This window comes from Rhopalosiphum padi, chromosome 3 (assembly GCF_020882245.1).
Source record: "Rhopalosiphum padi isolate XX-2018 chromosome 3, ASM2088224v1, whole genome shotgun sequence".
Lineage (NCBI taxonomy): Eukaryota > Metazoa > Arthropoda > Insecta > Hemiptera > Aphididae > Rhopalosiphum > Rhopalosiphum padi.
Window position 1 is genome coordinate 36270862 of NC_083599.1, and position 60948 is coordinate 36331809.

At 25.8% G+C, this 60948-nt stretch overlaps 4 protein-coding genes and 5 non-coding genes across 12 annotated transcripts in view; 5 read left to right on the forward strand and 4 right to left on the reverse strand.

Moving 5' to 3' along the window:
* LOC132924401 (caprin-2-like) overlaps positions 1-5675 on the forward strand; it is an 8880-nt gene extending 3205 nt beyond the window's left edge. Inside the window, exons 2-10 of one of the 2 annotated variants that reach the window (XM_060988689.1) lie at positions 734-967; positions 1979-2140; positions 2991-3152; positions 3222-3324; positions 3389-3543; positions 3632-3778; positions 3849-4146; positions 4510-4752; positions 4815-5675. In XM_060988689.1, the coding sequence (XP_060844672.1) occupies positions 734-967; positions 1979-2140; positions 2991-3152; positions 3222-3324; positions 3389-3543; positions 3632-3778; positions 3849-4146; positions 4510-4752; positions 4815-4927 (1617 nt within the window). In that variant the 3' untranslated portion in view covers positions 4928-5675. Of the gene's footprint in view, positions 1-733; positions 968-1399; positions 1514-1978; positions 2141-2990; positions 3153-3221; positions 3325-3388; positions 3544-3631; positions 3779-3848; positions 4147-4509; positions 4753-4814 lie in introns of those variants that run through there. The other variant, XM_060988690.1, reaches the window with a different exon arrangement.
* Positions 5676-11669: 5994 nt separating this feature from the next.
* Positions 11670-11864, reverse strand: LOC132928108 (U2 spliceosomal RNA). Its single transcript, XR_009661982.1, has one exon. It is a non-coding gene; the product is annotated as a U2 spliceosomal RNA (small nuclear RNA).
* Positions 11865-18191: 6327 nt separating this feature from the next.
* On the forward strand, positions 18192-18315 carry LOC132928118 (U5 spliceosomal RNA). The gene has a single exon (XR_009661991.1). It is a non-coding gene; the product is annotated as a U5 spliceosomal RNA (small nuclear RNA).
* Positions 18316-21099: 2784 nt separating this feature from the next.
* Positions 21100-31983, forward strand: LOC132926783 (spondin-1). 3 transcript variants are annotated; one of them, XM_060991184.1, is made up of 18 exons: positions 21100-21549; positions 23052-23237; positions 24385-24649; positions 24798-24942; positions 25057-25169; positions 25265-25358; positions 25417-25540; positions 25619-25749; positions 26559-26748; positions 26821-26989; positions 27712-27931; positions 28007-28211; positions 28315-28437; positions 28518-28582; positions 28982-29089; positions 29863-29944; positions 30393-30415; positions 31552-31693. In XM_060991184.1, the coding sequence occupies exons 2-17, from the start codon at positions 23057-23059 to the stop codon at positions 30395-30397; spliced, it is 2220 nt and encodes a 739-aa protein (XP_060847167.1). In that variant the 5' UTR covers positions 21100-21549; positions 23052-23056; the 3' UTR covers positions 30398-30415; positions 31552-31693. The 3 variants fall into 3 exon arrangements, with proteins under 3 accessions (XP_060847167.1, XP_060847165.1, XP_060847166.1); XM_060991182.1 differs by lacking the exon at positions 30393-30415 and having other exon boundaries at positions 21103-21549; positions 31552-31983; XM_060991183.1 differs by lacking the exons at positions 28315-28437; positions 30393-30415 and having other exon boundaries at positions 21118-21549; positions 31552-31983.
* A 1222-nt stretch (positions 31984-33205) lies between these two features.
* LOC132923843 (radial spoke head protein 6 homolog A-like) lies at positions 33206-41353 on the forward strand. The gene is made up of 9 exons (XM_060987819.1): positions 33206-33447; positions 34196-34382; positions 37116-37369; positions 37437-37524; positions 37594-37884; positions 37947-38066; positions 38138-38318; positions 40423-40798; positions 41086-41353. The coding sequence occupies exons 1-9, from the start codon at positions 33206-33208 to the stop codon at positions 41351-41353; spliced, it is 2007 nt and encodes a 668-aa protein (XP_060843802.1).
* Positions 41354-42778: 1425 nt separating this feature from the next.
* Positions 42779-46157, reverse strand: LOC132925014 (actin-like). Its single transcript, XM_060989447.1, has 5 exons — positions 46130-46157; positions 45605-45735; positions 44686-44928; positions 44002-44393; positions 42779-43154 (listed from the first exon to the last, which is right to left on the reverse strand). The coding sequence occupies exons 1-5, from the start codon at positions 46155-46157 to the stop codon at positions 42779-42781; spliced, it is 1170 nt and encodes a 389-aa protein (XP_060845430.1).
* A 1555-nt stretch (positions 46158-47712) lies between these two features.
* Trnak-uuu (transfer RNA lysine (anticodon UUU)) lies at positions 47713-47785 on the forward strand. Its single transcript has one exon. It is a non-coding gene; the product is annotated as a tRNA-Lys (tRNA).
* Positions 47786-51192: 3407 nt separating this feature from the next.
* Trnak-uuu (transfer RNA lysine (anticodon UUU)) lies at positions 51193-51265 on the reverse strand. The gene has a single exon. It is a non-coding gene; the product is annotated as a tRNA-Lys (tRNA).
* A 2379-nt stretch (positions 51266-53644) lies between these two features.
* Positions 53645-53717, reverse strand: Trnak-uuu (transfer RNA lysine (anticodon UUU)). Its single transcript has one exon. It is a non-coding gene; the product is annotated as a tRNA-Lys (tRNA).
* Positions 53718-60948: the final 7231 nt, after the last annotated feature.

The following is a 60948-nucleotide window of genomic DNA, read 5'->3' on the forward strand; positions in this document are numbered from 1 at the left end:
GATTTCTAAAAATCATATCCAATAAAGTATAAAGGGATCCAATAAACCATTTATTGAACTTAATGTATTACGCATAAAATAATATGTAATGTGATAAAAATTATTGTTATTTATTAAAATAATCTAAAACATCAACAACTAGTAGACATTTTGAAAAACTTGGCACTATATTATGTAATAAAATATCACTTTATATTATTAATCGTCTAATTAAATTATTTCGAGAAGAATTTTACAATGGTGATTGAAATCTCTTAATGAATTGGTAATGAAGTATCCATAAAATAATATATATATATTAATCCATTTTATACAAGCCCATCAATACTATTAAGAATTTGCCACTATTAAGTTTTTTCTTTTTGCATTTTTCTCGTTATCATTATTAATTTATTACTAACATAATATTTTTGTATTAAATCTTAAAATAATTTAATATTTTAACATGATCATACCTGTCATATAGTTCTTACTCTACAATGTAATATAAAATTCATGGGCTGCACATGTTCTCGTAAGCCTAGTATTCATATTCATACAATATTATTTTTATTTTTTTTCATTTTTGTTTATTATAAAATTATAAAGTAATATTTTGTCAGATTTATAGGTATGATATAATTAAATAAAAAACTTGATTTTTAAAAGTTTTTTTACCAAGTTAATCTCAAAATTATGTATTTAAATGACATTTTTTAATATTATTGTTTTAATTTTTTTTTATTGTATTTAGCTTAAATTAGAAGGATACCTCCAACAACAAGAAGAAGGAGTGCAATTAAGCGATGATCAGTTACTAGCTGCATCAAAATTTAGTGAAGTAGTTAGTACTTTGGATTTCGCAAGAAATTTAAAAGACCAGTTAAATACCCTTTTAATAACAGCAAAACAAATCAGAAACAGTACAAATGGTGAAAAGCTTCCTACTAAAGTTGATAGTAAAATCAAGCAAGTTTTAAATTTTCAGGTAATTTCTTTAAAGTAAAATAAGTAATTTAATGTAAAAAATTATGGTTTAATTACCTATTTACTATATAGGTTCTAGTTGCTGAATTATTTAGTTACTATGTTTAAATGCATAAAATAATAAATAAATGCTTGAATTAATAATTTAATGTTGACTTGAAAAATTGAAATATACTTATTATTTTTTATATTTTTATATGTATTTTCTCATTTGAGACATACTATTAGGAAACTAAATTTTGTTGGTACAATATTTTCAAAAATACAATATAATACATGTAGAAATCTATTGGATTTATCTATTACAGTTGTATATCAATTATAATGGTAAATTTTTTAGGAAAGTAAATAAAATCACTTATTTATTCTAATATCTCAATTCTAATGTTTATCACACATATAACTCTTTAAAGGGAATAAATTGCAATTGCATTATTTCAATACTAGTCTTGTTTTGATATTAACATATAGTTTAGGCAAGTGTTCGTATTCAATTTCATCTTGAACCTCTTCGGGGATGCCATTAGTCAATATATATAATTCACTGGTCAGTACTTTACACAATTTTTTTTTTTGCTTAAACTAATCATGTTATTTGATGTAATATTATAATTTATAACTATTAATAAATTAATTATTTTATATCTTGGGTAAATGAATTTATTTTGAGTTTTTTTCTTGTTTTGTTGTATTATTTTAAATATGTATCTATAACCTAATATATTTTACATAATATTTAATATAGATTTTACACAATTTCAACAATAAATTATTGTCCAATTTTATGAATGTGTTTTTTTTTTTAATCTAACACCGAATGCTAATGAAGCTTAAAACTTATAATTTTATAATAGATAAGTTTCATTTAGTTTAATTGTGTAATTTAATTTATTAACACTTAAGCATTCCATATTAATAATTAATATAACATTTATATCTTTGTAGATATTTTTAAAAACCAATAGGTATTTAAAGACCTTATATTAACATATACATATATCTTTGTTTTTAGAATATACTGGAAAGTATTAAAGATGACTCTGTGAAACAAGATTTATTAGCTGGTAATAATGGTGCAGTACAATTGACTGACGATGAACTCTCAAAATTATCACATTTTTCTAAAATGGTTTCTCCAAAACGGAGAGTAGAAGAAGGAAAACCACTTTTTGAGGTAACTTAAAATAAGAAAACAGCACTCGCAAGTCAAATTGCTTTTTGAAAAATATTATTAGTAGGAGTATTTCCATGATATCTTTATTTTATAATTATTGGTACTATATCAATATAATTTTCAAAACACATTACTTTTGACTTTGGATTTGATTATTTCAATAATTATTTATATTAATAATTACTAATATTAATTAAAACAAAAAAAGCCATGGTTATAGAAGACGTAGCAAATACCAAAATGTTAAATGTAAACAAAGACTAAACTAAGTGTATGTTTATTATACAAAAGAAACATAACATTTATAAGTTATAATACTATATATTATACCAGGGGTAGCCAACAGGTTGATCTCAACTCCCTTTCGCATTTTCTTGTTTTTCAAATTTTGGATTTTTTTCAGCAAACCAATAAAATATTTTTTTATTGTAAATTTGTGTATCTTTTTAACGAATTAATATAAACATTAGATTTAGAAAAGGCAATAAATAACATGGTTATCAAAAAAAATTAGTTATACACAATATACACTGGTATCGAGTAGCTACGTTTCTATGTATAGATACATTGGTTATACATATAAGTTAATTAAATATTTAGTTAAAAGTAATAATTTGTATAATCAAATATATTAAAATACGTGTTGTGTAAAACTGAAATTAAACAATTTCTCATTTATATTTTTAATAAAAGTAATAAAAAAATAATAATAATTAATGCAATAGCATATATAATATGTTAGTGCATATTTATCAGTTTTTAAATGTATAATAGCAATACTGTTTAAATGTGAAAATATATTAGTGAATATGTGGTTTTCAAATTTTTATTATTGTATTTTAAATTACAGGATCAACTTAAGACTGTTTCCAAACACTACATGAAGCTTATAGATAGTAAACCTAATATTGTAGCTGGTACAAGTTATGCACATTTAAAAGAATGTTTGTTAAAAATTGAAAAAAGTGGCTATCTGAACAATATAGTAAAACTAAAACATCTTGACAAAGAAGTTTGTACAATATATATTATTATACTGTCTAGATAATATGTTTGATTATTACACTACATTATATTTAAGGTTAATACAATTAATGAAGATAATAGTTTAGGATCCAACATATTTCAAAATGTTCACCAACCAACAGTTTCCATTAGTAATGATTCACCAGATAACATACCAAGTAATTTACTTATATTTGATTTTTAATAAATATTAAGTTATTTTATTCATTATTACTTTTTTAGTTTCTAGTATTCCTAATGTAGAGTTCACTCCAAATAAAATCGAAACAATTTATTTTACAAATAACAATATTGGTGGAAATACTGTTGAACAAAACCTACAAAAAAGTAGAAATACCACAGATTCAGTATTCAATACTTCATTTGACTTTTTACAAGTATTTATATAATTATTAAGTACATAATTCAAATTTTAAAAATAAGTAAAAATTCTTTATAAATCTTTGTTTTACTTTTATATTTCAGGATTCTCAGCTTGAAGAAGATATTATAAGTGTTGGCCTGAATTCTATACCAACTCAAACATTTTCATCTTCTATTTACGGTAGTCATGGACCAACAGATGATGCCATTTTAAAAATACTCTCTTCCCCTCCACAACACCAACAATTGGTAACTATTTCATACAAGGTTTTTTTTTCAAATAAATAAATGTAGTTGATAACAAATTTTTTTTATTCAGGAAACAAAACAAAATCATTTAGAAAATGTTGTGAATGTAAATATTTCTAACTCTAATTCCTGGACAGGAAAACCTGAAGTAAACTGGCAAAATAGAACTGAATCAGGAGATAGTAATAATTTACCAAGAGAAAACTGGTCAATGGCTCAAATGATTAATAATAGCACAAATAATGATTGGCTCACAAAGAATAATTGGGTTCAAATGGCTGAAGTAGATAAACAAAACCAAGCACCAGCACAACCAACTCAACCATCGCCCAAAAATTCCTCATCTAATTTCGGTTTAGTTACTAATGGTATATAAAATGATTATTTATCAAGTACAATATTTTATTATATTATGTAAATATAAGATATAGGTGTTTTATAATTTTAAATAATTTAATTTGGTTTAGTACTCTAAGCTTTGTAGTATTTATTAGTAAAAGGTATAACAAAAAAGATAGTTAGCTTAAAATAACACAAAATTATTTTTAAAAGAGTAATATTCTTGATAGTATATATTAATCTTTATATAATGTTTAAATTTGTTTATAAACATGCAATATACGACTGTCTTACCTCCAGGTAATGTAGAATTCCAATATAAGAAAGTCATCTTATTTTACCCAATAGATTCAAACATAATAAAGTTGATTTAAAACAAATTATCAATTTAGGATATACAGAAAATCTCGATGAGTTATTGCAAAAATCAGTGGTTTTCAATAAACAAGAGTCATACCCTGTCACTACTTCCTCTAATAATTCAACATATTATCAAACTAATTATGGGCAGCAATTGCTTGAACATAATATTGGGCATTATACTAATTCTAATGGTAGTAATCCTAGGAGCCACTCAAATGATTATAATAAAAGATCTACTTCCATGAAACCTAAAGCTTCATATACAGGAGAAGGTTAGTTATGCATATTACATAATATGATATTAAATATAAATTAACAATTTCTATTTATACAGGAGGACCATCTCGAGGTTATCAACAAGGCAACTCATACGTTTACAATAATCGCTCGTACAAGTCCAATACCAATACATCTAATGAGTATTCTAGAATCTCACGGCAAACTTGATGAAAATCAAACTTTATTAAATTCATTACCTTATTTAATATTATACTGTGCAAATTGAACAGTATACATTTTTTGTTCATTAAATATGAACTTATTACATAATACTAAAGAGTCTATATAAACTTTTATAAGCTCTAGATAATACCAAATACTATTATATCTTCTTAATTGAATTATCCATATTTTTTTCTATCTTTATTAAGTATTTGAATTTACTAAACTCAAAATATGCACTACATCAAACTATATATAATATTATTTTTCTTGAATTATGACTGTATAATTTAAAAAAATAGCAATTTAAAACTGCATGAAATAGATAAATATTTTAATGTAATTTCAAGTTTTCTGATTTAATTAATTATGTTAATTTTTTTTTTTTTGTGAATGTTATAACAGTATATGTATCTAAAGTTAATAAATTACTATGTCAGGGGATATATTTGGCGTTATTTTCTTGGTGGTGGTTTTCTATACAATTTATTATTTCATTATGTTCTCTCCACAATGTTCATCATTATTATTTTTATGTTGTTAGAACAATCTAAGTATTAATGAAACTTAAGTTTCAATAATATGTAACTAATGCATTTTGTGTATTTATGAATTTAAACAACATTAAATACTCGACAAATTCCTTTATAGATTCCTTATTTGATTTTATATATATTATATTTATAGTTTTACATTTGTACGTTTAATTGAAACTAAAATATATGTATGACAATTATATTATATTATATTATAACATAGTGTATTTTTTTATTAATTAAATTTTATATATATAATGTAATGAATACAAAATGCATTGCAAGTAAGAATTTAAATCAGAGCTTTGTACAGTTCTAAAAATGATATAATCAGTATGCTATAGAACCAATATTAATAATAATTGATGAAAAACATGTTTGAATTATGTTGTATTTGTTGTAACAAATTTTAATAACATTAAATATCAGATTATTTTATAGTGAAACCTGTGTTGCTGCAGAGATAAAATGTTTTTTTATTTTATAATATTAAATTTTGTAGTTTTGCAATTTTATATTTTTTGTTTATATTATAAAAATAATAGAATTATAAAATATTTAATAAAAATGTACTAAGAAGTTATGGGTTTACAACAATAAAATGCAAGTACAAAAATGATGAATGAAATTGTTCTATTTAGTAAATGTAATTGTTAATTTAAATTTTATAGTTTGGTCATTCTAATAGGTTGCATAAATATTTTATTGAACTATTAAATTAATTGACGATACACCTCGGAATAAGTGTATTGAACTAAAACAATTATTAACATAAACAGTAAATATCAAAAACCCTTTACATTGTATTATGGTAATTTAAGTGCAATGCGTGTACATAAACTGAACTACCCAATACACACTATAGAGAATTTGATTAGGTACCAAATATCATTATATGAAAATTATTTATTTTAAAAATAAACAGCAATAGATTAGATAATATACCATAATGTGTTCAAATAACATAGCCCAGGGAACACCTATAATGATTTGCTATTTTGCTAGATCAAGTTATGATAACATTGATGAAATGTTGGCTACATCATGTTTGACTGGCTATCTTTAGAAGTTACAATAGGTACTTAGGTAAGGTTATAAGTTTAACTATGGTCTTAAAATATTTTCTAGACTGTGGTCAGTATCAACTATCAATATCGATGAAGCAAATGTGCCGCAAACCATCTTTTTGTTCTAGTTAGATTCCTTTGAAGAAAAATTAACAAATAAGGCTTCGACGAGTGCCCGATAGTCTGTGATTATTAATGTGTAAAATGTTTGAAGAACTTTGTTCTCTTGCAGGACTGAATATACTGTATAATGTATGTACAATGTATATTTAGTATTTACAGAAAAATATACATAAAACGTATTATAATCATAAAAAGAACTTCCTATATAAATAATGTGGTCAAGGAGACAAGGACTAAGGTACCTAATAATATTTATTAAATTATTTGTTTTATGTTTTTATTTCTTGTAGATTTTAAAAATACCTAAATATCTATAAAAATATTAGAAAACAATCATAATTATATACCTACTCATTACACTACTTTAGTTAAACTCAAATATATATTATATACAATGTATGATTTGTATATGAATAAAATAACAACATAGACATAGACACATTAACTTGTTAATTATTTCAAAATTGAATTTTCAACATTTTTTTGATAAGTCAAAAATATTGAAAACTTTATGCTAGGTATCTCATAAGGTAATTCCGAATTCGTAAAATTATTAAAGTTAAAAATATTAAAGACATATAGGCATAATTTTTATGTATAATCATTTAGTGTCTAAATTTTAGCAGAATCACAAAAATTTGTAAATAATCTTGTTGTTAAAATTTCATAAAATATTCAATTTTTATAGGATCGACAAATTAATAGATATGAAGTTTCTAATAAATAGTGGATACTGTAACAAAGAAAAAATCTTAAGGTTAAGGTCTTAAGGTACCTATATGATTTTTTAACTACATTTTATGTTCAAATTTAGATGAAATTAATAATTATTATAATTAGACATTTAAACAAAAATTAAAATATTATTCATGGGTATTTGTAACGTTTTTAATCATACTATGGTATTTTCAAAATTAAAATACAATTTTTCCAATAAAAATATTAGTTCATCCTAACTTACACTACTAGACTAAAATAAATTACTTTAATAGCATTATTGTATATACGTTAAAATAAGTATACTTAATATAATAAATTAATGATTAATAATATAGGCTGATTGCTGATAGTCCGACAGTCTTTGCTCAGATTCGTTTTTCTCATGCAATGATTTATCATTGAATTCAAATTTAACTCATAATAGTTAATAATAAAACCCTCGACATCTATTATACATTTTATACAGTAGAGCAGTACCGATTCCTTAATGACGAATTAAAATTAAAAATAATACCTGTGTGTTTAATTGAACACTGAATTTTTGTTAAATACCTATGTATTGTAAATTAAGTCAACAGTCAACACAAAATTAATATAGGTAATAAAAGTATCCGAGTAATTGAGTGTATTATTGAAGATTGAGTACCTATCTACCTAGGTGGCTAGGTACCCATTTAAAAAACGGTTGTAATAATTATTTTTACACATCTTTGTCTTTTTGATATATTTAGATGCTATTCAATAATTTTACCTTACTGAACTTATGTTGTATACAATGTTATTTACGGTAATCGGTCAAAAAGTCCGAAAATAAAAAATATTTTATATAATTAATATTTATTTTAAAAATCTTTATAGATATTATATATTATACACATGATATTATTATATTTATTTCTATTTTCTTATTTTCATTTATAATTATATAATTTTTTACAACACATTATAGATCAACAATATCAAAATGTATTTGTAACTAAATACATTTTAACAAACAATGAATTTTATTTTATTTATAAACACGTCAATCTAAACAAAACTAAAAAAAAGAAAGTATATCATAATTATAAAAAAAAATATATATATTTGTCATTATTATAGGTACCCAACTATACTATTATTATAGTGGATTTCTGTTATATTTTTGTTAGTTATACGAAAATATAATATGATATGAACAGCATTTTAAAATTTTCAAAATAAATACATATTAATTAGAAATATAAAATATTTTATATTTTCGGACTTTTGTCCGACTATAAAAAATGAATCCAGACTTTTAGATCAAATTTTTTTTATAGCGGACTTTTTGTCCGCGATTCGTTATTTACACCAAATATTATTAGTTATGTATAATTATTAAAATTAATTGTGAAGTAAATTTTTTATAAGACTACATAATATAATATAATATCACCTACAGTGTCAATTACCTTTTACATAATACATAATATAAATCTCCAATTTTTCATTGTTACTCTTTAAATATTTAAAACAGTAAAATATCTGCACTACATGCCAAAAAGCCTGCATTTCTTTTGATGAATGATTTAACAGTTGTTGTATTATACATTACTCATTACTTCATTAGATACGTCATACTATTAATTATAAATACTAGTATTTATCTAATATTTATAATCAATGGTCATACTATCAAACTAAATTAAGAAATGTATTACCTATGTAATAAGTAATGGTAATTAAATTTAAGTGGCTTCACGCTTCACTACGGTTAATATTTAAGTGGCAACATTTAGGCAATTTATAATCTCGTCTATAATAGCCGCCCGGGATACATGGTTAGTTGTAAATGATTATTAGTGCGAGTGAAATTATGCGGGTAACAGCTGGAGCCACTCGTACGCGCATGCAAATGCATTATCAACTCGATAAGAATAAAAATTCCCTTTACGAATTTTACAACAACTTACTTATTGATTAGACAAAATTAAAATCAGTTAACGTTGTCTGATCTTGATTCTGAAAAAATATATAAATTCATCACAAAAATATCTATAGATCGTACAAAACATTTTCCGTTTTTAATTATAATTATGATTTGAAAAAATTCATATTTTCAAGTTTTTATTTCGATTATAATATATCATTTAATATTTACAAAGTATTCTGTACGATCTAATCGATCTATAAACAATTTTCTGTCGAGTTCAAATTTTATTTTTGTTCAGAATCAAAATATGTATTGTATTATTTGTATTGAGGCCCCTTAACAATAAAGTCTTAGTTAGTAGTCACTAAATATCAAAATATTAGTTGGTCAATAACAATTATGTATATCAAGTCCAGTGGCGCCCAAGATATATTTTTCAGGTGTAGCAAATAATAATTTTACCCACCCTCCCATCCCCTTATAAACTCAAAAGTCAAAATAATATTATTTTATACATTTTATCATATAATTTTAATTGATAATATTAGTAAATATTAAGGTACCAACCAATATAATCTGTGTTTTGTCAGAATAAGGTGTAATAATTTTTAAAGAGATATACCAATATACATTCATACCAATATGTAACAGGCATTATATTTTTTAAATTCATTAAAACCTTCAAAATAAAAATTTATTTTCGAGTGTTATGTAAATAGTATACAGTATAGGTGGTTTACTGTTTATTTCAAACGGTTTACGAAATATAAAGCATGAAAAAAATATAATAACATTATCATTATTTTATAAAAATAATTAATAATGAACATATTTCAAGTTAATTATTTTATGTTATTATACCCATTACCTAGTACCCACCCTCCCCTTATTTTCAAGGTGTAGCGACCGCTACACCTAGTAATAGGGGTGGGCGCCACTATTATCAACATAGGATTAAGTCATGATGATGGCTATTCAAGAAATAAGAAAATACGAAAATTGGTTAATCAGCGGTGACCGCTCTATGCGGTTGCTGTGTGGAACACTACGGTTTATAAGTGCTTTAAATATTTTATAATTCATTTGTATTAGCGTGCGTTGAAGTGATCGACGTAGACAACAGTACAACACAGTATAGTATAATAATATAACAAATTTGTTATGTATATAATATATAGCGATATGTCGATATCATACATAGCCACACGGGTACATAATATATTATATAAAAACACAAATTGGATATAGAAGGTAATAAGTATTTTATAGCGTCTCAATTTCATAATTAATAATAAAAAACAAAATATTTTCATTACACAGACAATTTGTCAATACATTATACACATATATAATTTAATTTAAATAGCATACACATTTTATTTATACTATAACTCATAGCGTACATTATAATAATTTATAAATTTGTTCTTCTCCAAGTTAATTATCATAAGATAAATTAATATGAATATCATATATATTACCATGTTTTCATGTAGGTTTCTACTGCCTAGTATTTCTACAAATTAAACAAAACAAACATTTATTCAAGAAAATAATGTTAAATTTTAATAAAATATACCTATAATAAACATTTAAATATTAATAAGTAGTTTTTTTTTATCGCCGAAATGCAGAATTAAGCAATTCTATTGTTTTTAAATGTTTTATTATTTTAATGACGGTAATATTATTATTGATTTCGTGAAATATAAAAAATTATTTAATGAAATAGTTATTAGCCTCTTTCACACACATGTTCACGTTTACAGCCGCAGTCCCACTATTTTTATGTTTATTGCTGTCGTACCGCCGACACAACGAGTAGTCAATTTACTATTAAAAACCGTGTTGTGTTAACACAGCAGTATACGTAGCTGAAGTGGGGGTCATGATAGTGTATTAGTGTGGTATGCACACGACAGACACCAATGCACGTCGATTTGTTAACACAGATTAAAAAACGCTTGGGTTCAAGGTTTTGAACATTTTGTAATTAGTCTTTGCAATGTTAAATAAAAAACAACACTCTTGTTAAGAATAATCAAATAACACTTAAAATAGTTATTATACAATTATACAATTGCACTACTAGTTCATCTAGTTCCATGGATATCGTAGCGCCCATAGCCTAAACAATATATTTTCATAATAATTGTAAATATGAATTAGATTTGTTAACATACTTGGCTAAATTATTAAATAATATTCGTACCTTGGTACCGTTATGGTAAAAAATACGATACAACGTATGTACAAATGTACAAATATACGCATAATTTGATTTTAAGGAAAAACCAAATTTTTTTTGAAAATCCAAAATCTCGTGATTTTGGATTTTGAATTTGGAAATTTTCAAAATTTGATGATTTTGAATTCCCATTGAAGGTAATTAAAAAAAAGATCATTTTATTATGTGGGCCGTTCCCGGTGGTACTGCAATACCGGGTCAACCCGCGGTGGAGCAGGAGCAAGCCCCAAAATCTCCACCAAAGTTTGAAAAAATTAGTTTAACATTTGAACCTTTCAATGAAAGGTGTATCAGATGTTAAGCTGATAAGAACAGATACTACACTTTGATCTTAGCCGATAGGCCGAGAAGCGATACTCTTTCAAACTCACAGAGCTATCTTAAAGGCAAAAACGATTCTAAGACGATTGCAGTTTTCAATTTTGACGTTTTCGAAAAAAGCGAAAATATCGATTTTCCGAAAACCGGATTTTGAAAAATTGCTGTAAATGTCAATAATGTATTTAACCACACCTCACTTGTCATCGATAATTGATTTAAAATACATTTTTTCATAAATTAATTGACCACAGTTCGATGATACAAATGGTACAGCTCAAATGCGCTATCTATCGTCAATGAAACACGACGTACATACCGAATACGGAACCGCGTCTTTTGTAGACGACGCACCGATTCCCTGACCGTGTATCATTGGCGCCCTCTTGTTGTTTTTTTTTTTAAGCAATTTTTACATTAAAACGATGGCCTTTACCAATTTATTGATGATTAAACTACTGTGGCATATTCATAAATCAAAAATAATTTAATAACTAACAGTATTGCAAAATTATCGATTTTAATTTTTTATTTGGAATTGTGTTTGTAATCTTTTGTAATAAATTATTAGACAATTTTATAATATTACAATTATCAGCACAAAATGGATTCTGGTGAACGCAATAATGTTTTGTTGTACGTTTGTACGTTTGTAAGACGGAGACAACAAGATAGGTATAGCCGTCCACTTAAAGTCTGTAAGTTGTGATACACTGATACACGACCCGAATCGTAAAATAAAAATCCTCAGAATACAATATTATAACACATTAATACTGTTTACATAAAATATTTTTGAAATATTTCTATGAAAGTTAAGAATAAAATATATTTTAAAATCATTGAATAAATACATTATTCTGTTAATATTTAACTACAATTTACGAATACATAAATATTTACATTTTACATTTACCTACTTATGATTTCATTAATACATCATAAATGTGCTCGGACTTTTTGTCCGACTATAAAAACTGAATTTAGACTTTTTGTCCAACTTTTTTTAAAACGGACTTTTTGACCGATTACTAGTTTTAACATGAACGTTATATAAAATATTAAAATATATAAAAAAAAATATTATCTACTTTAATAGTTACTCTATCGTAGAAAAACATCCATATAATTTTTAAATTTTCAATAATTTAAACAAAATATTAAAAAATATATTATTATATAGATAATATTTAATGAATATAATTAAATATTACAATTTTTTTCATAAAATTGAAGTGTATTGCATTGTATTATTATTTATGCCTATAGCTATATTAAAAGAACTATTTTTAAAAGCTATATAATATATTAATTGATTATGAAAATTAAAAAAATGATCACTTACTACGCACACATTTACACGACCCGCGTGAATACACATAGAACTTGCCTATATTGAATTCCTTAAAGACAGTCGGTATTCATAACCAGAAAAATGAATAATATTTAATTTAATATTTAAAAATATAGAAATATAAAAAATATATCTTTTATTATTCATCTTTATATAGGTATATAGTATATTTTTATTTATTAAATACAACGTAGTATGATATAGAGTAAAATACATTTTTATTTAAAAAATGTACATTATAATATTATTATTTTAGTTTTTTTTATGACTAATTAAACAAATGTTACCAATAACATGCTAAATGTTTTTATATTCTATATTTTATTACGCTTGTAAAATTATAGTATTATGATAATATCATTAATTGATAAATGATTAATAATAATAATTTGATATCAACAATTTATTTATTTTTATACATATGGGTCATGTAAATGTGTGTAAGTAATCATTTTTTAATTTTCAAAATCAATTAATATATTTAAAAATTGTCCTTTTTTCTTTTGCTCTTACTTTCTGTATTTCTTTTTCCATGTTCTTATTTAAAAAAATAAATAAACGGTGTAATAATTAATATATTCATTTTTTATTTTTTATTAAAGTATCGTACTTCAATGATATTTTTATTCTGATTACTCCGTATACTCTATGACTTTCATCAAATATGTATATACATACATGGCCACTGCATCAGTTTGTTCGTTTTCGCCTTTTTGATCAACGATTACAACTGCTTTTTTGGATATCACAACAATCATTTTTAGTTCAATTCTCTCCTAGTCGCCCCACCCGTCTCCGTGTATGTTCAATTGTAATATCAATATAAATATATTATAAGCTATCCTTAGACATATACGCTAATCGTTTCCACTTTAAATAGTTTTTCATCGTATATTTATCATTGAATTCAATTTTATACACATCCATTACAATCTGCAGATATTCAACAACAACGAGGTACACTCGTCACTTGACGCCTACTATACAATAGAGCTGTTACATGCCGAACTTTCAATAATTAATTTTGGTTGTTAGTTAAGTAGTTATAGTAAATTTGCAAATACTTTATTCATGATCACTGAAACTGTACAAAATACGTGGACAGAAAAACACTTCTGAAACTGTTTTAAATACATAAACCATTTAATGGTAATATAATTTGAAGTAATTGAATTCTACCTTGTTAGTTGTTATCCTTGCAATATCGGTGTTTGTTATTCATACATTTAAATGGAATTCTCGAAAAAAAAAACCAAAATTTTAATATAATCAAAATAACTCTTAGATATTAAATATGTGAATTAAATTCCAAAATTTGGAATGAAGTTTTTCTGACCAATATCGTTGAATTTAAAAAACCCTAAAAAAAAATGTCCACCCAAAATTTAATTATAGGATACAAAATGTAAATACTGTTGTTTTATATATGTATACCCGAAGATACATAATAATTTTCTCTCAACTACATAACATTGACAAATTTTAATTATTACAATAACTTTAATCACTACTACTTGCTATGGTTCAGCCAAATGCTCATGAGTAGTGGTCTGTGGTTTGGTTTAGAAAAGGTTTGGTAAACCCGATATACCCGATAATAAAGATTTCAACTACAAATCTTGACAGAATTTTTAAAAACAATAGTATATCTACGGGGAATTTATGAAACTAAAATTCATGTAATAGAAAATTAAACTAATTTTTCATAACTCATATTTTATCACATTATTATTTACTTATGTTAATATGTATATATTTAACACAATTAATGTATAATAATTATAACCATCATATTATAATACCTATAATAGTTATGTGAATTGGACAAAATAAATACATAATTGTATAATATTTGAATGCATAATTAATTTATATTTAATTTTTATAATATTAATAATACACTAACATATCAAATAGATTGTATATTATAATACTAATTTTCTGACTATATTATCATTTTGGTTTTTTTCTTTTTTTACGTTGGTTTTTAGTTCTTCCGTATACCATTTAAATATTTTACGTATCCGAGGCAAATTACCATTTGATCGCCCATGCACCGCACAGCTTAAAAATTAAGATATTTGAAAAACCAATGTGATAACACATATAATAGTGTTTATAGGTCAATTCATTCTAATATTAAATCTAACAGCTTATAATTGGAACTGCTGAATTTGCTACGTTGTCTACATTAAAAAACGGAGTAAACATAATAATATGTTCGGGCGTACTTCAATATTATAAGCTCTGACTACGAGCGTTGTTTAATATGTTTACCACCAGGATCACCAGCTGTATATAATAATATTCCGGCGAGTAGTGCACGAATAGTTTTGATCGAACGCCGTATGACCCGCTCACACTGCTACCAGTGGTGGTAAACAAAACTGTGTCCGACGGCACGACAAAGCATATTTTGTTAGTGTTTGGTATGGAATTCCACAGAGTCACACCTTTCGCGTAATTATTATTGTTTCCGACGAATTACGTACCGCCCCTCGGGTCTCGATACGCAATCCGCGTATTATAAATACGATTCCAGACCGATTGCATAGTGGTGACGGGGTGTAACGTCGAACGGTATAGACGGTATAGTAGATCGACTAAAGAGAGAAAATATAAGACGTGTACGATACGCGGAATGAACGCTGATCGACTCGAAAATTAGTCGGAACGATGATTTATTCAGACACGGGAGCGATACAATAGAAACACTCATCAATCAATGCCGTTTGTTTATCGTCAATAATAAAATATATAAACGGTATTTACCATAATTATCGTCCGTGTTCGTTATCAACTCCATACGCGCGACTAAATAAATAATTTTTTTAATTGACAATTTTTTAAATTCGTCTTACTCAGTCGTTACTATTGCGCATAATATTAATGTCGTCATTTGGTCATGGTCGTAGACCGGAAATCCATTGAGGTGGGAACCGTATTGCGTTTTCTATTCGCTATTCGGTATTATTGTTTCACGACGTAAATAAAACAACAGTGTAGATTCATCCCGTGTCTTTGATTGACGGCGTATAATGCGCACTTTAACCGTCCGGAGCGGTACCAATTTTGTATTTACCTTATTACGATATAACGCATTCGACTTAATAACACTATAACATTGTAGTAGTTTCTTCCGAGTGTTTGTGTAATTGGTATCTGACAACATATAATTTGGAACTGTTGATCGCGTAGTATTTGCTACGTTTTCCACGTAAATCACAAAAAAACATAATCTATGCGGGTGGACAATATCATAAGCTTTGGGCGTTGCTTAATGTGTTCACCACCAGGATCACTAGTTGTACATAATAATATCCCGGCAAACAGCGCACGTACTGGTGGTAATGTATGTGGGACATGGAGAGTAATACTCTATGATGTGGGACCGTTCACACCGCATCGGTGGCGCCGTGTGGTGGTAAACAAAACCGTGTCCAATGGCACAGCAAAGCTCATAGAATTTGGCCGCGACCGCCGCCGCAGTGTTTACGGACGTTGAACTGTATTATGGAATTCCGGAGTGTTACATTGTCCGCGTGATAATATTGTTGTTTCCGTCGAAATACGGACCGCCTACGAACTGTGCACGGTCAGTGTATTGCAATATTATAATATTCCAGACGGATTCCACAGCGGTGGCAGGACGTACCGTCGAGCGGTGTAGTAGATCGGCTAAAGAGAGAAATAAGACGATTACAATAGCGCACGAGTGAACGCTGATCTATTCGAAAATTAGTCGGAATGGATGATGTTTTGTTCTTTACCGGTAGTGACACAATAGAATTTTACTTATCAAAGTAGCTGTTGTGTTGGACAGCGTCAACAATAAACGGTGGTGGTCCATTCGAACGATATTTACATAATTAACGCCCGTGTTTAAATCGTTATTTACTCCTCCTTACGCGCGACAAAATTAATAATTTATTCGATCGATAATAATATTTTATTCGTCTCGCTCGGTCCATTCTTGTATGCAATAATTATACCGCGAATCGGCCATGGCCGTAGATGGAAATTGTTGTTTCGGTCATGAATCATGATGTAAATGATAATAATAACCGCGTAGTCACTTTCCGTCTTTGATTAGGATATAATGTCTGAGACTTTTTTAACGGCGTGTAATGCGCACTTTGACCGCCCGGAGCGGTGAGAAGGCCTATCCTGGTTATTACGGTGTAATGCATTAGACCAAATACGGTATAAGTATTTTTGATATACGGGCATTTTAAGTGCAATGGTCGATAATAGTTTCATCCGAGTATTTATCTAATTAGTATTGTTTACCGATTTGTCGGTAACAACCGGTTACTGAACGATATTAATTGTTGAATTCATAAACGATAGTTTGTCATCTTATTAAACAAAACGTTACCTATCATTGCAATCAACACAAGCCACGCACGAACGTTTGTAATTATTATCCCTAATGCATCTACCGACCTCTCGAATGTACAGATTTCACACGTCTAATCACTCATCGGTAGTAGGTGTTTCGTCGGCACCGTGTAAACTAATATCGTGCCTCTACAACTTATACGTCTACCACCCCGCGAGCTAGTTGTCGGTCGGTGTCAGTGTCTACGCGGCAGGCTGTACACGATATTATAATACGGGCAATGGGCCGTTTCAGTGGCGCTCCTGGCGAACAACGTCAGATTTCGAACACGAGTACATACACCATCCGCACCGTCATGATTTCGTTCGTCCGCCGCCGGAGCTCCCGTGTTTCATCTGACAGTCGATAGATGTCGTTTACGGGCTCGGCCGCTTAAAGACGCACTTTCTACGCGGTCGCCGGGCGTTTTGGGCAAGTCAAATTCACCGAGTTTTGCGATCGGCCGTCATGATGAAGTCAAAAGCTTGCACTGGATGCAGTCCGGACTCATACCGGCCCGAACGACTCGCGTCCGTATCCGGGACACCGGCGTAGTGTGAACATCAGCCCACTACACGGCTTCGTCACTCGGCCGATTGTATATAGGGAAGTGAACGCAGAGCAAACGACAACTCCGGTTCCCTTTCAAATCGAAAAAATCTTTCGCCTTTTACTAAAGATTTCCGTGGAGGGGAGCACTCAAAGGAGTCTAGAAATGTAATTTTTTAAATTGCCTGACCTTCGGGTCGGGCTTCTGATGCAACAAAATTTTTTTTTTAAAACACACGTTACGATCAAGTCGAGTTTGCTTGTCGTTGTCACGATGCCTCACACACTCCGTCGTCCTAACTATCAACGTCGTGTGTAGCATTACTGTATGTGATATCAGTCAGTATTACGCTCACTCGTATTAATGTCATTTCTCGACCGCAGCCCTTACGTACGAGAAACATCTTTCATTTTACGATATTTATATTACGCGCTTACAATAATGTTAGAGCTGTTCACGATAAAATGTACGACGCCTAGAAAACAGTCGGATGCACTTAAATATTTTAGACGATAAGAACATCGTATTTACGTATTTTGTGTGCACACCTTTGCATGAGAATAAATTGATAATAACGCACAAACGAATTATACGTCATATATGTTTATATCATATATTTATATAATATACGCGGCATAAAAGCGTGTGTACTGTGCGGGTTTTAAGACAAGTCCTTGAGGAGACGACTTCTATTGCGCCTGCGCAATGGTAGTTCGGTACTCGTCGCATATTTATCGTGTATCTGTCCAATAACCTACCTACCGCAATACGTAACAACCACGGTTATCTCGAGTAGATAACCGTGATAAAAACAAAACAATACATTAAACGTTTTCCCGAGTTTTTATTTAGTCATTCCGATTCTTCCTATTCGTCAAATTGACATTAAGCCTAAATGTATAAATTTTTGTTAATTAGTGGTACAAAAGAAATATACATAACACATACGACAAGTAGGTAGTACTTACAGATAAGACTCTATCTATCATAACTAATTGAACACTAATAGTAATAAAGAAAATATATTCATTTAATTCACCACTTCGATTGATGAACTCAAGTCTATTTCACTAATTGTTTTGATACATTTACTTTTATATTATGTTTTCGTATTTCAATCAAATATTTGTAATACGTTTAAATAATTAAATATATATATTACGCTATTAAGACATATTTTGTTAACATATCATATGATGGTTTCATTAGTTTGCCTTTTGATTTTATTTGTAATAATAATGATACATTTTTTAAACTCTTTATTTGTTGTTAAATGTAAATTACGTTATGTCACATTATGTCATTTTATTAATCGTTTTTACAAAAATTATAAAATAAAAAACACATAATAATAATAATACATTCGACTTCGACACTACAATTCAATAATAAGTCAAAATTGTTTATGTAACCAACGTTCAGTCGTTAATGCGAATGTAAATGTCGGTTATTGGTTCATCTACTGAAGCCAAAATTATTATTAAAAAAATAATAATAATAATGATAAAGTTTTTATTTCAAATCAAAACATACTAGGCGCATCTTCGTTATCACAACTGTTCATAGTTACGAAATTTAAATTGTGCTCATACGCAAATGCGCAACTATGTCAAGTCCACTTAGTTAAGTTTTAGTAAAATTGATATACAATACCTGTGATCATTATATTTGATCTAAGATTAATACAATAAAAATTACAATAAAAAAAAAACAAATACCATTTGTTCACTTTATCAATGAATAATTAGTGAAGTATAAAACTGTAATTTAAAACTTTAGCAGATGGACATAATAAGAGTATTTTTTTTATGATAATAATGAATAAAGTTATACAAATATATATGAATATATTTAAACGATGCGCAACGATGTTCATTATTTTTTTATAATTAAAAAAAATAATAATCGTGGGGAATTAAAATGTTTACGTATATATTATGAATTTTACTTTATGCAATGCCACGCGTTTTCAAAATTTGCATATTAATTTTTAAATATTTATATTATGAACCTATTCACACTGCTGCGATAAGATATTAGGTATTGACTCAAAATTTTATAACAATACTATAATTTGGTATAAATTATTATTATTATAATTGAATATTAATTTATAATAAATGCAATGTTTTTAGTAAAAATTGAATCAACCTACCCTTATACTAATAGTAAAATAAATTACTATAGTAATATCAAAAATACATCATGAAATGTACCTACTTATCTAGTGATAAATTGACGGCCTGTCTCTGCTCAGAATGGTTTTTCGTATATAAATAATTTAATAATTTTTATATTTCTTTAAAAAAACCTACTTCAAACTAACTATATTTAGAATAAAATAATTTCAATTTTAGGTATCCACTATCTAGGGATATTTGTATATATTTTGTATATATTATTTTAATACATTATAATTATGTGATTTTTCAGTTCACATTTTTTATGATAAAATACTCAACTAAGTTTGTGTATTACTTATGTAAATTTGAGATTAAACACTGATTATATTAAGATAATTGAATTTGAATAACAGTTAATAAACAGCTAGTTTTAACGGTATTTATATATATAAATATTAAATCTCCGCTCAATATGTATATCAAAATTGGGTTTACCTACAACGATTGGTTTATGATTTGAAATATACAATTTGTTTCATTATGAAATTTAATGGCAAGTTGCCTTTACAAAGAATGGCAACATTTATTTTGAACTGCGACAGTTTCTATAAAATAATAATTAAGTATTATTAGATTCAACGTGTTTTGCAATACAGGGTATGTAGTGACAATTTACATATTATATTATTATTTTAAATTTAAACAAAATATTCAACTATTACAACATACATTTTACAAGTTTAACTTTTATAGTATAACTTTATTACAATATATAGTATTTTAATTGTGTAAAATAAAATATATATAAATAGACTTCATGTTATGTTATAGTGGGTATATCATAAATGTATTAACAATACATTTCATATGTATTAGTAGGCATATTTTATAAGGCATCCGGTATAAATAATGAGGGAGAATGAATTTCCTGTAAAGCTGGAAAGTACTTCAGCGCTGTATCGATTGAAGTTTTTTTTTTTTAGAATAGACACGCTTTTGTCGACCCGGCAGGCAGCGCTAATACATAAATGTGAAGTACCAAAAAGTTTACAGATTGTTACACACAATCTCTTTTTACATTATTTTTTATTATGATCTCTTTTCTGGCAGCGGTACAGCATCCAGCATTCCATTTTGTGGCAGTTTATTTTGACCCACTGTAATACATTTACGTGTGTCGTCACTGTGATTTTTTTTTACAATTAATTAAATTTTATACGGGATCTTACGCAATTTCTTTGTCACAAATATGTAGTATAATACTATATAAGAATTACGTGAACTAAACTACGAATTCCACTTGCAGCCATAAAGGTAAATTATTTGTTTTATGTATATATATTTTATAGTTATTATATTAAGAAAATGTGAACAAAATTTACTATATTTAAATTTAACGATGGAAAAGTAATTGTTTATTTCGGCAAAAAATATTAATTACAAAGTAAAATCAATTAAAATGTTGGCCATTTTTTTTTTGTTCAATATTTTATATTTTTTCAATGTTTTTAGGATTATTTGTGATAGGCATTATTCGTTAAAAAAAACACTAAATGGATGGTGAATAGAAAACAAGTCACGTAAAGGCATAGGCTATCTTGATATAAAAATTATTTTTTTATATGTGGGTTAGGTAGGTATGTATTAAATTCGACTGCATACACCAGTGATTATAAATCATTTATTATGAATCATGATCGCCAATTTTTTTTTTTTGTTAAATGACCCTTTCAAAAAGTAAAATTAATAATAATAATAATAAATACATTATCTAAATAATTTTTTATTATACTTGTGTTATAAGTTAAACAATATAATATTTAATTAATAGATGTTTAAAAGTATTTTATTTAATTAATTACAAGTATACCTACAAAATTTTTAAATATTGGTTTGATAACAATTTGAGCTTGTAAATAGGTATATTTAATAATGAAATTAACGGCTATTAAATAAGTAAAAGTTTCTAACTCCAACATAAGTTTAAAATAATATTTAAAATAATTGAACGTCGTCGTGTGAAAGACTATTTTGTTCATTATTTTTAGTGACCCTTAACAATCACACTGGACCTATCTTTTGAATTGCGACTAGATCAGATTGGAAACCATTGGTTTACCCATCATTATTATAAAATATAATATTTTTAACTTTTTTTTATATTCTATAATTAAATATATATATATAAAAATATAATATAAAATAAACGTATAAGTAATAATTAATAAGTATATCATAAAGTTTAGAATAACTCCCACAAGCCACAAGTGTAATAAGTAACAAATTATTTAATGATAATTACAATGAGTTATAACAAGTATTAGTGGTACATGCCAAAATTGTTTTTGTATTTATAGTAACAATATTATTCACAAAAACATATATGTTATACGTAGGTACTATACATACACGATACACCTATGTAATGTACCTATGTAAAATATAATAAATCATAAATATTTAACTTTTTAATTTTTATAATTAATTATATATACTTATACTATAAAAATAGTATTAAAAAATTATAAACAAAATACTTTTATTAATTTTTAGTTGGCCACTGATGTAATATTTTATTATTTAGCTGTACGTATTTAAATAAAGTAATTATACATTTATTATAAAAAGCTAAGAATTAGTACCTATTTGATCGTATCATTAAACATACTTAATATAAATAATGTTGAAATTAAAAATATAGTTATATATTAAAGTTATACTTGTTTGTTAAGTTAATATTATTAGCAATTTTTTTTACTGAATTATTTATTTTCTTTTAAATATTTATATAAAATATCTATTTATCTATTTTACAGGAACTATGATTATCAGAAGTATATTTTTTGTGGGGTTTGTACTATATTTTTCTATTTCTTCGGCAATTAAAATATGCGATCGAAAGCCAACCACGTTAACAGTACCAAAAAGTACAAATCCACATACGTATAGAATTTTTTTTAAAGGAAATGTAGAATTTTATACACCAGGAACGACATACACAGGTAATCGAAATCATGATTGTTATAGATAAGTAACTATTATTTATTAAAAAGAGAATGATTGTATAAATAATCGATATTCTTATAAAACCCGAATTTATCATATAAAATTCATTATAACTTAATATTAGTTTATTAATATAAATTTAACAACATTTGTCTTGTTTTCTTATTTTTTTTATTATGTGTGACTGTGTACAATATAGGTACCTACATGTCTTATAACAGAAAACAATTTTAAATTTCGAAGGTGGTTTCTGATGGTAGTAACTGAAATATAATTGGCACTTTCTAGTGGTCAAAACCAGTCAAAATCAATTTTATTTTTTTTTGTTACCGTAAAGACTTGATGTTTTTACCAAATATTTATATTAGTATATACTAGACATGAGATAATTTTAAAAATATTTCAACTTTTCTATTGTTGCACTATTTTTAGATATTTTTTTTTTTTTCAATTTAAGTATAATAACATTTTTGTCTTGTCGTAAAATATTAAAACTATAAACTAATGGTTTTATTAGGTTTTTGTGTGTTGTTTTTATAAAAATAACATATTTTTTTAAATACATACAATTAAAGTATGATTTGTAGAAAATTATTATAAATATATAAAGTTTAATAAAATAAATACCAGTACTATAAGTGTATAATATGAAAAACATACATGAATAACGACAGTTATGTAGTTGCTCAGTGCCTTGCTGTTCATTTTGTGTTCACTTCAAACTTAAATGAAATGATTCAGTAAGTACTATAAAGATAGAAGTGATGTCTGTCATTATATATATATATATATATTTTTAATAATTGGCATGTTATTTACTTCAATATATAATATATTAAAAATTAAAAACTATTAAATTATAACTTAAAACTTATTAAATTATTTATTTTAAGTTATGTTGTTTACCTGTTAATGTTTACTAAATGGCGTATTGTTTTTGAATAAATAATACTTAGTGAGCATTCTTATTTACTATATATTATTGAGAAAACCTATTTTTTCAATCGGCCCCACTCTGTATTATATATAGGTATATAATTATATCAAATTAATTTTCTATTACAATTTTTGTTTGGTTATTATTATTAATATATTTTTGTTTTCATCATTAAATATGTAAAATACTAATTTCGTTGGCTCTAGTTATACTACAAGCTGTTAAGACGGTTCAAACTGCAACTCCAAGTTTTACTAGTTTTATATTGATGGTCGAGGCTGAAGAGAGTCAGAATTATGACGACGAAAACAATGATTTTATAACTGGAAAATTTCAACTGACTGGTGATGTAAGAACAAAAATTAGCGAAGTCTGTCCAAATACAGTTACTCAGACCTCTTTAATTCCAAAATCAGAAATACAAGTATTTTGGACAGCCCCGTCATCTGGTAGTGGGTGTGTTATATTTAGGTAAGATTGTTTATTTTTGAAATAATTACCGTATATTTTTACAGGTCAAATTTGATATTTTTAAACTTAGATATTTAATATTTATACGTTATACGTATATATACCTACTGTGTACATTATATAATGAATACATGTTTGGATTATCTAGAGCTACCGTTGTCGAATATCGAGATATTTGGTATATGGATGATGATCAATTAAACAAAAGAATTTGCGAAGAAAGTAATGAAAGTAATGATGACAACGCTAATGTAGTATATGAGTGTTGTGCGTGTCACGAAGCCAAATTTGAGGTTTGTATTTATGAGATTAGTTTAATTTAATTCATATAGTAACCCGATATAAGTAGATAAAGTAGTTTGGTAATTTTACAAGTTTACAATTTTATTAAGTACGACATTTTATAGCTAACTTTTGAAGGACTATGGTCAAGACATACTCACCCTAAAGATTACCCGGATGACAACTGGCAGACTCGATTTAGTGATGTTATTGGCGCTTCACATACAATTGATTATCGGTATATTGATAATAAACCATAATATATACATATAATTAAATAAATATAAAACATATACCTACCATACAATTAACAAGTTTTTAATATTTTTTAAGATTTTGGGAACAAGATCAAGTAGCTTCCGATGGAATGAATAGTATAGCACTAAGTGGAACTACTTCAACTTTGGAATCCGAACTTAAATCTAAAGTGATAAAAAAAATGTTATAACATTTCCTTTATATGATTTATTAATGCTTTGTTTTAGAGTGATAAAATTCGTACGATAATTAAAGCCAGAGGCATTAGTTATCCAAATGTGACCGGAAAGACATTTGCCGTATTTCGAGTGGATAAAGATCATCATTTAATTTCAGTTGTATCATTCATGTGTAAGAAATTAAATCATTTGTAAAATATTTTAAACTGTTTTTGGGTATCATCTTAAGATACGTTTTATTTAAAATTAGATCCATCTCCGGATTGGTTTGTTGGAATTTCGGGGTTGGAACTGTGTTTGCCAAATTGTAATTGGATTACGAATAAAACTATCAACTTGTACCCATGGGACGCTGGAATTGATAGTGGAGTCACATACAATGTATATTATTTTAGTAATTTTAATAACATTAAATATTAATAAACCATTTATTGTAATAAATATTACAACAAAATACGATATAAAATTGTTGACTTTGAGATTCAAAGAAAGAAAATTAAATGTCTGATGTACTCGTATGCTAATTGATGATTGACATAATATATGAGTATAATCTTATGAATATAAAATTTACTAATATTAATATACTTACTAGTAACTCCGGCTGCATTAAAGGAAAGAAAACTCGCGTAAGACGTAGGTGGTAAGAAATATAAGCTCAATTAAAGTTTTTTTTAAATTTAACAAAATTTGAAGTTTCACTATTACACCTGATGGACTTTTAATCCAGCTTTGCTGCTAAAATATTTTTGTGATTTTTATTATCTTTTAACAATAAATAATATTATTTAAAGCATTTGACTAAAAAATGTACTGAATAGGTACATAAAAAATATAAATTAATTAAATGCTTACAAAAATCTTTAAATTAACGTTTTTAACATAAAAATATTCTATGAGGAAATTACCGATACGTTTTATAAATAAACTTGTCTGTCTAGCCTTTATATAAGTTATAATTATATTATTTAATATTTATAGTATCTATATATTTTTATATTTCATGTTGATTATATTAAAATCAATTATAATATACGGCTCAATATTTTTCAGTCATTAGGTTAGGTATTGACTTTAATTTTATAAATTAGAGATATAATATAAAAATTTCATTAATTTTAATAATTATTGTTGTTGTTTTATAAATAGTATTTAAAAATATTTGGAAAATATGTTTAATTTGATTTTAGTCAACCGATATGCCTCAAGTACCAATAATGAATATAGAAAGACTTTGGCCATCAAATACTAATGATGTACGTTCTCCATTTTATGATCAATCGGGTGCACAAATGAAACCTATTGCAAAACTTCATCTTATGAGACAACGTCTTTATGAAAAAAGTTGTATGGATGAAGAGTCTAAAACCGAATCATCAGGTCTGTTGTTTAGATTTTTATTTTATTTTACGTTTGAATTAACGCACTGACATATGTTTTATACACTATAAGTTTGTGATACTGGTCCATGGTCAGATTGGGACGAGTGTTCAGTGACTTGTGGTAAAGGCTATAGTACTAGATATAGACAATATAAGAATCCAGAAGACACACATAAACCTCATTGTAGTAAACGGTCAATGACACAACGTAAAGGATGTTATGTGCTTCCATCATGCGCGTAAGTTAAGCTTCTTAAAAAATTGCTATACTGTGTATAATAAAAAACTTAAATGATTAGTTAAGTTGACTATAAAAACTATAAAAAATAAAATTGAAAAAATATCTTTTGATGATAACATGACAATAAAAGTTTTATTAAAAAATCAGATCTTCGTAAACTATCTTGGACCTTATTATAATTCTTTATTGTTTGTTGTAATAAAAAGAGCATATTTTAATTGCGTGAATGTAAAAAAAATCTATAATAATATAGATTTTTGAGCCTCTTTAAGAACGACGAACGACTTGTATGTAAAGACCGGGTTTCTTTTAAATATTACTTTTGCATAAGTACACATATTATGACATATATACGTATTTTTTTTAACAAAATCAAGATTGTTTAAATTCTAAATTCATAAATTAGCTATGCGTACCTACACTCTTAATGTATTAAATATTTATATTATCTTTATTTACATTCTATATTCGTATTAATACAAATATAATTTTGGTAACTCACTTACTTTGCTACAAACATTATGCTTAAAGGAGAAAATTATTTTCAAATTAAAATTTATTTATTTATTAATGTAATTAATAATATATTTAAAAAAAATGTTAATATTAATTACTAACTATAACCTATATTAAAATTTATTGTTATACATTTTGTAGAATTGATAATTTTAAAAGGTTTTTAGAAGTTACATTAATAAATACAATACAATTTATTTTTAGAGCCATAAGCGATGAGATTGATACGATTGATCCAAAATGTGATGTAACTGCTTATGGTCAGTGGTCAGATTGTTCTGCAGAGTGTGGACCTGGTGTAATGGCAAGATTTCGGACAATTTTAAATGAAGAAGTGACGCCAAAATACTGTTTAGGTGGAATGTTCTTACAACAAACTATAAATTGCGAATCAAAACCTTGCCAAGACGATCGTGATAACGTGGTTAGGATAAAATTATTAATATCATATTATATTATTTATGAATAATGAATGTCTGAAGTTTTTATGAAATCTTAGGACTTGAGTTTAATATGCAGTAATTGTTCGTTAACTAAATGGTCGTTGTGGTCGCCTTGCAACATGAAATGTGGAACGGGACAGAGGGAGAGACATAGGATGAATTTAGACAGAACTGGAATGGCAGAAAATTGTGACCCTCGTTGTTATACACAGTCAATAAATTGTACAGATAATCCACCATGTGAAAATAATATGCGAATGGGTAAGATGTACTTATCGATTTTAATAATTCATTAAAAATGTATACATTTTTTAAACGTTAAAAGTAAAAAATGTTTTAATATAATTTACACGCTGCATATTAGAGGATATTTCGTTGTTTGGAAACAGTTTTATGTTAAAAAAATATAATGTAACGGTACAACGTTCTTTTATTTATAATGTTAATCAAAAGAAAAATAGGCTTTGCAATACATCCTTCGTCAGTCGTATGTTTATCTATACAAATTTAAAATAATGATTATTTTTTTAACATACATGTTTTTACCAAGAGTTTTATTTTATTTAGAAACAACCATCTCACCAAATTCTGAAAATACACCAGTAACATCTGTTACTATAAATCCTGACGATGTAAGTATAAACAGAATACATGATAAGTTATTATTGGTTAACTATAAATGCATTTTTTATACATTGAGTATTAATCAGTAAGACTCATATTATGTTAGAAAAAAATATATATATAATTTACCAAATTGACTCGGCTTAAAGTTTTATGATTAATTTGTTCAGTATATAAAAGCAAATATTTGAGTATCTATTATCAATTATCTACTTAAGTTGTGATACAACAACTGTAATACGGTTTTTTAAAATAAAAACTTAATAATACATTTAGTCAAATCTCGGTTTAATATTAATTTGTTAATTTACTATTTTAAACTGATTTTAGTTTATAATATGAAGGACAAACTGAAAAGATATTGCTAAATTTATAGATCATTAAAAGTGTTTTATTTTACTACTTAGATATCAGACGATTCGACAGAAAAATGTGTTTTATCAAATTGGAGTAAATTTTCAAGTTGTAATGCTATTTGTGGTCCTGGTTTCAAAGAGCGTACACGAATTATCCTGGTTAGTAATACTATTATAGTTAATTAGTTATATTACTTAAGAGGACGCTTCATCTGCATGTGTTGTCTCTTCCTTATAACCCCTACAAAATAGTAAACGACGTTTTATGCGAGCAAGAACCACTAGGGGTGTAGTCCAAATTAAACAACTCAATTTTCACACCATAAAAAGGAAACATTGACTGTGCGACATCGTTTTTAATTTTTAATATCGCCATAATACAATAAAAAGTTCTTATTGTGTTAAAATCCATTATTTTTGGGTTTTTTTTAACTTGTATTACTTTTTTTGTAGTTCTGATATCAAAAAAATAAAAACGTTGTTACACAATCCAAATTCTCCTCTTTCTAGTGAAATTTGGTTGCTTAAGTTTGAGTAGTCCTCGTCCGCGTTACATGGTTTTTAACATGTACATATTTTGTAAGACAGTGACAACGCATGTTGGTGAAGCGTCATCTTTATAAAAAATTAACTCATATAGACCTAACTTATTAGTTAATTTATTTTTAAGAGCCGATAATCTTATAAAATGTAAATTATGTTCTAAATATTTGCATGTTTTATTTTTATTTCTTCTATACGTAAGTCTTTAATTCCATCTTAACTTTATATATTAATTCTTAAGTATCCCTCATTTTCTTCACAAGCATTACTTAAAGGAGATATGAAAATCAATATTTAACATTTACTAATATGTAACATTGTTTGGTTTATTTGCAAATAACTATATTATGTAATTAATAATTATTTAATAAAAATATCCTATATTTTAGGCTCCGACGGATCCATTGGAACAAAAGAAATGTAGGAAAAAACTAGTTGATCGTCGAAACTGTAGAGGAAGACAATGTAGCAGTAAGTTCAAAATGCAATAAAATACCTTATTCAATAATCAATATTATTATAAATATAAAATAATATAGTATAATTGTATAATAGTAAATATTTAAACTACTACAGAAATAACTATACAATGACATATTATTGTTAGATACATATATGAAAAATGAATAGCAATTTTGAATGTTTTAATACAGTTAATGGTGTTTGTGCAGACTTTTGAATGTGTGAGTAATGACCAAATTACAATAAAAATTACGATTACCTAAATACTTTTAGGCTTAAAAATGAAAAAAAAACAATTCCATAATAATTATATTTATTACAAAGTTAAAAAACATAATACTGAATATTAACCAAATACTTGACATTACTTTAACAGACAATATAAATTATAATATATAATATTATATATTTTTAAATTAATCTATGATGATTTTAATTATTTGTTTTTCATACACAGCATAACCTATATTGGTTAAATACGTAAGCATAAATAAATATTTAAAAAATGATGTACAACTCCACAATAAAATTATATTAAATATAGTTATAACTAAAATAACAACCATTGTAATACCTAATAATATTAATATTCATAATCTGTAACTAAAAGCAAGCATAAATATCTATAGTCGTGTGTATGAATGTTCCTTAAAACACTAAATTTAAACAAATAGGTACCAATAATACATTTTGTAGTGACTTTATTTTTCAAAATTGTATTATTAATATGAAAATCATACTATCATAACAGTATTTTACTGTGAAAATAATTATTTTGATATGTTAAAAACAAATGTTTATAGTTTTTAATTATTCATTCATCCGTTTTTATATAAAAAAATTCTATTGAGTTAAAAAAATTGTGTATTAAAAAAAAATGGTGAAGTCACTATGCTGATTTGAAGCAATTCTGAACGTAGATGTTCATAAATCAATATTTAATTTTAGAAATTTTCTAAGGATATTGTATTATGTATTTATACTACTGTAAGTAGTTTATTGTTCTTTTAGTAAGTAATATGTAAAAAATAAATCGCATATTTATTTTATAATATTATTTATGATCATAATATTTCTAGCTGTTAATCCCGACATATTCTAGAACGGTATGAATATGGTCATGGCACCAAAATTGATTTTTTTTTCGATTACTGGTTTTACGTAAAATTTTCCATTTTCTATAATCATATTTATGTTTTTACTTAAAATTTTTATTTTTTTCCATCCAAGCACCAACTATATCCAATTAACTATAAAAAAACCACTCTTAAAGTTGAATAAAGCATTTTTATAACTGATAAAAATAGATAACGGACAAGACAAAAAATACATACACACATTGTAAAATCAATACATTCATCTCTTTGCATAGAATTTAAAATTTTTACCAACTTCGATAGTTATACACTTTCAATTACCTTTAGAAATAACAGAAGAATAAAACGGTCTCAATAAAAAAGAGTCATAAGCTTTTTCATCATCCACGTCTATTCATATAAAAATCGATTATTTTTTATATAAATAATACTCATGATTGGAGTTGTGCACATTTGTAATACATATTTAAACCATGATACTAAATATTATTTTACATTTAATAAAACTGATTTTTAAAGGATGTAATTATTCGCCATGGTCTGAGTGGTCATTATGCTCAGCGCTATGTGGTATGAATGCTGTACAACAACGCACAAGAGTTCCAGAAAATGTCGCATGGACTTGGTGTAAAGATAGATTAGAACAGCGCATTTGTTCAGCTTTAGCATGTAAAACCGATTAGAAACCTGCAATTTTATTTAGAAATGTTTAATTTACAATTTTAGTATTACCAATATATTAAATGATACTATTAATGTGCTTTTAAGAAAATAATATGTTTTTCTTAAAATAATAGTACACTTTATAGTGATTTCAGGACACCAGTACTAATATCACTCAAATTAATCCTTATAGAATACATATATTTAATTATATAATTTTCAATCTTTTAAAAATATTTTATTATATGACGAGAACAATTTTTGTTTTTATTAAATCTATGTATATTTTTGTCGTTGTTCCTACTATTTTAATATAGGAAATTATTATACCTACTTAAATATTTATTTCAAGAATAGATGGAATTTTTAATAAATAATATAGTATTATATTATTCAAAATTAATTTCTTGCGTTGTTTTTTCTATAGATTATAATTGATGAAGTTTCGTTTTGAACTGGTAGAAAAAAATCAAATTCCATGAAAATCCGAAACCCAATTATAATTGTCTTTAATGAACTGTATATTTTAAAATATGTAGCAATAAAATTAGTTTTTAAAAATTTCACATACATCAAATTAAACAGCACTTAAAAAAACTAATTTTGTATTATATTTTATTGTTTATACACATAAATAAATAATTGTGCATTTGTTATTAGTATTTATAGTAATCTTGGGACAGCAAATGCTATTAAAGCCATTTTTAAATATTAGGTTCGGTTGATGCTCCCATAAGTTTTGGTTTTGGGACGTTCGATTATGCGAAAAATGTTTGTTCACTAATGAATTTTGTTGGATCACTAAAATCAAACATTTTTTTGTATATTTAAGGTTGCGATTGGTTACAGAAAACAAAATATCTACTATGTAATCAATTGCAATCAGAAATAAATAAACAGAATAGAATAGAGATCTTTCTGTAATCTTAACACATATATACCTTAACACAGTGGTTGTATATTTGTAGCTTACTTATATACTAAACAACTACTTCATTGATTTTGACAAAAATGTCAAAGATTATTGTTTTTTGTGGTATCAAATAAATTAAGAGAGTAGTTTTAACTACAATATAAAATATACCGAATGCTATATCTAAGGTAAACCATAGGTGGATTGCCCAACTCGGTTGAATTAGTTCACAAAGCAAGATACACCGACGCCGATGAATTGAAATACACTTAATATACAGCACCGTATTTTATATTTTTTCATTTTTTACCGTTCGAAGCAGGATTAACAGTTAGTTACTACTATAATATTATATACTATTATAGTAAAAACTACATTCAACTTAAAAAAATGGTAGTTACCTATATCCCCTAGGTAACAGTGCATAGCTACGGTTTGTCTCTTAACATAAACAGCTTTACAACCCAATCATGTGAATATAATATAGTATTGTAATTGAAGTATTTCTGTTCTAACTCAGCATTAAAATCGTGCAATATGAAATAATTATGTTTATTTTATGTTTAATTCATAAAAAAAATAAGCTATTTGTTGAAAATGTCTAACGTGGAAATGGAAATTGCAAATTCAAAGTCTGACGCAAAGAACATATCGTTCGACGAAATTAGCGATAATATACATACAATCGAAAATATAAATAATCATATTAGATCAAAAGTATCAACTCAGTCAACTCAATTTAAATCATTATTTACGTGTGATGGCCCAAGACTTCAATATGATATTGACATTAATTATGCAATTAGACTATTAAAAAAAGAAGATGGAAATGTTGATGTGTAAGTATTTAAAATGTATTTACATAAAACGATGAAACTCAGATATCAATGGTATTATTTAAGTCCATTGAACATTAAATTCTAAACTTACAAATCGTATACCTACTTAGTTTTTATCAGTGATTCACATGAACAATGGTTAGTGAACTGTTTTAATGGAATTAAATATTATATTTATAGAGAAGTTTGTTTTAAATTTTCAAACTTAAGATATGAATATTAAACATTTAATGCATTTTATACTACAATTTGCAAATTTTGGCTATTTTGATACCACATTTTTTTAAATTTGAACTTTAAACAATTATAAACATTTTTGACCATGCGTATTTTTGATATTTTTATTGTGATAGAAAAAAATGAATTTAAACTAGTATAACATTAAACAACATAAATAAGTTTTAAGGACAAACACTATTAATGATAAAAATATTTATATATTTTCTTAACCCGTGTATAATTAAAAATACTACTATAAATCGTGCATTATCAAACTGTTAACTTTATGTTGATTTATTTTATTACATTGTCACCAACTTTCGTATAATCACAATCATTGTTATTTATAAGGTTATTCACATTATTTACTTTTTCTTAGTTTCCCCTACCTTTGTTCAATTTACCCACTTTATTTAATATTAACAAATTGTTAATAACAATTATTACTTATTAGTATTATAGATTTTAATCATATTCTATTTTAACGCATGTGCTAATTAGATTGTTTACGGTACAATTTAATGTTTAGGTATAGTCATTTACAAGACATTTTAGACAAGATATTATCGGAAAGACCTTCAAATCCACTAGAAAACTTTGAAAAATATAGCATGATGTTGAAGCGTACATATATTCACAATGAAGCTAATTTTGAACGCGTCTTTGTGGATAATATAAACCGGAATTATTGCTTTAAAAGTTTACAAATGTATACGGTAAATTAAAATTATATAAATTATTTTAAAATATAAAAAAAACAAATTGTGTATAATAGGGTCCAGTACTCATAATTCATATGTATATGTAACTAAATAGTCTAAATAGTAAATTAAATAAAAAACGCTTGCCAAGTCAGAGATCGGCATGTAAACTTTCTTGATTTTCAATTTTTAGAAATTTATTAATCGTATGTAATATGTATGTATAATGTATTTTATTTTCATTTTCATTTAGTGAGAAATCGGAGAGCGGATTTTGTTGTTTGGGGATTAGATTCAGATTGGCTAGGAGAAGTACAGTGAAGATTTTCAGAATTTTCTCTTTTATAGTTAATTCGTTATAGGGCTTCAAAAAAAAAAAAATTAAAACACATTTTATTGGGCGTTTTTTTTAATGTTTTTCAACTTTATAGCTTTGTAGTGAGTTAACAATTGAAGTTAAAGTTCTGAAAATCTTCATAGCACTTCTCCTAGTCAATGTGAATCTAACAAGACCCCAAATAACAAAATCCGTTCTCCAGTTTCGGTAATCTACCACGCTAAATGAAAATCTAGTAAAAATAACTATTTTTTTAACTGTGAAAAATTAAATAATTTTTTTTGAACATTTTTAATCTCACATTTTGTATTTACATGATAATCTTTTTTTAATGAGCTATCAACCAACGTTTTTAGCTATAATAGTTTTGAAGAAAAGTTAAAAAAATAGAAATTTTAGGACTGTTCACGCCGACGTTTTTGTGGATTCAAATCGTTATACCGCTTGGGTGTGATATCGGATCTCTCTCATTAATATTTTATGTTAAAGCTAGCTTAATTATCCACCTACAAATTACAACTGAGTTACATTTTTTCATTTTCCTTTTTAACAAAAATTCTTAAAGTTTTAAAAATTCAGACTATTTTCATTTCAATCACCATACTTGCTTGATTAAAAATCAAGAAAATAAAAATAATAATATGGATATTCAACTAAGAATTTCTCAATTTAATTCTATTATTATTTATTTAAATTTAATAAAAAAACATTTTTGAAAGGTAATAAACTAATAACTAATAAGAATAGTCGCATTACCTTGGTGTCCTCGGGTCCTCTGAATAATATATTCAATGGTTTTTAAATTAAAAACAATCTGTATTCAGTCTTCATGTATACATATTATAATAATATAATAAAAAGATGGACAAAAGGGTACCACCAAATAATTCTATAAATAAAAATACGCAAAGAAAGCTTTACCAAAAAACTAATGGATTGTCTATTCAAAACATTTGACGGCGTTTAATCTTATAAAAGCGTTTTTATTTACTTATCAATAATCATGATTTTTAAATCTGTGGCAGTAGTAATAATAAATAATAATTAATAGACAATAGTGGTAATCATATTATCCTATTCTACAAAATCAAGATGCCATAATATAAGTTGACGAGATAAGATTGACTCCTACTATGCAACAGAACGATTTACCCGGATTTTTTATTACTAGTAAAATGTATAATACCATTGTTTTGTTAAAAAAATTCAATAATAGATAATCGAAAATGTGTATTATTAAATCACATGTTTATACATATATATATATATATTTTTAAATTTCTAATACGAGTTCTAAATTATGTCCGACCGTCGTGAACCAGATGAGAAAATAAACAATGAACTAAGTTATGATGTGGGTTATGATTGGGGTATTACACACACTATAATGATTATTTACTATGTACAAAATATATACTTGTACGACTCGACCGTTAACATTTATAATATTAAATTATATAATATACTAAACTCCTTAAAAGATAACTATGTAAATTGTCAATCCATTGAATTTGAGGTTGTTAAATTGCTAAAACCACAGATATAGATAATAAAGTGAAGTCAGAAACTAATCAGTCGACATTTATATTTATTCAACTATACTAATCGTGCATACACACACTCTAAACATAAACCGCATCATTGTAAAATAAATACAATTATGATTTCGCTCAGAATCTAAAATCAGCGCCTAAACTTCATAAAACAAATTGTTACTATGTATTAGAAAAAAATCTCAAACATTTAGATAATTTTATACTAACCCCTATATTACATTTCTAGTTGCAAAAATGACATGCACTTTGTCAATTTGTCTATTATAATTGTATTTTTATTATTTTTTTTTAAATTTATTTAAATAGAAAAGGACTTGTTTTACAAATTTCAGTATTCTTAACAATTATTGATATCAAATTAGTACACGCTGTCTTCCAATTTTTATTCGTATAACTTATGTATAAAATTCGAGGAGATCAAATAATTTAATTACTTGGGTGATATAAAATTGACATAAAATTAGGGATTATCATTTATCCTTCATAGGTATATATTATATTAATTAATGTTTGTAAGAGATTAGTTATAAGAAGCAGCATATTATCATAACAACGCTTATTACGTTTTTAATATCTAATTAGACAGAACTTTTATAGTCTTATAGAATTTATTAGCTCATTTTCAGTGGAACTAGTGTTAATATTTTGGGGATAATTTGTAAATGCTATAAGAATATTTAGTCATTTGTATTTTTTAAACTTGAGTGTAGTTAATGTGATGTTAAGTATATAATAAATATATTACACATATGAATATATGGTATATATTGTATCTACGCTTGGGTATAGTTTACATCATAGGTAAATTATAAATGTATACTATTCAGGGCACAGTTATGAAATTCGTGTTTTTAGTGTGCTTCAAAAAAACAACTTGAACAACAAAAACAATATAATAAAAACAAAAGAAATATTAGAAATCCAGAATTTGACCAACGCGAAGAGAAGAAATCTATAAATAATATTAATCCTATTGTGCAAGTTCAAAATCTTTGTGAAGTTAACTATATGTTTAATAAAGCTGGTTTTGGACTTCCAATGGATGAAGCTGCGTTGATATATTTAACCATGAATGAAATGGCTCAGTTAAATAAATTTGAAAGCATAAGGTATTGTTTTATAATTATTACTGAGCTAAAAGTATTTAAGCAACAACTATCCACAAATTATCTTTAGATTTTGGGGAAAAATATTTGGGATAAAAAAAATGTATTATGTAATTGAATGCAAATGGTCAAACGCAGAATTAGACCGTAAATTATTGGTAAAATTTAAGCTACCTCTTTGATATACATTATTATAATTATGCAATTTATTGTTGATGGGGATTTAGACTGTAAATAATGTAAGCTATAACTCAAAATCATCAAAACAAATAGTTGATGATGTCACTCATGATAATTTGTTTCAACAAGAAATAAAATCAATAGATTCAGAAAATGCTCTGCAAGAAACAGTAAGTGAATTTGAATCATATTTTGAGGGTGAAATGACTGAAAATTCAATAAATCAATACGATTCATGGATTAATTTAAATGATGATGACAGTTGCAAAACAATTCAGAAGTCTACGTCAAAAACCGAGTTAGAATCAGAAATGATCGGAGTCGGTGCAAACAAAAATGTAAATTTATATAAGAAAATATTTTATAAATAATATTTATTTTGTAAATTTAAAATATATAGGCATATTTTGTCACTAACAAATTAAATACCAAATGGATTGAATTAGAATCAGTTAAACCACATCATATTGTTGAAGCACGAAAAATAAAACGATATTTCACAGGAAAGTTAAGAAATCCGGTCAGCATATTCCAACTTACATAAATTTAATCATTATCATTAAAATATTTTTTATTATTTATTGAACATAGATAAATAGTTTTCCAAAGTTCAATGGTTCAGAAAATGAATATCTTAGAGCTCAAATTGCACGAATATCATCGAGCACTCAAATATCTCCACGTGGATTTTATATTATAGATAAAAAAGAGAAATCTTGGAATGGAATATCAGACAAAAAATCCTCAATTTCATTACATTCTAGCACAAAAGGTAGGATTACAATTTATTAAACATTTATATCAATATATGATAGGGTTTTTATTCGTAGTCTTACTTAATTTTAAAGAGATAATTAAATTGTTTTTCTTTTACAGTGGTTTAAAAATAATTTATAAACAATTAAATAAAAAAAAAGGATGGGCAAGTGGGTATTGCTTTGCTGTATATTATAGAGAGTAGGTCACTATAATGAATGTGTTAAATTTGAATGCAATGACAGGTATTATTGTAAACGAAAAACGATTCTGAACGGAGATGATTTGATAGTCTAGGATAATTAGTAGGATATATTATATTATTACCTATATTTAAATTGTAAATTGTAATATATCGTTAATTTACGCGATTCCGTAAAAAATTTAATTTCATACGCTCATAAAATGTTTTCTATATTGACTATTTTTTACAGTTATTTGATGGAAAATTTAAGGAGAACCTTGTATTGGGTGTTTTATCGGCATTTCAAAAAAAAAAAAACTTAGAAAATCAATTATAAATAGATAACGCTAATATAAACATTTGGTGAAAATTTCAAGTATTTACAATAATTCGTTTTTGAGTTAGATACAGCAAAATAAAAAAATCGATTTTGTCGAAAACTGGTTATGGGTAAAAATTCCCATTTTTCCTGACGTTTATGAAAACTACCGAATTATTTTTATTTTTAACCCTCCAAATTACCAACTAGATTTACTTTCTTTTTAGAAATGGGACCGAAGTCAAAAATCAAAGCACTATATATTACTACTCCAAAACTTACGACAGACACAAAAATAAAAAAATTATAAATAAAAAACACACATCAATACATTCATCAATCCGTTCAAAATCTAAAATTAAATATAATGTAATTGAGAATAGGTAAAATTGGCAAAAATACTGGTACTCCGCTATTTATTAAATGGTATTTATAATACCATTTAATATATTTTATTTTGCAAATATTCTGTTATTTTTATAAGAACTTATAACTTATTTTTATTAAATAATACATCCTGGTAAAGTGGTAAGTCTTAAGTTAGGTAATCGTAATACTCTGCTTATAAAATAGATGAAAAACGTTATAATTTTTTAATATCTCCGGGACGTACACAGGGGGGTGTTTTGGGTGTTCAAACACTCCCCAAAATACTTGGGTTTTTGCATGATTGTTTACTTATTCAATTTTAATATTAATTTTGTTATATTAATGTTTGTATATAAAAAATGTATGTTAAATATACCTAATTTTCATAAATTTTTTTGTATATTTATTAAAAAAAGTTCTATTTTTCAATAACTGATTTTCAAAAACACCTCCCAAAACTTTTTTCTGCGTACGTCCCTGTCCAGTATTGTTTAAAATTTATAAATTTATAGTATATATTTTGTCGTTATGTACTTATTAATAATAATATAATTTTTTTTTAACTTTGACACCTTAAAATATCCTCGATAAAATATTCCAAAACCAACATTTTCCAGAAAAAAACAATCCTTGGAAAAATTTCCTATATTTTAGCATTTTTAATAAATGTATAATAATAATTGTATTGCTATATTATATTTATTTTATATAACATTTTTCATAAATGTAAAATAATAATTTTATTTTTATAATTAAATTTTGTCATGGAATATTTTTGCATGGATATTTCGACGTAGAGCCGTAAATATATATTTTATATAGGTAGCTGTACAAAAGGACGATTAACATAGAAATAGAACAAAATAATTCAATATTTTATTAAGAGTTATATTATATGACACAATTGACACATAACTTATATTTATATATAAAATAAAATTATTAAACTGTAAATATGTAAATATGTTTAACTAAGAATATAATGTAAAAAAAAGAGTGAAATTCTCAACACTCGTAAAAAGTAAATTAGGATTTCATAAAATCGAGGTACTTAATATATTTAAAGAAAAAATAGGTATGTGAGTAGTTTTAAATTTGAATAGAATTATTTTTGAATAATAAATGATTTTGAACGAAAATGTTTATTTGTATCTACATACAAATGTAAAATACTATTATAGCAATATATAATATACATTCTGTGTACATTTTTTTGAATATGAATTTTGTTTTTATGTTTAGTTTCAGAAAATGATGACCTTATTCTTAATGAAAATTTCAAACCCATTTCTAACAGTAATTTGATTAATTCAAGTTATTGGGTGCATAAGAATCCTCATATAGACATCAATGGAGTAACTAATAAATTAGGTTTTTCTAAGTTGTCTGATTCACAAAAAAATGAAGAAAAATTTGAAGAACTTGAAGAAGAGGAAAAACTTAGTTATAATGAAAATATAATCAATTCTAAGGATGACTTATTTGGTAACTTAGGAAATGATATCTCTATTGACAATACCTCTGCGTGGAAAGGTGTTCTTTGTTCTCCATTGGATTCTCGTTACTCTCATACAATAATGAAATCTCATATATGGCCTGGAGCTTTTGCAGTTGCTTATAATCTGTATGTATTATTTAAAACGTACTCGAAAAGTATTTTCAAAATAGTAAAAACTTTGAAAATAGCCAATATTAGCTGATGATTTAATACATTTATCGAAATGTCAGGATTTATAAAATACTGCTTTAGATTTTAAATGTCAGAGAATATTATAATTATGTTATTTTTAAGTTATTAATTGGATAATTTTCACCATAACCGTAGAAAGTCAGAGTAATAATTGTAACTATTATAATTAAGATATTTTATAAGAGAACATTCTAACGATACATTTATAAAACTGTTAACAGCCAAACTGACTATATGTATATTGGATGGGGTCAAAAGCAGGATTCTAATATACTTTATTCAATGTTTTTGGAAGAAACTAAACTGGAAAATGTAATTATAGACAGTCCCTCAACGGTTGAGTTTCAAGAATTCACTAAGACTCAGAAAATAGAAAATGAAAAACATAGCTTACGTAAAAAGAAAAAGAAAAACATTTTTCCACTACAATATAACCGTAAAGCATACAGAGGAGGCGAAAAAGTTATTACATACTATAATTACGAGTAATAATAAGCAGAATGTTCAATTATAAATTGTTAGTAAAGAATATCATACAAATTATAATATCAAGTGAATTATGATTTTTATTTTTATTGAAATTTGTATACTAGGTATGGTTAAGTATAGGCAATTTTTACCAATTAGGATGATTTCAGTAAATATAACTATATATTAAGCCCGATCACATGGGCGTAGGTAAGTGGAGTGGGGTTTGGGTGTTCAAAAACCCCTCGAAATTAAATAAAACAATTGTATTATTCATAATTTTATAATATTAATATAGATTTCACCACTTGGCGAAAGAAAAATATTCAAGTTTAAAATAAAATTGTTTAAATTATTAATTATGTACATACCACGTAATGGTTGAGGCAAGTTAACATAAAAACATATAAGATTTAGTTATACTTGAAAAAATTATCAACTTTTGAATTTGAAAATATTGTAAATTTAAGTGCGTTAGTGCGTTACCCAGTTGTTGTATGTGGTATGTTTAAATTGCGTAATATTAGGCCGATGAAACAAACGAGCTGAGGCAGCACTTTGTAAAATAATATTTAAGAACGTATAAACACCACAGTAGAGGGACAGTGCGGGTTTCGAGTGAGAGACGGCACATGTTTGGAAACGTTTTGTAGAGACGAGTATTTTTGTGTGTTTGTTTTATGTTAAATAAAGATTTTCAAAATAGTGTTAATTTCATCGATTATTTTGTGTACCATCGAGAGATAGGTATACTACACAGTTCTTTGTATAGTTTTGAAATCATACATTTTAATCATGTAGTAGGTATTATGTGCAATTTTATACAAACAACAAAAACTCAAAATTTAATCACATCTTACGGATTTATTAGCCTTAACAAATTATATTATACTATAATAAACAATATTAAATTAGTATATATTTCAAAAATTTCTAAAAAAAAAACTAAAAAAACATTGAACTATGCACTAAAAGATAAAATATTACAATTGTAAAATAAGCCCTCAAAATAGAAAAATTTCGAAATATGCAAAACTATATGCACCAAAAAAGTTTCATTTTTTAAATCGTTATATCATTGCTCACTTAGCATATCATACGATCAACCAAAATAAATATGAAAATGCTTACAAATTCGCACTCTATTTATTAGTAATGTAAGCCGGTATAAGTATGTTATATGTGTCATAATCATAAATATATGTAAATGTTAACAAAAAGTTCATTATTAGATTATTTTTATATTTTAAACTTAGTCCAAATGACTGAATGAGTGAAATACAAAATGGGTAACAATACAACGGCAACGACTAAAGATTTTGGTAAAAAAAATATATTATGTATAAAATTACAATCATTTAAATTTAAATTTTAAAATAACTGCCGAAATGCTAATAAATTGGTCGACGTCAACGATTATTATAAATTATAATACATTAACATCAATTAAATTAAGCTTTTGTCGTGTACAGCTATAGCCCCCTGTTCATCATACATTTCTTTGCTAACCCACATCTGCTGATAGCTGGGAATCGAAGCTAATAAGGCACCGCCAAGCCATGTCGAATATTTACGTCCGGGGTCCGCTGTAATTTGAACTTTGGTAGTGGGCGCGACTAACTCGGCTACCGTTGTCATCAAACGACTAGACAAATTTGGAAACAACGTATTGCCACCAGCCAATATGATGTTGTTGTACATATTTTTTTGTTCATTTTTATCGCAAGAACTGCATGCTCTGTATATCAAGTTGTGGATACCTCCTAGTTTTGATTCGATGTTGAACAAAAGAGGATCAAACAAGATTTCAGGCGATTGAAAGCTAAAAATATAGTTTATAATCTAATAATTAAACAGATAATTATTTTCTTATAATTTAACATATTATATGAAATATAATATATAAATTATAAACCAGTTAAGTCATAGGTTATAGTCTATAGATATATAAATATACAGTAAAACTTCCATATAACGGTCACCGAAGGGACCGGAAATAATTACCGCTATTTAGAGGTGGCCGTCCTACAGAAGTAGCCGTATAGAAATTAGAAGTGCAATACTTCAGATGACCGCTATATATAAGTAGGTACATAAAAAACCAAATACATACACAATAATATGCACATATAAAAAAATGTATTTGTGACAAGAGTAATTTATTTATATTTATGTATTTACAATTTAAAAGTTCTGTATGTAATATGTATATATTATAAACATGTGCATATGTATGTACGTCAAAATTTAAAATATTGACAGTTTTTTAAAGTTCGATAAGATTACTAAAAACTGCCCTAAATAATTTTGGGCAAAAACCACGCACTTGTATACATTTTCTTATATTTTATGTTATAATTTGACAGTTATTTAGAGTGCCCGCTATACCTAAAGAAGTATTAATGTATTTTTCCCATAACACTAGACGGGAATAATAAAAAAAATACAGTTACATAGAAGTGATCGTTAATGGAAGTTTTACAATACCTATATAATATATTGTGTATAATTAATAAATAATAAGTATTAAAATAATCGAACTGTAAATATTCCAAATACACTATAACTATGTATTATGTCGTTATTTTTTTAGATTTTTTCTCGAAACATTAGTTATTAAGAATATTTTAACCCTCAAACGTCTGTTATGATTAAAATAAAATACTAACGCTTCGCTTCCGACATTGATCATCATTCCGTCTGGCAGAGTATATTGTTTTTCTTTTTCTTTATTATACATATTTATTTCAAATTTAAAGTCTAAAGACAAATAACACAATTTTTCTTTAATATCATCCAAAATTTCGAAATCTTTTGTAGAATTAAAGCTGTATCCACGGTTATTTAATAATTCCATCAAATATTGTGTTACGTGCCATCCACCAACTGATATTGTTTGCATAGCATGATGCAATGGATATCCTTCGAAAATAGGCATAATTTGTGTGTAGTCGTACCCAGAATCTACCATCAAGCCAGTAGTTCTACCACTACTATATAAAGCAAGTACTGACTTGGGTATCACTGCTGTATTTGGTACGTTGAATAACTCGAACATCGTCTAATTTATGTAAAACAAGTTAGTAAAATTATGGGAAATAGTTTTATTATTTTGATCTTCCAAGAGAAAAAAATCAAAATATAAGATTTTTTTTTAAGTATAGTATTATTTACAATAGATAAAACTTACGAGTAAGTACCTATATTTAAAACTACTATAATATGATATTTAAAAAAAAAAGAATCAAAATTTGACTGAGACAATATAGCTGATAATATCTTTTACATCATTTCGACACAATAATAAAATATTCACCTATATTCAGAATTTCAGATACTTGAAAAATCATTACCTCAAACATTTTTTCACGCAATGACTTTGAATTCATATCCACTTCTGTATGTAAAATGTTATAATTTTCTGGTGGGACCTTTAATTCTTCGTAATACATGTGGTACCAAATTTGTTCCATTGTATCCCAGTCGGAAATTATACCGTTACGTATTGGACAAATTGTATTTAAAATGTCCTTATTTCTAATGGCAGGCTCACCGGGAAATACAATATTTTCTCCATATTCTGGGATAGTAATTATCTGAAAAGAACAATAATTCAATATTAAATGGTTGAATATAATAAAAAAATAAACACTATTCATTTTAAATTTAAAATTAAACATCGATGTCATATTTTGTACTGATCATTATTAAATAATATACTTGTATTATAATTCAAACCATCAATAAAGTATAAAGTAAGAAGTGCATGAATATTTTCCGGTGAATGTGAATCTGAGCAAGGCAAAAATGACAGTTTTAAATGTCCGTGCAATATTCTATGGACTATGACGCAGAAACAAAGTATGCCATAATAGACATCCAGAATCCGTAGGGCTAAGCGAATTAAATCAAATTATTATTAAAAAAAAAAGTACCATGTATGTACTTGCTTACTACTACTTAGCTGTAAGCTAATACGCTATTGAAATATATTTTAAACTACAAACGTAATTATCCTACAATAATATTTATCACATATGACCTATCAATTTTAGAACTACAAAACCACTTAAAACAGTAGCTTAACAGTAAACAGTACTAATCACCAAACCTCTATTTCAAAATATCCCAGGACAATAGAATCCTACAACAAATTTAGTAAAAGGCAACGTTTTTATGCCAAAAAATTCATTTTATAGAAAAATACTTAAATATTAAATAGGTTCCTGTATTATAATATAAAATCTATAAAATTACAAAAACGTTGCATACTTTTTTATCTTTAGGTATTCCAACGATAGTTGGAATTATTATTCGTGAAAAATTTTCATTTGAAAAACCAGCTTTCACTGAATAAGAGCCATTATCACATACTATTGCTATTGAACTATGTTGAAAACCATCTATAATTATATTTAAAAGTAATTCTCAACATGCAAATATACCACAACATTAATTAATAATATTTATACATAATATAGTCATCTCATAATACGATAGTTTGTTAGTCACGAATTAATTTAATCGATACATTATGTATAATGTATTAATGTTATATATATAATATAAATAATGGTACCTTAGTGTCTACTACAGTATTACCTGTAAGTATATATTTTAACATTTTATTTTTATTGATTGCAATTTTTCAATACAAATTTTAGTACTCAAAATAATTAAGAATAGGTGGATAGTAGACACATTGATATTTAGGTATCTAAGTATTTTTTTTTAATTATAAAAAATTCTTGAAAATTTTTTTTATATTATTTGTGAAAAAAAGTCTAGCCTACTTACTCGAAGGACATTTTTCAATACTTAACATGATTCTGAAAATATTTTATACACGACTACTGTTGACAATAACCAAGATTCAACAAAACAATTATTGAAAATTACAAAATAAATACTAGAATATTTAATAATTAAACATAAAATAATATCATATGGTTCCAGATGTATGAGTCAACAAATAATTTCAAAGAACTTAAATCTATAAGGTCAGCACAAAAAAAAACTTTAATTTTTCTTAAAATTATAAAAAAAATACTTTGGATTACATATATTTTTTTAAACAGGTAACATTTTAAAATCCTGATATTAAAAGATATCAGTGAATTAACTGATAATATAATATTAAATATTTATTATATATTTTATAATTATTATATTGTTAAATGTATTTAATTACATGTACTGTTTCATTAAGTTTGTTATGATTTTATGAATATATGACCGACCCAAATAATAAACAATTAAGGAATTAAGAGTACCTAACTAGCTAACTACTTACCTAGATTAATATTAATAAATACATATTAACAAATTATGAACTGACAATAAATTGGATAAGTGATAACTGATAAATAATAATAATTGCACCAAGTGGCAAACCCCAGTTATTATTATGATTATGATTTTAATATTTAGTAACATCAAATTTTAGAGCTGTGAAAATGTGATTTATGTTTTTGCAAAATTTACCTATTTTATACACATAATTTAATATTATATTTTATATGAAGTTTAACCTTTTAGCTATACAATTTTAGTAAAAATGAAATCTTCTTGTTCTTGTAGTTTAAAGGAATGAGTTATTATAGGTAATATACAGAATGTAACAGATAGACGACCAAAAAAAAAAAAAAAATATATAATACTTAAACGTATGACAAAAGTTGTTAATATTATATGATGAAAAAATAATTTATGAAATATACTCATGTCAGCAAATTTGTTCGGGCATAACAATGTATATTATTTATTATATTTTAATATTTTATTATATAGTATACACAATACACAATGACATTTTCAATATATTAGGTTTATTTTAAGCTATTGTATTATTGTCTATCTAAACCACAAACCAATTCACATCGTTGTACAGTAAGGCAGTATTGCCGGTTTTGAATAAAAAATTAATAACAATAATAAATTATTTATTAATATATTTATATCAAGTATAAACAACATAATACAATTGTCAATTTATAATATATAATTTATTTATTAAATTATATAGGTATTAGGTATAAGTATAACTACTGGCTACTAGGTTGGTATTGTAATAATTAAATATTAATAATATAATAAAATATGCAATGTATTTAAAAATAGTTAAATCACTCTATTGTTGGCTACAATAGTAAAATAAAGATCCATATAATATAAATAAGATTGGTTGGACAAGTGACAATTCAAAAGTTCATGCTTAAATTTAAATTTAAATATTTTATAAAAATAAAAGTTATTATAAATTTTCTATTTATCTTAAAAAACCGTGTTATAGCAAAAGCCTTACAATACAACTCTACCTAAAACTACCTATTTTTTAATACCTATGTGAACATTACCTAAATTAACATCAAACTATCACAGCCCGGATAGCTCAGTCGGTAGAGCATTAGGCTTTTAACCTAAGGGTCCAGGGTTCGAGTCCCTGTCCGGGCGAAATGTTTTTTTTGTTTTTTTTTTTTTTTAAACATTTTTCATTACAATTTAAATTTAATTAATTTTATTTTCGTATTATGTGATAATAATAAATTAAAAATATAATATTAATCTGACTTATTTATATTTAATTAATAAATATATTTTTCATCACATACATAATTATTGTTAATCAATAATCTATGTTATCTATAGTCACGGTGAAAAATAGTATAATTAACCAATAAATCATGATAAACTGACTACCAAAATGAAAAACGCAATTATATACATCTATAATTTTGAACAGCTTCAACTTTAAACACTAACGCTACGCATATGAAATTTACCTTGAACGCAATATGGTGTAATATATTTATGCAGTAAATACCTAGTAGTTTCGTATAATATACTATATAATTATATAAATATATAATAATAGTCACTATTGCGTGCAAGCGCTAATGCTTAAATTTTCAGCAAATAGTAGCGATTCATTTCGATCGATATTATATTGTTATCGGAACTATGAACCGATGCACAACTATATATTATCTATAGCCGTGCCTATAAATTATAATTGTACATTTGTACGTATTTTGTTACTTTAAAAAATGTGTGCTCCTAGCGAAACGAACGTGTCACAATTAATATTATTTGACGCAGTGAAATATGTTATATGGTCATAAATGGAAAAAATAAATATCGAATTACCCGTATATTACAACGTATTTATTGAAATTATAATTTTATCCGTATTTAGTATATTACGGAATAATTAAAATATAGTACTATATACATACCTGCTAATTGCTATATTATTAATATTAATGTATATTTTATTTAATATTTATAACTAGGGTTCGGAACTTGTTGGCTGTTGCATTTAAAATGATCGAAATATGCAGTCCAAATCTTCAAAATATGCTTAAAAATTTACAGCTAATTTTTTATTTTGTTTTTTAAACGCATAAAAAGCATATTATAATTATAAAAAATTAGAAATTAGGTAGGTACCTTCATAACAATAAATTGTGAAAAAAAACAAATTGATTATAATTTATAAAAAAAACTGGCACATATATACTGAGTTAATAAGAAATAACGTAAATCAGTCAACCGTGATTAATGGCGAACATGTACTGCTTTTCATTTCGTCATACAATTTAGAACCTAGATGTCATTAGGTTTTATCATAAATCCACAACACCACAACTATACAATTGTAAATATTGTCGATAAAAAAGGTTGATTCTTAAGAAACGATCGTAACAAACGGACGAGCTATAAACGACAGACTATACGACTCAAATGGCTAAATGTATTAAAAAAAAATATTTTTTAATTTTTTCCAAATTTTAAAAAATGAGAAATATGCAAAAATATGCAAATTTTTTTTTGTATTTAGTCTTGCCATTTCATAAAACAAATTTATAACTCACCTACAATAATCTACGACTACTACCAAATGTAAACTACCAAACGTAAAGAAGTCCCGAACCCAATTTATAACGTATAATTTATAGTTACTTTGCAACTTGCGCGTACTGATATTTTACGTGTAAATAAATAATAATAATAGGTTTGACTTTATACAATATTAAAGCTAAAAACATAAAATTGAATTTGCTGAACGAAAATTTACAATGTCGTACGTGGTACGTGTGTAAGACGGGGACAACACATGCGGGTGAGACGTCCTCTTAATCAAGATGTTTAGTATTTACAGTCATATAATATAAATACTTAAAAAACTTAACTTAAAGTTGTTGTTAATGTTAGACTAGTGCAAATGTCCAAGTTTCCTCCCCACAAAAATGATGCCACTGACTTCTTCCTGTAGTCTGTAGATAGATTTTTTTTTGGATTCAAATTTCAATTTTCGTCAAATTTAAATAGAGAATAATTATGATTTTTACATACGTATAACGATTTTAGTTAATTAATATTTAAAAAAAAAAATTATAATGGTCGTACCTAAAGACTTGAAACATTACACCATTATAACGTTGATTGTTATTTTCTGTACACAGTGGGTTTTTTAAAATATTTACACTAATTTTAAGCTATAAATTATACTACAAACCTTAATACACTATCATGCTATATTCTATACCAGCCATACTCAACTTTTTTTTTATTTGGGCCACATAAAATATTTTAAAATATTACGTGAGCCGCAAGTCGAAATGAATGGAACGGAAATTAAAAAAAAAAACTAAAACTAAATTTTTATATTGTGTATATTATATTTTTTAACATTTTAAAATGTATTATAAAAAAATTAAATTAAATATTTATTCTAAATTAGTGTGAATTTTGATATTGAGATAGTTAATTAACTGTAATACTTTATAATATATATGTATAATATTATATAACCATTATAGGTAGATTAGTAGTAACTAGTAAGGTAGTATAATGTATATATACTTAATTCGACAATTTTATTAAAATTTAGTTCAAATTCAACCAAGGTACCATAATATTACTAATAGAAAAAATTTGCTTATATTTAATATTAATATATTAATATGTATGATAGGAAAGTATATGCTATTTTTCAACCCTTTAAAGTGGTTAAAATAGTGATTTGACATTTCCACATACAAATAAAATAATGTGAATATTCAGAAATAAATTATGCTGTCAAAACTCAGGTAGAAACATTTAACATATCAAAGATTAGTTTGTATTTGGTGCAACATTTATAAGTACTTTTGATAAAGATCTTGAAAATATATATGATGGGGCCTAGAAATAACAACTCTAAAAGTAAGTAAATAAAATAATTTTAATTTATAATTTGTACATACTTATTAGATTAGAAGTTATGAAGTTATTTTTTTCATAATAATAATAATATGTACTTTTTCTAATTAAATTATTACTACTTATAAGCGTATTGGTTTTTGAATAATTATAGATGTATAATGCATATAGCCATACCTACTTCCTATATATTGTAAATAAGTACTTTGGTACATTAAGATCTGAGTTATGGATTTTGTTTTTACCTATAATTAGCTGGTTATTCAATGGTTGTAAAAATTGTGAAGAAAATAGAAATTCTAGTTATACTTATTGATTTTTACTTGTTCAAAATGTAATGACAGGAAGAAAAAAAATATAAAAACACATAATTATAAAAACAATATAGTAATCATAATCTCTTTACTTAAAATTATGGTGTTTTCAAATGTTTCCGTTGGTATGATAATTAAAGCAACAAAATAAATGAAAAATTATTTAATTAATAATAATAATGTTTCTTAAGAAAAATGTATTTATGTATTAAATATAAATAATTACGTCAGATCAATATTATATTTTTAATTTATTATTATCACATAATACGAAAATAAAATTAATTTAATTTAAATCGTAATAAAACATTTTTTTTTTTTTTTAAATAAAAAAATCCATTTCGCCCGGACAGGGACTCGAACCCTGGACCCTTAGGTTAAAAGCCTAATGCTCTACCGACTGAGCTATCCGGGCTTCGACAAGCGTATGAAAAGTTAGTTAATGTTCATTTTCATTTTTAGGTATTATAAAAAAGGGAGTCTCATCCGTAAGATTTACAACAACTATTAGCAGAACAGGTTTATTTAAATTAATAAAATATTTACATTGATTTTTTTCCCATAAAATTTAGCATTAAAACATAAACTTTGAAACTCTTATTATAATTATTAATATAATGAGTGAAAATCCAAGGATGGAAATTTCCAGAATTATCCAGAAATTTCAAAAAGCCCTATAATCTAACTATTCAAAGTATAATTATTGTTATAGTTAAATCGCTTAAACAAATACAATCCAACATTTAAACTAATCAATAACATTTGAGACTTAAAGTAAATTTAATATAATAATAAAATGAAGCGAGTTACAAAATCTGGTCAAATCACTAAACGCTATAAATAGTACCTACTTAGTAGTGCTATATGCCTATATAGACATATAGTAATAAAAAACAAAACACGCTTATTAAAAAATAATTTCAGATAATATGTTGTGAACGCCTACAGTATAATAAAAATTAATAACAATGTGATTTATTAGTATTTAAGATTAAATATTCCGATAGAAATTCATTCTTTTATTCTCGCCTTATAAGAATTGTTTTGCTGACCTGAGTTTGCGCACAAATACCAAAATGACAACTTGTTTGGCCACAAAACTGCCACTCGTTTGGAAATAGTTGAGTCCTAACCATACACATGGTTTGCGTAGTTACCTTTTGGACTTTAATAGTTTTAGGAAAAATTATAGATTGTGCGCAAATAAGTTGCAGCCGTTAAGACACCTCAAGGCACAGATATTATATCGTCAACCCTTCCATATGTATCCTTTTGAATTCATCAACCAAGCAATTGCTCGAACTTGAAGTAACGTTATAACAGATTTTTGGACGAACCTATTGTTATTAGTGCTGATTGTACTAGTTTTGTTTCAGATAAGTTTTATTCTTCCAGTATGGTAAAAATAGTCAGTTTTTTGTTATCTTGAGTTGGAAAATCTTCCGTTCAACCAGAATATCGACAATTATGTGGCCTTGATTTCGCAGGATGACATGTTTGTAGGATTCTCATTTGTATTGAGTGTTACAATTATTTAAATTGGGTGATTTCAAGTATTTAATATACTCTATTTTCCACATTTTTATTGAGTTGATTGTTGTAATTATTTCATAGACCTTATACTAAAATATTTAACCATCTTATAACGACTGTTGAGTCTTTCCACAACAGAAATAAATGTAAATTACCACAACAATAATTTACTATCTTCCTTGAAAGTTCTGATAACAATAATGCCCTATTCAATATAATATGTCGTACTTATACTCTCTCAAGTAGAGGCAGTAGAGCTATACGCTATAGTGCTATACTAATGTTGGAATATAAGAGACCTGCGCGGTATGTTTAATTTATCCTTTTGTTTGTATTTAAATGTCTCAAATGCTTCTTCTAAAGTATTGTAAAAACCATGAAATTTTCGATAACATTTACTTATAATTGGTATTGTTTTTTCTTGGAATGTACAGTGTACATTGTGTTTGTGCACATTTTAAATGTCTCTAAGTTTAATATAAATGATTTTCATCTTACATTCATGTTTATCGACAGTAGATTACTCAACCTTCAACGCTTACATTTGGTGGATATATATTTTTCCTTTGAGAAGCAATGATACTACAAACCTAAAGGGGTCAAATACTCGATTGAGGTCACAAAGAACATATTTTGATTTTACTTCGTTTACGGCTATGTTGGAATTCATTTTGAAGTAGTCTTCATTGTAATCCAAGTAATTTTACTGTATCACCAATCTCCTTATCTCCAAGGTGTATTACCAATCAGCCCTTCTTTTACCTACGTGTTGTAGCTTTTTGATTAAATTGGAAATTTGGAATACGATTTAGGAGGTGAAAGCATTGCAGAAATTAAGATCCTGTTTAATTCTTGTTGTAATTTAGTATAATTCTTCTTCAGTTTCAGCTTTCAATTTCCATTATTAAATCATTTATGTATTTATCATTCTTAATAAATTTAGCTGATCTTGGATAGTCACTGTGTACAATGTGAGTTATAATTACGAATTATATAATAATCAAAATCTATGATATGTTTTCAATTGTTTCCGTTGGTATTAAAGCAACAAAATAAGTGAAAAATGATTTAATTACCTAATAATTAATAACAATCATGTCTGTTATAAAAATATATTATTAAATATAAATAATTACATTAGATCAATATTATATTTTTAATTTATTAGTAATTATTATCATATAATACTAAAATAAAATAATTGAATTTAGATCATATCGTAAATTATTTCTATGAAAATTGTTAAAAAAAAACAAAATTTCGCCCGGACAGGGACTCGAACCCTGGACCCTTAGGTTAAAAGCCTAATGCTCTACCGACTGAGCTATCCGGGCTTCGATATATGTAACAAAATGTAGGTAATGTTCACTTTGGTATTATAACACATTAAATAGGTAGAGCTTTACTGTACGATTTCAATAACTACTCGTATTAACAAAACTGATTTTTTTCGAATAAATACAATTTTTACATTGATTTTTACCCATACAATTTAGCATTTAAGCATGAACTTTGGAACTGTTACAACTATTAACATAATAGTTGATTAGGTGAATATCGGGAATTTGGGAATTCAGAAATTTTAAAAAAACCCTTCCCTTATTTTAACTATTTGAAATATGATTATTGTTACTGTTAAATTCCCGTAAACAAATACAACTTAACATTATCAACTAGTTAATAACATAAGGCACTATAACGAAAAATGTATAGTTTTAAGATTTATTCATCATTTTTAAGCTACATGAGTGGCCTTCGTGGTCTCTGTAGTCTTTCACTTTTTCTGATTTAATTGCTTGTCGTCGTACCTATACCAGTTGTCACCCAGTTACAGCTCTAAGTGACCTTTTTCTTTTTTCATATTTCGATTATGGCCAGTAAAAAGTAGGTAGAAAATATATACTGTTTTTAGAGGTTCCGCAATAGTGATGAGCAAAATTGTCTTAGTCTTGCTGCAAGACCAAGATCAAAACTAAAACAAGACCCACACTTTTTTTAAAAAAAATTTCCCAGAAAAACACATTTAGTGTTGTAGGATATTAAATGATTTAATAGAAATATAATAAAAATCAAAAATGTAATATTAAATTTGATGACTCTACGTTCGGGGAAATAATGTATGAGTATTATTGAAAACAAGATAAGAAATAACTGGATAGTGGATATAGTATTCATATAATCATATATAATTGTTTTAGTATAGTTATATTTTAGAAATAATAAGCAATTAACAAATTCTACAAGCTCCTAGCCTAAATAGAGATATAATTTGATTGTTTGTTTTTTTAATTTTAAATAATGCAAGACTAAGGCTTGAAAGTTGAAGTGCAATACTAAGATGACCAAGACCAATTCTATAATGGCTCTGCAAGACCAAGACGAACACTGCATACTAGTAATACTTCGCCATACTTGTTCAAAATGCCAATGTTGAAAGAATATTAAGTCTTATAAAAGCACAATGGAGTGAATGGAGTGATGATAGAAATAGACTTTTATCCGATTCTTTAAAACATTTGTTGATGACACAATACAATTTTAAGCATTTTGGCTGTAGGTACTCAGTTTTATGACTAGGTACTGTATTAGGTAAAGATAAAAATTTGTTATCAAAAATTCGAAGCATTGATAAATAGGTACTAAAACATATATAAATAATTCTTAATCTTTAAGTATTCCAAATTATCATTCTTTATTTTCTAGCTGATTTATCCAACCTTTTCTCCTTATTTTATTTATAATTTCTTCCACTCTTATACTACACTTAATAAATTCATTTTTTATTTTATCTTCCTTATTCACACCATACATTCAACCTTATAGTACCTTCTCATCTTTGAGACTTTGAAACACTCACCCTCCGCTCTGTTCTAGAATACTAAAATGGATGGGATTGAACTAATAAATAATAGTATGCACGTCTGATCACTAAAATACTTGGTGAACTTACCTACTATACCAGTGGTGGGCTAACTTTTTTAATGGGGGGGGGGCCACAAAGTTTAAGAAATTCTAGAGGAGGGCCAGAATTATAGAAAAAAAATGCATTTTGTATTAAAGCTCTGTATCATATATTATAAAAACATGATACTTTTATACTATACAGGCCATGTCGATGGACCCTCGGAGGGCCGGATTAAATATTTTTGCGGGCCGGAGTTGTCCCGCGGGCTGTACTTTGCCCATCACTGTACTATACTAACGAATTTAAATAAATGTATGTGTATTTTAACGTGTCATATTTCATAGTGGTTTATGTATCTTTATTAGTAACTGTTGAGATAGTCAGGCAATTACTTATGACTTTATGAGTTAGGTCAGATATACCTAACTCATAAATATTATGGTCATATATGGTCATATCCATAATATGGATGTCTATAAATTTGGGAACGCCACAATGCGAAATAACAAAAGCAGATCCCGTGGTGTCATCGATTACAAATAGAAGATAAAATATATTTATACATTATGGTGAATGATGTATACGTAATTTACCTGAAAATTGGTAAATTTTGTAAATGTAGACATTCCTCGGTTACCAGTTTAGTTGGAGGATTATGATGCTCAATTAATTTATATCTATCGGTGTGAACGACATTTAGGAATATCCAGTGTTAAAACCGTTATAAGTGTATACGCAACAAAGCTTCAAATAGCATGACGAAAGTAGATAGGTAGATGACAGAAAACGGCGAAAACCCAACTAGCAATAACCCTTGTAGTAGACTAAACTAATAAAGTAATAATCCATTTTGTATTATTATTTGGGTTATCGTTTGTCTATAAACTTTCGTCATGATATTTTAACGAAGCTTTGTTCAGTTACCTACCTACCTTATTAATTTCATGTTTTATAAATCATTATTTAAAGATCATATTACTATATAATAAAAGACTACTATACTCTTTAAATATTTTTGTATTAAATTTTACTAGTTGATCTAACATAGCGTTGCCTCTTTCCCGTGACAAATTCAATGCTCATAAATTTACACACATTATTAACACAGTTATTTGGATTGTTTTGACCAAATATAAAATATAAAGGTCTACAATTATAGGTACCTATTCCGTATTCGTGTTTCGTGCGTCAAAAAATAATTTAGAGGTGCTAACTGCTAATGCTAGTATAGGTATGGGCATAAAAGTACCTAATACCTATTACCTATGTACCAAATATCAGAATCACAACAGAGTGATGAGTAAACTATGGATCACTTGTAATTTACATTCATACACACAAACATTGCCTTTAATTGATATAGGACATAGGTTATATTAATTAAAATAAAAACTATAAGCAAAAAACAAAATATACAAATAATATATTTAACTAATCAGGCATCAGCTCTAGAAATTTTAAATTAATATACAAAAAATATTAACTTCACTTAGCTATAAACAGGTTAATTATTTTTTTTTTAATTGACTACTTACACCACCTGGGTCTTAGTTATGAATAATCAAAAATTTTTTCTTTTTTAATGACTACTAAATACAGGTACTAAAAATGTATCCTGTATCATTTCTTCTTGATTAATAATTATTGTAGTTTATAAATTATACTATATTGTGGCGTTCATAAACTTTTTTGCGTAAACTAAATTATTTAATCAGAGAATATTTATTTTCTTTGTATAATTTAAAATAATATGATTGTATACAGCATGATTAAACAAAAAAATAATTAGGTAATCAATTAGTTTTAACTACATTTATAGAAAAAGGCAACTTATTTATATAATGGACAACTTAGCTACTTAAATTATTAAGTCGATTGAAAATGATCTAATTTAGTTAAGTAAAAAAGTAACTTAAAATAGTTGTCAATTATTCATTAAACTTTTTCAACAGATATCTTAACAAATATGTAAACAATAATAAAAACAATCTAAATGTTTGCACTACATTGCCTCAATACATAAAATAAATATACAAATCTTACAAAATAAATAATACAATATGATTGACTTACATACTAATTGTTTATAATTTAATTAATAGGTAATTTATATTTTTGTAAATAGTTAGGTTAGGGGTGGCAAACCTTTGAACACTACCTGCCAAAAATTGAGTTTTTTTTTCGAACGTGCCATGAAAGTATTATATATATTATTTATATTCAATATTGTAACTTTATTGTATGATTAATGTATTAATATAAAAAAGGTTAGTTTAGGACGTTTAGGTACTTAATATTTCTTTTTTAATTATTTATTTTCTTTCTTGAGATGATTTAAAATAACCTATTATATAATGTAGTAAAAATATTTTAATTTTTCACGTGCCTTCAAAATCTTTTAGCGTACCATCTCAGGCACCCGTGTCATGGATTTGCCATCCCTGAGCTAGGTAGTAAGTAAAATTAAATAAAATACAATGAAGTTATTACCTATTGATGTTAAAAAATGATTAATTTGATTAAATGTGATCAAATTCTAGGTGTTGTTATTATTAACTAGCTCTTAATTGTAATGATGTATTTGGATAGTTAAATCATGTTTTGTTATCATTTGAATTAATTAAAATAAATATTCATTAATTAGAGATTGATTATATAATTGGTTTGGTAAGATGTTAAAATATTTTTTTATATTAATAAAAGAATATAAGATATAACTTTTATAACTATAAAGTTAATCAGATTTGTGTGAGAATTCAATGCATTATAAATCCTTCAAATCCTTGAGATTTTTTTAGTTAGAACTTCTCTATTATTTATTATTAGTAATATAAATGTTTTTTTATACATTTTATTGATCAATAATATTTATTCTACACATTCCATATAGTTAAAACCTTATATATATATATATTTTTTTTTTTTTTATACAAAACTATATTTAAGCATATCTTGTTTATAGTGAGATATTCTGGTGAGTAATCAGAAATATCATACTCAACTTTAATATTTTTTCTTACTCTACACAAAGAACGTCTAAAAAATGATCTGCTTTTTTTTAATGACACTAATACATACAGAGTATTAGTAAAATATTATGTTGTACACTATACAATTTGCTTTTCTTAAAAAAGATAAATTTGTGTGTATCAAAAGCTTTTTATATGCAGCTCCAAAATGTGCTGCATAGAGATTATTATTAAAACCCCCTCTAGACCTAATTATTAAGAACAACATTTAAATGTGGTCTTGTAACAACTTATAATATGTAAGAATAAAATTAAGTTGTTTAAAGTCTTGTTGTAAAAAAACATATTTTCGATAACTCTAATTTTTTTTTTGTCCTGGACTGATTTGAATTATCAAAGTTCCACTGTGTTAGCAATATTATGCTATAATGATCCATTGCCTAATGCCTATACAAATATATTTTTGAGTTTTTACTATACGAGTACATACTAACTATAACTTACATTATCTTTCACACAAATCAACTGTGAAAGATCATTTAGTATGTTAAAGTTGATAAAAACAAGATTAAGAACTAAAAAATATAAAACTGAAGCTTTTATGATGATGAGTATAGAGAAAGATCTTTTACAGAGTGTAAAATTCAAAGAAATACTCATTGAGTCCATTAAGATCATCATTAATAAAAATAATGCTGTCATAAATATTATAAAATAAATAAAGATGTGATTTTGATAAATTTCTAAATTAATAATACTTAACCTTAGTTAATTTACTAGAAAACAATATGTTTTTCATCACCATCATAAAAATTTCAAGCAAAAAAAGTACTAGGTAGTTTATTATTTGTTGAAAAAATGCAAGGATAATGTACCCAAGTTTTTTCTAACATGAATGGGCCTTAAAAATCACAAAATAAATCAATTGCTAGTTACACTTAGAGCAATTGATGACTGGCTTTGTAGAATTATACTACATATTATTGAAAATCTAGAACTTACCAGACTTACCTTTGTAAAATGGCGCCCATAAATATTTTTCAAGGGAGGGGTAAAATATTTAAAGTTTTGTTTCAGTATCTGATTAGGTAATGACAAAATATTGCTTGTGATGTGTTTTCTCACATATAGGTAGAACTTAGGTAAAATATAGGTAAAACTTAATTTTACAGTATTAATTTTAATTAATTAATATAAAATTTAAAATAAACAATTTTTTTTTTTTTTAACAAATAAAATGTCACTATTAATTTGATAATTTTAGGTTATTTATAAAATTAAATGTTCCTAGTTTTTATAAAATAAATAAAGAACTACCAAACCATTTGGAAATAATTCATTTATTTTTACTAAAAAACAAATATATCTGTATTATAATTATAATAAATAATCTTGTTCAAAACATATTATTAACATATTATGTATACCTGTACTCATGTCTCATATATTATTATACTATATAAAAAAATACAAAATAAATAATATAATAAACATTTTTAATATTCAACCATAAATATATAAGATAATATAATATACTATTAAATGAGTTTAAAAAAGATACATTATTAAGATCAAACTTCATAAAAGTATTACTTCTTACAACTTGGGGTACTCAGAAAAAATATTATACAAATATAAACTATTATTAACAAATAATTAAATAATAACTATTTAATGATTGAATAATAGTTCCATTCTATATAGTATGTAGTAGTAGACCAAACCCATTTATAATTTCTTTTTTTAATTCAAATTTATGACTAACTTTTTATGTATACTGTACAGCTACCATACATAAACCATTCAGATGATTATCAGTAATAGTATTTCTTGTCCAAGTTTTTACTCTACACAATATACTAAAAATTCTTTCTATAGGACAAGTAGTAATTAGTTGAGTTAATGTGACAGTTGGATTAGTATGTAAAGCTGGATTTAAATTTACTTCATCTAAAATACTTATAACATTTAAATTTTTAATTTCACTTTGACTTGTGTTTCTATTTTTCCACACATTGTATTATAACATTCCTTAACCAAATTACCAATTTCATAAAAATTATTTATTTCTATTATCATGTATTTAAAAATTCATTATGCTGCATTTTAAAATTAACCCAGAAAAAAGTTAAGGGGGAAATGCCTCTACTTGCAACCCTATGAAGACGCTCATGATTTTGCAACCTCATTTTTATATCTTCAAATGTACTTTGCTTACATTATACTAACATATGTTATATCATAGTGGTGAATTTAGAGTCAAGCGGTTATTTTATAGTTACCTAAAGTAGCAAATTTTTAGGATCAGAAATTTGAGTAGTTAATAATAATAGATTATTGTAAGTATTAATTTTAATTTTATATTTTGTTAATTAGCAACTAATCTTTGGCCTCTATAATTAATGAAAAATATTATGTTATAGTTAAACATTTTCATAATCCAAAAGTTAATTTTATTTTATAAATGTCTGCTTAGTGTTGGATTTTTAATTCAACGTTTCAAATTAGTAATTACTACTTATTATTATTTAACATAAATTAATAATATTTTTATTTGTTTAAAATTTTAAATTAAGTAAAAATATTAAAACATAATTATAAACTAAAGCTATTGAGCTACTGTGATGTATTTATTAATTTACATATTATATATATAAAAAAATAGTCAATAGATATACTGTTATGTTATCT

Excerpts from the sequence above, each read along its gene's own strand:
- LOC132923843 (XM_060987819.1), top strand. The coding sequence starts at position 33,206 with ATGTCTAACGTGGAAATGGAAATTGCAAATTCAAAGTCTGACGCAAAG. Across the intron at positions 37,370-37,436 it reads AATAAATTTGAAAGCATAAG|ATTTTGGGGAAAAATATTTG; the intron begins GTATTGTTTTAT and ends AATTATCTTTAG. Across the intron at positions 38,067-38,137 it reads CAGGAAAGTTAAGAAATCCG|ATAAATAGTTTTCCAAAGTT; the intron begins GTCAGCATATTC and ends TATTGAACATAG.
- LOC132925014 (XM_060989447.1), bottom strand. The coding sequence starts at position 46,157 with ATGTTAAGTATTGAAAAATGTCCTTCGA. Across the intron at positions 44,394-44,685 it reads TGCGTGAAAAAATGTTTGAG|ACGATGTTCGAGTTATTCAA; the intron begins GTAATGATTTTT and ends TACATAAATTAG. Across the intron at positions 43,155-44,001 it reads ATCAATGTCGGAAGCGAAGC|CTTTCAATCGCCTGAAATCT; the intron begins GTTAGTATTTTA and ends CTATATTTTTAG.
- LOC132926783 (XM_060991182.1), top strand. The coding sequence starts at position 23,057 with ATGATTATCAGAAGTATATTTTTTGTGGGGTTTGTACTATATTTTTCT. Across the intron at positions 28,438-28,517 it reads CAATACATCCTTCGTCAGTC|AAACAACCATCTCACCAAAT; the intron begins GTATGTTTATCT and ends TATTTTATTTAG. Across the intron at positions 29,090-29,862 it reads AGCGTACACGAATTATCCTG|GCTCCGACGGATCCATTGGA; the intron begins GTTAGTAATACT and ends CCTATATTTTAG.